General features: G+C 36.3%; 1 protein-coding gene across 3 annotated transcripts; it reads left to right on the forward strand.

The window, feature by feature from the left end:
* Positions 1-17,488: 17,488 nt before the first annotated feature.
* Positions 17,489-56,187, forward strand: LOC117906467 (protein-tyrosine-phosphatase PTP1). Of its 3 annotated transcripts, none has more exons than XM_034819488.1 (9): positions 17,489-17,780; positions 20,234-20,330; positions 20,476-20,558; positions 20,694-20,834; positions 34,147-34,281; positions 49,610-49,758; positions 49,849-49,990; positions 55,619-55,698; positions 55,801-56,187. In XM_034819488.1, exons 1-9 carry the CDS (start codon positions 17,589-17,591, stop codon positions 55,808-55,810), a joined length of 1,029 nt encoding a protein of 342 aa, XP_034675379.1. In that variant the 5' UTR covers positions 17,489-17,588; the 3' UTR covers positions 55,811-56,187. The 3 variants fall into 3 exon arrangements, with proteins under 3 accessions (XP_034675379.1, XP_034675381.1, XP_034675380.1); XM_034819489.1 differs by having other exon boundaries at positions 17,490-17,780; positions 55,804-56,187; XM_034819490.1 differs by lacking the exon at positions 34,147-34,281.
* Positions 56,188-72,089: the final 15,902 nt, after the last annotated feature.

The following is a 72,089-nucleotide window of genomic DNA, read 5'->3' on the forward strand; positions in this document are numbered from 1 at the left end:
CCGGTGTGGAGTTCATTAAGCAAGGCTCCAAATTTTGCCTCCAAATATGTGTCACACCCCTTTTTTTTTTTTTTCAACTATTATTATTATTATTATTTATTCTTCAAGTAAACAATTGATACTCAAATACAGTATAAGTGCTCTCAAAAATTTAAATGTTGAGTTCCTACTTGAATTTGTTCAAAAAGAGGATATGGAAAACCTGTTATAAAGAGTACATCCTGTATTAAACATTGTGACTATTAAGTTAACAAAAGAAACTTGTACTACATTAATTTACATATACCAAACCCCATTGTTCACTACAGGTAGCCCATACTACAAGTGTATCTGACAAATATATACATTACATCATTCCAACAAAAGGTTTAGTCTTGATACAAAAGGCAAGGCCTCAAAAGACTTTCAATGTGAGCAAACAGCATCCAATCACAATAAAGCATTGCTCAAGCATTATTTCCTGCATAGGTCTTCTGACCTGCATCTAGAGGTGGAAGGGATAGGGTGAGTTCACAACTCAGTAGGAAAGTTTATAACCATCCTAAGTATATCCTTAAAAACCATGAATTAAACGTTTAATAGCATGCATGATAAACATTTCATAACCATTAACAAATATGTAATCATGTCAAACATGTATGCATGTGTTTGTTGGTTTCATCATTGTTTTTCCCTATCCATCCTTTCACAACTGATAAATTGTTGACTCCCAACAATCTACACAGCAGATATCAATGCTCCACAAGAAACTCGATCAATATAATAATGACTATTCTGGGACATCACCCAAGGGCAAGTCATACCCCGTGTCTTTTGGGACTCATACCCAAGGGCAGGACCAACCCCGTGTCTTTAGGGACTAAAACCCAGGGGCAGGACCAACCCCATACACCCACATCGGAGTGTCTTCCTCGAGGGCTTTAAGGACTTTCACCCAATGACCCACGGTCCCACATAAACAATATATCAATTGATAATGCCTGTAGCATCACATAAACACTTCCCAGCAATCAATTCTCTGAATATCATCTGTGATAACTCCATATCCTTCTTGCAATGCAACCCCACCACGAACCATTTCGACAACACAAACCATGAATCTTCATACCAATATACGTTCCAATATCATGGTAACATTTCAATGCAATAAAACAAGATGTAATGACACTCTAAAACATTTTATGAAATCATAGAAATAACATGAAATTCCAACAAATAATTCAAGGAAAGAAATCAAATACACCATAGAATAGCATAAAATTCCCTACCTTACACTGACTTCCTTTTTGTGTTTCTTCTAAGTAGGCGATCTTTGCCTATTACGAGGAACTGAAATGAAACAACATAATTTAGGTTTTAGTTTATTGTTACAAATTTTTAGTTCTCACATTCTCTAATCTATATCCGACATGTTTTCAAATCAAATTTGAATTGAATTAAACAATATTTACAATGCATATTAATTTCCCTAATTAATTACCAAACACTAATTCTTTTGATTTTCTTAAAGCCTAACCTATTAACAAATCCCAAGTGTCCAAATAACCCAATTCATCATATGTTTACTAATTTATTTTTCAATCAAACCAAATTAAACAAAGATTTATGCTGATCTTACCATTAATAAAATACTTAACTTAAAATACTTTAATCTTTAATTAATTGCGATTTTTTAACTAAAACAGGTTTATAGCTAATTATACTCAACTTTTACATAATTTTTACCGTTAATTCTTTTCAACATACCATTAGGAACCAAAATAAACGAAAATTACAAAATTAAACAACTTGCTTACCTCAAATCTACACTTTCTCTCTCTAGATTCTCTCTCTAACCCAAGTTGCTACAGGTGAAATGGTGCAGAATGAGCTGCAGCCCCCTTATAAAGGGGTCTCCAAGCACCCAAGCACGAGGTGGCAGCCCACATGGCTGCCACCAATCCACCCAAGTAGGAGGTGGCATTCCACTAACTCCAATTTCCCAATTTTGCACTTTAGTCCTTCAAGTTATCAAAAATAAAACCTATAATTGCCCATTAGTCCTTTAGGTTTTCATAACCCTAATCTGTCCCTAAGAACCTAATAAGCATGCTTAGATCATTAACTAATCCCACTTAACCTTAATCAAAGTTTAATTCATAATTAAACATGATTAGCACTAAACTAGTTTTAACATCTAATTAAGCAAACTTAAAGTTAAGTACTAAAATAATCATTATTGCCTATTTAATTCATTAGTACTAGGTGTTACAATATGTGTTGTTCTATTAATGTTTCACATATGGAATGAACTATTTGTTGCCTCACCCATTTTATACACTTTTATCATGCATATAATTGATTATTCATTTGGTATTATTTAGTCGTGACAAAGTCGTTGCAAGTCATATCTTCCACTCACTCCTTTCACATCCATATGTACGTCCACAACCTTCTCCTTCCTATTAATGAGACAATGGCCTGTTATCTTACACATAGGGGGAATATATTCCTTCCAAATAGGTTTCCATGCACAACTGTTTGGTACATAAGACCTACTTAGTGTAGGTTAGGAATATATTCCTGTCTAGATTCCCATAATACATGGAACCCTATGTGCATATACCTGATATAATGTTGTAGGAGGAATATATTCCAACCATCATTAATTTTAAAATATTTACATGTCATGTTCTGTAAGAAGAATATATTAGGACAATCATTCATACCATAATGTAACACAATTTTAACATATATTAAATTATGGCCCATCCATGTTGAAATGGGGGTCCTAGAATCTATCGAATCGGATGTACCAAATTTAATGAATAATGTATCAAATTTTGGTGAAGGATGAACCAAGGGTCCGAAAGTGCATTCCGAAGTGGGGATCAACCCCAAATTACTTTGTTATGGGATTCTAAATGAAATTATGGCTCATCCATGCTCAGATGGGGGTCCTGGAAATATTAGGCTCGGATGTACCAAATTTAATGAAAGATGTACCAAATTTTGTGAAGGATGTACCAAAGGTCCGAAAGTGCGTTTCGAGGTAGGGATCTGTCCCCAATCACTTCCTTGTGGGTTTCTAAATGAAATTATGGATAATCCATGTTAAAATGGGGGTCTCGAAAACTGTCCGATCGGATGTACCAAATTTAATGAAAGATGTACTAAATTTTGTGAAAGATGTACCAAGGGTTCCAAAGTACGTTCCGAAGTGGGGATCGGCCCCAAATCACCTTGTTATGGGTTTCTAAATAAAATTATGGCCCATCCATGCTCAGATAGGGGTCCCAGAATCACTAGGATTGGATGTACCAAATTTAATGAAGGATATACCAAATTTTGTGAAGGATGTACCAAGACTCCAAAAGTGCGTTACGAGGTGGGGATCGGCCCCCAATCACTTTCTTATGGGGTTCCACATGAAATTATGGACCATCCATGTTGAAATGGGGATGCTAGAAGCTGTCGGATCAAATGTACCAAATTTCATGAATGATGTACCAAATTTAATGAAAGATGTACCAAATTTTGTGAAGGATGTACCAAGGGTCCGAAAGTGCATTCCAAGGTGGGGATCAGACCCCAATCACTTCCTTATGCGTTTCTAATCGAAATTATGGACCATCCATGTTGAAATGGGGATTCCGGAAGCTGTCAGATCGGATGTACCAAATTTAATGAAGGATATACCAAGGGCTCGAAAATGTGTTCCGAAGTGGGAATCGGCCCCAAATCACTTTGTTATGGGTTTCTAAATTAAGGATGTACCAAATTTTGTGAAGGGTGTACCAAGGGTCCGAAAGTGCATTCCGAGGTGGGGCTCGGCCCCTAATCACTTCCTTATGGGTTTCTAAATGAAATTATGGACCACCCATTTTGAAATGGGGGTCCGAGAAGCAATAGGATCGGATGTACCAAATTTAATGAAGCATGTACCAAATTTAATGAAGCATGTACCAAATTTTATGAAGGATGTACCAAGGGTCCGAAAGTTTATTCCGAGGTGGGGATTGGCACACAATCACTTCCTTTTGGGTTTCTAAATGAAATTATGGGGGTCCCGAAAGCACTAGGATCGGATGTACCAAATTTAATGAAGGATATACCAAATTTTGTGAAGAATGTACCAAGGGTCCGAAAGTGCGTTCTGAGGTGGGGATCGACACCTAATCACTTTCTTTTGGGTTTCTAAATGAAATTATGGACCATCCATGTTGAAATGGGGGTCCCAAAAGCTATTGGATCGGATGTACCAAATTCAATGAAGGATGTACCAAGTTTTGTGAATGATGTACCAAGGGTTCCAATGTGCAGTCCGAAATGGGGATCGACCCCAAATCACTTTTTTATGGGTTTCTAAATGAAATTATGACCCTTCCATGTTGAAATGGGGGTCCCGAAAGCACTAGGATCGAATGTACCAAATTTAATGAAGAATGAACCAAATTTTGTGAAGGGTGTATCAAGGGTCCAAAAGTGCGTTCCGAGGTAGGGATCGGCCCCCAATCACTTCCTTATGAGTTTCTAATCGAAATTATGGACCACCCATGTTGAAGGGGGGATTCCGGAAGTTGTCGGATCGGATGTACCAAACTTAATGAATGATGTACCAAATTTAATGAAGGATGTACCAAATTTTGTGAAGGATGTACCAAAAGTCTGAAAGTGCGTTCCGAAGTGGGGATCAACCCCAAATCACTTTTTTATGGGTTTATAAATGAAATTATGGCCCATCCATGCTCAGATGGGGTCCCGGAAGAATTAGGCTCGGATGTACCAAATTTTTTTAAGGATGTACCAAGGGTCCGAAAGTGCGTTTCAAGGTAGGGATCAGCCCCCAATCACTTCCTTATGGGTTTCTAAATGAAATTATGGACCATCCATGTTGAAATGGGGGTCTCGGAAGCACTAGGATCAAATGTACCAAATTTAATGAAGGATGTACCAAATTTTGTGAACGATGTACCAAGGGTCCGAAAGTGCGTTTTGAGGTGGGGATCGGCACCCAATCACTTCCTTTTGGGTTTCTAAATGAAATTATGGACCATCCATGTTGAAATGGGGGTCCCGGAAGCTGTTGGATCGGATGTACAAAATTTAATGAATGATGTGCCAAATTTTGTAAAAGATGTACCAAGGGTTCCAATGTGCGGTCCGAAATAGGGATCGGCCCCAAATCACTTTTTTATGGGTTTCTAAATGAAATTATGGTCCTTCCATGTTGAAATGGGGGTCTCGAAAGCACTAGAATCAGATGTACCAAATTTATTGAAGAATGTACCAAATTTTGTGAAGGATGTACCAAGAGTCTGAAAGTGCGTTCCGAGGTGGGGATCGGCCCCCAATCACTTCCATATGGATTTCTAAATGAAATTATGGACCATCCATGTTGAAATGGGGATCCCGAAAGCACTAGGATAGGATGTACCAAATTTAATAAAGGATGTCCTAAATTTTGTGAAGGATGTACCAATGGTCTAAAAGTGTGTTCCGAGGTGGGGATCGGCCCCCAATCACTTCCTTTTGGGTTTCTAAATAAAATTATGGACCATCCATGTTGAAATGGGGGTCCCAGAAGCTGTCGGATCGAATGTACCAAATTTTGTGAATGATGTACCAAGGGTCCGAAAGTGCTTTCTGAGGTGGGGATTGACCCCCAATCACTTCCTTTTGGATTTCTAAATTAAATTATGGACCATCGATGTTGAAATGGGGGTCCCGAAAGCTGTCGGATGGGATGTACCAAAATTGATAAAGGATGTACCAAATTTAATGAAGGATGTACCAATTTTTGTGAAGGGTGTACTAAGGGTTCCAAAGTGCTTTCCGAAGCGGGGATCAGGCCCAAATCACCTTGTTATGGGTTTCTAAATGAAATTACGGTCCATTCATACTCAGATGGGGGTCCCTTAATCACTAGGATCAGATGTACAAAATTTAATGAAGGATGTACCAAATTTTGTGAAGGATGTACCAAGGGTTCCAATGTGCGGTCCGAAATGGGGATCAGCCCCAAATCACTTTTTTATGAGTTTCTAAATGAAATTATGGCCCTTCCATGTTGAAATGGTGGTCCCGAAAGCACTAGGATTTGATGTACCAAATTTAATGAAGGATGTACGAAGGGTTCGAAAGTACGTTCCGAGGTGGGGATCGGCCCCCAATCACTTCCTTTTGTGTTTCTAAATTAAATTATGGACCATCAATGTTGAAATGGGGGTCTTGAAAGATGTCGGATGGGAAGTACCAAATTTAATGAAGGACGTACCAAGGGTTCCAAAGTGCGTTCCGAAGTGGGGATCGGCCCCAAATCACCTTGTTATGGGTTTCTAAATGAAATTATGACCCATTCATACTCACATGGGAATCCCGTAAGCACTAGGATCAGATGTACCAAATTTAATGAAGAATGTACGAAGGGTCCGAAAGTGCGTTCCAAGTTGGGGATCGACCCCCAACCACTTCCTTATTGATTTCTAAATGAAATTCTGGACCATCCATGTTGAATTGGGGGTCCCGGAAGCACTAGGATCGGATTTACCAAATTTAATGAAGGATGTACCAAGGGTCCGAAAGTGCGTTCTGAGGTGGGGATTGGCCCCCAATCACTTCCTTATGGGTTTCTAAAATGAAATTATGGACCATCCATGTTGAAATGGGGGTCTCGCAAGCTGTCAGATCGGATGTACCAAATTTAATGAAGGATGTACCATATTTTGTGAATGATGTACCAAGGGTCCAAATGTGCATTCAAAAGTTATTGGTGGTTGATCCTCACCTCATAACGCACTTTCGGATCCCCGGTACATCCTTCACAAAATTTGGTACATCCTTCATCAAATTTGGTGCATCCGATCCTGGGCTTCCAAAACCCCCATCTAAACATGGATGGACCACAATTTCATTTAGAAACCAATAGCAAGGTGATTTGGGGCCTATCCCCACTTCAGAACGCACTTTCAGACCCTTGGTATAGCCTTCACAAAATTTGGTACGTCCTTCATTAAATTTGGTACATCCGATCTGACGACTTTTGGGACCCCCATTTCAACATGGATGGTCCATAATTTCATTTAGAAATCAATAAGGAAGTGGTTAATCGATCCCAACCTCGGAACGCACTTTCGGACCCTTGGTAAATCCTTCCCAAAACTTTGTACATCCTTTATTAAATTTGGTACATCCTATCCTAGTGCTTCTAGGACCCCCATTTCAACATGGATGGTCCATAATTTCATTTAGAAACCCATAAGGGAGTTATTGGGGGTCAATCCCCACCTCGAAATGCACTTTCAGACCCTTGGTACATTCTTCACAAAATTTGGTACATTCTTCATTAAATTTTGTACATCCAAACCTAGTGCTTCCGGGACCCCCATCTAAGCATGGATGGGCCATAATTTCCATTAGAAACCCATAATAAAGTGATTTGGGGTCGATCCCCACTTCGGAACGCACTTTCAGACCCTTGGTACATCCTTCACAAAATTTGATACATCCTTCATTAAATTTGGTACATCCGATCCGACAGCTTCTGAACCCCCATTTCAACATGGATGATCCATAATTTCATTTTGAAATCCAAAAGGAAGTTATTTGGGGCCGATCCCCACTTCGAAATGCACTTTTGGACCCTTGGTACATCCTTCACAAAATTCAGTACATCCTTCATTAAATTTGGTACATCCGATCCTAGTGCTTCCGAGACCCCCATCTGATCATGGATGGGCTATAATTTCATTTAGAAACCCATAACAAGGTGATTTGGGGTTGATCCCCACTTCGGAACGTACTTTGGAACCTTTGGTACATTCCTCACAAATTAAATTTGGTACATCCTTTATTAGATTTGGTACATTCGATCCAACAGCTTCTAGGACCCCCATTTCAATATGGATGGTCCATAATTTTATTCAGAAACCCAAAAGGAAGTGATTGGGGGCCGATCCCCACCTCGGAACGCACTTTCAGACCCTTGGTACATCCTTCACAAAATTTAGGACGTCCTTCATTAAATTTGGTACATCCTATCCTAGTGTTTTCGGGATCCCCATTTCAACATGGATGGTCCGTAATTTCATTTAGAAACCCATAACGAAGTGATTGGGGGTCGATTCCCACCTCAGAACGCACTTTCGAACCCTTGGTACATCCTTCAAAAAATTTGGTACATCCTTCATTAAATTTGGTACATCTGAGCCTAATGCTTCCGAGACCCCCATCTAAGCATGGACGGGCCATAATTTCATTTAGAAACCCATAACAATGTTATTTGGGGCAAATCCCCACTTCAAAACGCACTTTCGGACCCTTGGTACATCCTTCACAAAATTTGATACATCCTTCATTAAATTTGGTACATCCGATCCTAGTGCTTCCGGGACCCCCATCTGATCATGGATGGGCCATAATTTCATTTAAAAACCCATAACAAGGTGATTTGGGGTCGATCCCCACTTCGTAACGCACTTTGGAACCTTTGGTACATCCTTCACAAATTAAATTTGGCACATCCATCATTAAATTTGGTACATCCGATCTAACAACTTTCAGGACCCCCATTTCAACATGGATAGTCCATAATTTTGTTTAGAAACCCAAAAGGAAGTGATTGAGGTCAATCCTGACCTCGGAACGCACTTTTGGACCTTTGGTACATCCTTCACAAAATTTGGTACATCCTTCATTAAATTTGGTACATTCTATCCTAGTGCTTCCGGGATCCCCATTTTAACATGGATGGTCCATAATTTCATTTAGAAACTCATAAGGAAGTGATTGGGGGCCGATCCCCACCTCGGAACGCACGTACATCCTTCAAAAAAATTAGTACATCCTTCATTAAATTTGGTACATTCGAGCCTAGTGCTTTTGGAACCCCCATCTGAGCATGGATGGGCTATAATTTTATTTAGAAACCCATAACAAAGTGATTTGGGGTCCATCCCCACTTCGGAACAGACTTTCGGACCCTTGGTACATCCTTTACAAAATTTGGTACATCTTTCATTAAGTTTGGTAGATCCGATCCGACAGCTTCTAGGACCCCCATTTCAACATGAATGGTCCATAATTTCATTTAGAAACCCATAAGGAAGTGATTGAGGGTCGATCCCCACCTCGGAACACACTTTCGGACCCTTGGTATATCCTTCACAAAATTTTGTACATCCTTCATTAAATTTGGTTCATCATATCCTAGTGCTTCCGGGAGCCCCATCTAAACATGGATGTGCCCCAATTTCATTTGGAAACCCATAACAAAGTTATTTGGGGTCCATCCCCACTTCAGAACGGACTTTCGGACCCTTGGTACATCCTTCACAAAATTTGGTACATCTTTCATTAAATTTGGTACATCCTTCATTAAATTTGGTACATCTGATCCGACAGCTTCCCGAACCCCCATTTCAACATGGATGGTCCATAATTTCATTTAGAAGCCCATAAGGAAGTGATTAGGGGCGATCCCCACCTCGAAACGCACTTGCGGACCCTTGGTACATCCTTCACAAAATTTGGTACATCCTTCATTAAATTTGGTACATCCGATCCAACAGCTTTCCGGACCCCCATTTCAACATGGATGGTCCATAATTTCATTTAGAAGCCCATAAGGAAGTGATTAGAGGCGATCCCCACCTTGAAACGCACTTGCGGACCCTTGGTACATCCTTTACAAAATTTGGTACATCCTTCATTAAATTTGGTAAATCCGATTCTAGTGCTTCTGAGACCCCCATTTCAACATTGATGGTCCATAATTTCATTTAGAAACCCATAAGGAAGTGATTAGGGGTCGATCCCCACCTCGGAACGCACTTTCGAACCCTTGGTACATCCTTCACAAAATTTGGTTCATCATTAAATTTGGTACATCCGATCCTAGTGCTTCCGGGACCTCCATCTGAACATGGATGGGCCACAATTTCATTTAGAAACCCATAACAAAGTGATTTGGGGTTGATCCCCTTTTCAGAACGCACTTTCAGACCCTTGGTACATCTTTCACAAAATTTTGTACATCCTTCATTAAATTTGGTACATCATATCCAACAGCTTCCAAGACCACCATTTCAACATGGATGGTCCATAATTTCATTTAGAAACCCATAAGGAAGTGATAGGAGGCCGATCCTCACCTCGGAACGCACTTTTGAACCCTTGGTACATCCTTCACAAATTTTGGTACATCATTAAATTTGGTACATCCGATCCTAGTGCTTCCAGAACCCCCATCTGAACTTTTGAAATACCATAATTTCATTTAAAAACCCATAACAAAGTGATTTGGGGTCAATCCCCACTTCGGAACGCTGTTTGGAACCCTTGGTACATCCTTCAAAAAATTTGGTACATCCTTCACCAAATTTGATACATCCTTCATTTAATTTTGTACATCCAATCGTACTACTTCCGAGACCCCCATTTCAACATAGATGGTCCATAATTTCATTTAGAAACCCATAAGGAAATGATTAAGGGTCAATCCCAACCTCAGAACGCATTTTCAAACCCTTGGTAAATCCTTCCCAAAAATTGGTACATCCTTTATTAAATTTGGTACATCCGATACTAGTGCTTCCGGGACCCTCAGATGAACATGGATGACCCATAATTTCCTTTAGAAACCCATAACAAAGTGGTTTGGGGTCGATCCCCACTTCGGAACAGACTTTCGAACCCTCGGTACATCCTTCACAAAATTTGGTACATTCTTCATTAAATTTGGTACATCCAATCCAACTGCTTCCGGGACCCCCATTTCAATATGGACGGTCCATAATTTAAGGTAGAAACCCATAAGGAAGTGATTGGGGACCGATCCCCACCTCGAAATGCACTTTCGGACCCTTGGTACATCCTTCACAAAATTTGGTACATCCGATCCTAGTGTTTCCGGGACCTCCATCTAAACATGGATGGACCATAATTTAATTTGACAACCCATAAGGAAGGGATTCATGGTTGATCCCCATCTCAAAACACACTTTGGAACCCTTTGTACATCCTTCGCAAAATTTGTAATATATATATATATGATATTTTGTAAGTGTATTTGATATAAGTACGATTAAAGATAATATTTATTAAATGTTTATAAAAAAAATTATCATAAATTCATTTAATATATTTAAGAGATTTATTTTAAAATTTAAAAAATACTTTTATTAAAACATATTTTATTATATTTTAAATAAAAACTAAATTGATTTAAATAAAATATTTGATTTGATATATGATTTCTATAAATTTATTACAAATATGTGGTGACAATTTTTCTATTAACATTAATTTCTTTAAATAATTAAAATTATATATAATTTATATAATCAAATTAATTTTAAGTTATAAAATATTAGGACTTCATTATTTTTTTATATTGTAGCAAATTTTGAGTAAAACTATATTTGTAATATTTAAAAATACAAAATTTTGAAATTAAATAAAAGTAAACGGATAAATAAAATAAATTAATAATGAAGTGATAGTAATTTTTTGTAAAATAGCAGTAATGAGCTAAAAAAAATAGTTAAAAATAAAATGATAATATAAATTTAAAATAAAAAATAAATTAAAAATTGAACAATTAAAATTTTTAAAAATGATAAATATTTTTAAAAAAAATCTATTATTTTAAATCAACAAGGAATCATTTTCATTGCTTATTTCATATGAACGTCAAGGGCCAACCTTCCAAGCTATCAGCATGCCTCCATTTGCCTTACTACCCAACCCACACCTCAACTCTAGTCATCCTAAAGGCATGCCTCTGATAGAGAGTCATGCCTTTGTTTTTCCTACTGCAAGTAGCTTAACAAAAAGAAGTTTTTCACCCACATTCATGCGTCTTCCATCAAGGTTGTGCTCTTAGGTTGACTATTGCACATAGCTTACCAATATAATGGTTTTAGCAATAAGCATGCCTCTAAAATCAAGGGTGAGCCCCTAGTTTGCATACTGCATATAGAATTTCCCAATAATGTTATCATACCCATAAGCATGCCTATGCAACGAAGGGTGCACCCCTACTTTGCCTTCTGCATGTAGCATAGTTATATAATGTCATTAACACATAGGCATGTCTTTCAAATGGAAGGTGCGCCCCTAGATTGTCTTCTGCACATAACATACAAAACTAATGTTTGAATGCCTTCCCATGGTGTTAATGGGTCAACCTCCCTTTTATAGACTCCTCACATAACATGAAACCAATTTTAAAGAAGAAAAACGATAGGGTTGCCTATGATATAACAGGCACACCCTTATTTTGGCTACTGCCCATTTCACACAAAACTAAATAATATGCTTAAGGGTCATCAACCAAAAAGCGGCAGCCCCTACATGTAAAGCTTGGCTACGATTATGCCCACTAGTTAACAATCTCTATTTTTTTTGCCAAGGACGTCATGTGAATCTATGCCACTTCAATGCCATCTTTGAACAATCATGACCAAGGTACAGATTTTGCTATTACAATTACATTATCATGTAACATATCCCATAATATTGAAGAACAACATACAATCACAATATATGTTCACCAAACACTTCAAATCCAATAAATTACTCATTGCTTATAATCAAGGAAACAACAACGAAGATTACCAAACTATTTCATACTAATATAAAGTCGATCTTACATTATGAAGTTCAATAAAAAAAAAAAAACTTATAGCAATGGGTTGTTACATGTCGCACAATTATGCCCAGGTTGATTACAATGAGAGCAATGAACCGTTTTTTTTTACATGAATTAAGACTCGATTCGACGTTTCCTAGGTCTTCTAGGAGGTCACTTTGTGGTTGGAGGATTAAGAAAGGGATAAGTATGACCCAAGGCATCACGAACGATTCCATCTTCATCAATCATTGGTATGTCATGCGTTACCAAAGTACGCATGCTTCCAGAGTATATTTTCTCTTGTAAATTGTACTTATACCAGTCATCAACATAATCAGATACATTAAACCTCATTCGTCGTATAGCGGCATAAGTGTGATCACATGGGATTCCAGACATTTGCCATGCTTTACATGTGCAAGTTCGCTCCATTAAGTCCACTTCTAGGAATGCTTTTCCATTGGATACTTTCATCGAACTACCCAAGTGTAAATAAGTGATATAATTTTCACCTTTTCCAATGTTCAATGCAATCTTTTCTTCTGTTTTAAGACCAATACACCCATTCCATTTTACAAGTCTATTTTTGTGCTCGACTAAAAGAGATCCTAACTTATTCATATGCTCGATGAAGAAAACACAAATGTTATGGTGTCGTTCATGTCTTAACCAAGAATTGAAAGACTCGGCTAAATTACTTATCATCTTATCCCAACGCATCTTCTTAAATTTAGAGATTGCCCAATGTTGAGGGTTATTTTCTTCAACCCACTTCGCCAAATCATGATTAAATGTCCTTAAAGTATCCATTGTAACCTCATAATCACAATCTAACCTAGCATGGGCGATAGAATCAAGCATTTGCAAAGCATTTTTCTTCTCTTTCCTCCCTTTAGTGTTCAACTTTGTTAGAAAGCTACTGAAGTTTTCTTTAATGTGACGATAGCAATGTGCATGGTTTTCACTACCAAACACCTCTGAAACACTACGGATAATCCCTTGGTGCCTATTAGATATTATTATAACCTCTCTTTCACCTATGACCATCTTCAATTTCTCTAAGAACCAAAGCCAATCCTCGTAATTCTCAGAGCTAAATAAGCCATAAGCAAGTGGAAACATGCCATCGTCAACATCATACGAAGAAGCTGAAAATAAAGCACCCTTGTATGGCCCACTCATGTGAGATGAATCTATTGATATAATAGGCCGACATCTCATTTGAAACTCATGTATTGACACTGAAAGGGCAACAAACAATTGCATAAAATGACCATCATCCAAACATATATATTCAGCAATCGTCCTTGGATTTGTTTCAATAAGCCTTGTACATAACCAAGGTAACAACTTATATGAACATTGTGGCACACCATGAATTCGTTCTTTAGCCTTCTCTTTCAAGTTCCATGCTTGATAATAATTCAATTGCATTCCGTATTGTCGACGAAAGTCTTTACATATTTGATGGGGCAAGTAATCTGGATTTGAACGAATAACATTATCAATCATAGTTGTGGCTCGATTATAATGAACTGCTGGTTTGGAAACTGACACATCTTCTAAAGAGTGGTTATTTTCATTTCTAAATGTATGCACTTGAACTATTTTTGTTCTCCCAACAGCACAAGCAGTTACTTTCCAAGGGCATCCTTCAACAACACATATTACAGTCATATGCTTAAGACAGTTCCTCTTAAACTTATATCTAAAACAACCTTCTACTGACATGAGATATATTGCATCCTGAAAGTCATTACAGTAGAGAAGGTATGCCCACTTACCAATATTTCATTCTCAAAATGACTTGACTCTAGTGGACCAACATGTGATTCAACACATCTTTGATGAAATCCTCGTGATTGCATTCTAATATCAACATCTCTTACTGAATATGGGATCGGTGAGTTAAACCCTACAATTGTTTCGTTCAAGTTGCATTATAACATCTAATGAATAAACATAAATATTAATAAATAAATAAATATACGGAATCATTTAAGATTAGATATTCTTTTGATATAACTTACCTTTGTCCTCCATTCTCAATCGTCTTCAATTGTTGATGCTAAACATATATATACACGTGCAAATCAGTCACCAAATTGAAACATGTTTGTCAAGTCTTCATCATTTTTCAATGGTTGAAGTGCATATAAATCAAACGGGAGAGTATATGAAAATGTTGGTCCCACTATATTGATGTTCATTTTCCCACAAATCCTTGAAACAAAATCATTATATATCATTGATCATTCTAAACTTAGACCCTCTCGTCTCCCACCCATATATTCCACATTGCCATGTTCATCCCTTACTAGCTCTCCTCCAATGTGCAGATAACAATAAATTGTATTACTTGGATCCATTTAAATGTTACTCGATCATGTGTAGCTCCTGTTTAGAAGCATGAACCTTTAGTTAAGCTGAAACAATTAACTAATTTCTTAATAAAACTGCCTAAACCAACTTACTTATAACAAAATTGATTATCACGCCTATGACCATCATATATTAATATATCGTTTATCTTTGAAACTTTACAAATGAGCTTCATTTACATTTCATGGTCTACAATTAATGGTGTAAATATAGACATGCATAGTGTATACTTAACATTAAGCAATGCAATTATTCTATTTTACTTGGTAGTAATTTGCTATGTTATATAAGTTAGGGAGTGAACCTCTCAATTCATGGGCCAACCATTGTTTTGGTAACTATTCAAGCCAAATTGTGCTAATGTCACTCTCTTCGAGCCATCCCCTCAAACAATGGGTCAACCTTTATTTTACCCACTGCCCAGATTAAACCACAACAATGTTTACAACCAATGGCCTACCTCCAAACAAATGGGTCAACCTTTATTTTCCCCACTGCCATATTAAACCACAACAATGTTTACGATTAAGGGCCGACCTTCAAACAATTGGGCCAACCTTTATTTTGCCCACTGCCCAAATTAAACCACAACAATGTTTACAACCAAGGGCCGACCTCCAAACAAATGGGTCAACCTTTATTTTGTCCTCTACCCAGATTAAACCACAACAATGTTTGCAACCAAGGACTGACCTCCAAACAAATGGGTCAGCCTTTATTTTACCCACTGCCCAGATTAAACCACAACAATGTTTACAACTAAGGGTCTACCTCCAAACAAATGGGTCAGCCTTTAATTCACTTATTGCAACCTCTTACGAAAACAATAATTTCATCCAAATGTCATTAACTGAATTACGGTCAACCCCTTCATCCAAGGGTAGACCCTTACTATGACCACTATACACATAAACAAAACAAATTTCATATTTGTGGTTGTGACCATCAATTTTGAACCTAAGGCTCCACTACTATTTTCCCTAATTCCCACATAAATTCATACTCGCTTTACTAAATTTGTTTTATTTTCTTCTTCAATTCAACCCTCGTTCATTACAAATTCAAAACTTTTATTAAGAAATTTATTCAAACGTTAATCCCAATCATTTTTAAAATTTATACTCATCTACTCATGACTAAACATGAATTCTTTTCCCATGCGTTAGATTCACCAATTAACAACTATAAAAAATCACTCAAATTACTCATTTTGGAATCTCATATAAACAACATTAAACAACAAAACATCTCGAATTACATATAAACAACATTAAACAACAAATTTTTTGAACATTCCTAAAAATTGTATTCCCTTCTCATGCAATAGTCATATTTTTCTTCTCTTTTCCATATTCTTCCCAACAACCACATACAACACAAACACAACAATTTAGAAAATAAAACAAAATCAATCTAGCTTACCACCATCTCATTTTCCCATCATTTATCAAATTTTAAGCCATATTTCATTTCAAATAAACCCTAAATAAATTAAAATATAAATTTAGATACAATATTAATGAACATTGAACATGTAGAAATATGCAATGTAATCAAGTTTAAATCACAAAATTGCACAAATCACATAACCATGACATTATTTAAATCTCAAAGAATCAAAATGACAAATCAAAATATAAAGTTATTGCAAAATTTAATAACATATATATATCACCTGGAAAAACCCTTGCTTCAAAAGTTAAATGCAACTACAATATTTTTATTATTCTCTCAATTGCTTTCTTTCTCCTTCTTCGATGTAAAAGCAAAATAGGAAGTACAACAAGGAGAAAAATGAAATGAGTTTTTTTGTCTACCTGACCTTTGTTAGGGGGTTCACACTTGGACTTTTATTTTTAGATTGATGTTTGGTGAGAAAATGAAGATGTCGTCTTCCTTATGGTGATGGAGGAGAAACAAAATAAGAGATCAAATTTGGAGGTTCGTTTGGGGTTGATGGGTTATCGCGATTTGATAACCTACTGGATTTTTTATGGATCCTTTCTTCTTGTGATGGGTTGTGCCTGTGAACGAACAAGAAAGAACATGAGTTTTTGGTGTTAGGGTTTGGTTAAAGAAAAAAGAAGACATTTGGGGGTAAATATTTAAAAAAAAAAATCAATTCATGTGGAGTGTCTAGTTGACCGATGACATGTAAATGAGTCATGTCATTAACTTAAGTGGGTAACTGATTTGGACCTTGCTTATGTGGCTTTTCTAAGCAACTTATCCAACTAAGAGAGATGTCAAACTATAGGAGGGTATTTTTGGAAGGACCTCAACTTCACTATTACTCGTTTATTTTCTATAAAATCCACTGAATTTGAAAAGTAAAAAATGAAGTTTCTAAAACGTAAAATTTTGCGTCACATAAATTCCCCATATTTATATATATATATATATATATATATATATATATATATATATTAAATAAATTTAGGTCAAAATTAAGGCCCTCTAAAATCTAAATAAAGGCCCTCTCAAATCTAAGCTCTCGGCCTATAGCGAAGTGACAAAATATTGAGAGCGGCCAATCGCAAGGGCGACGGGGAACGTTCTCAATCCTTGTTCTCGCCCCAGCCGAAGATCGGCCATGGCCGCTGAATCCGCCGGAAAATCTATTGCTGTCTCTTCTTCGCGCAAGCCCTTCGACTTCTCCCCCGACTCTCCTCCGAGACTCTCCCTCACGCCTGATCAGTTCAAGCACTGCTCCGAAGCTCTCAGATTCTTCAAGGATAAGCTCCAGATGCCGGAGAAGATCCGCCAGGAGTTCGCTTTCTTGCAGGTATGATTACGACTTTCTCTGAATCAGCAATGGTAAATATAGGTTCTGTTTGCTTGCCGAGAAAGCGAAGATTGTTGGAAAGTGTCAAATTCCAAATTGGTATATATTCCAATTTGCAAAAGATATTATATAGAATGTTTCTTATTTTTCATATTAATATTTGATTTAATAAGGAAAGTTATTAGGAATATCGAGGGAAAAGGTTAGGAGAGATATTTTTGAAGATTAGATAGAGATGCGAGGAAGAGTGGGACACAGACGGTGGAGTGAGGGTGCTCATGGTTTCGTTTAGGAGTGGGAAAATATGGATGTTTACCACGATATTTGTTTTTAATTCTCTACAGTGTAGTGAAATGATAATGATCTCTCTCTATTTTCGGTGGATAGGCTTGGTTGGCTGCATAATTTTAAACTCTTGTGGCTTGCCTCTGTATTATTATTATTGCGTGTTTAAAGGAAGAGTATAAAAAATAAAAGTTTTAGTACCGCAAAAGACATAAAAATTGCTATTGTTCCATTCAGATGAGTTGAGTTTTAGTAGTGTAAAAACATAAAAATTGCTATTATTCCATTTAGATGAGTTGAAGAGAAAGACAAAAGATTGAGATTTCAAATTTTAATATATATTCCTTGGGTTGTCCAAACCAAGGGTTTAATCACCCAAGAAAAAAAAAGTGGGAAAAGTAAAAATCAATAGGAATTCTGAATTCAATCTATTCACATTGTTGAGTTGAGTTAGATTTTTTATTTTATTTTGTTTTTGGCTTTCCCTTTCCCTTTCCCTTCTGTTATTAAGAAACATCAAGTTTGTTTTATAAATTATCATTTCATTATGCATTCAGTCTCTTTTGTTTAGAAATTTCATTTATATGAAAACATGTGAAAATTTTGATATTTAATTCCAGGAAAACCTCATGTCTTGAAAAGTTTTCCTTTGTTCTTGAACAATTTTCTTCTGTTCTTGATAAGAGTTTTATAAGGCAGTTTTTTCAGAACTTGTTCGTTGTTCTCATTTGGATTTTTTTTTTTTTTAATTTAAGAATGTTCTTAGCAAAATTTGAAGAGATGGAAAATACTTTGAAAGCTTTTTCATTATACATAAGTTTACAGTAACTTAATGGAGAATAAGCTGAGAAAAGTGTTTTCTGTATTTGAGTTTCCAAAATAAAATTTTGTTTTTGAAAACAATTGAGAACTGTTTCTGAAAATTGTTTTTAAAAACAGTTTTTTGATAACTGTTTTCAAAATGTTGCCAAAGAGGCCTTGATGTCTACTCTCACAAACTTGTACTATAAAAAATGTGTAAAGCTAGCATTTCATTGTGGCAACCACCGAAATGTATCATGCAATGTCTTAAAATGAATGATTTATAAGATTCATTTTTTTAACCAAGAGTGAAGCTTATGGCTCCGTTTGTATCACTGAAAGTACTATGGAGAGGTATGCAAAAAAAGGAGGGAATCCAAAATTCTCTTGTTCTATGTTTGGTTATTGGAAAATTAAAGGGACAATGGGAGGGGTAAAAATAGAGAAAAAAATACAAGGAAAGAAAAAATTAAGGAAAATAAAAAAAAACTTAAAGTTAATAAATTTTTTTTACATGCTTCTTCATACTCATTTCATTTATTTTAATTTGTCTATGCAAAGATTAAATAATTTGAAAATGCACAAGTTTATAAATAATTTTAATTGTATTTGCTTTTCTTTCCTATTTTCCTTGGTAAGAAAATCATTTTCTTAGCATTTATTTTCTTCTCCTTAGTACCTTCCTAAAACCAAGTGTAGCCTTGGTCTTCTATGGAAAATACAAATGAAAAATAGAAATAATAAAAATTATTTAAAGGTTTATATATTTTTAACTCTTTGTTCTTTAAATATAAGAGGAAAGAAGAGAAATAACAAGAAAAAATAGCAACTTTAAACTAATTTTTATTTTCCTTCGCTTTTTCTTTCCTTCCATTTTTTCCCTTTATTTTCTTTCTATTCTTACTTTTCTTGAACTTTTCAAGATCTAGATAAAGCTTTTCATTCTATGGAGGATGATGTTCTCCTAAGACACCATGGTTTACTTCATTGTGGGGCACTCCCACTATCCACTAATTTTTTTGGATGATGAAGTACTTAACTAACATGGTTGCATAGGTAAACAAATAAATAATAATAATTAGAGAAGTAAAACATGAGGTAAGTGGCTCACCAATACCATTCACATCTGCAGAATATTATTTATTGGGGTTCACCATGGAGTTTGATGTTGTATAAGTGATATTATGCCCTATGTTGTTGTTAGACACAATTTAGCATATTTTCTGTTAGTTAGTGATGTGGGATTGTTATTGAAGCTTAGAGTAATTTTTTTTTGTCTATGGAAGTGTCATATCAGTTTATTTTACTGCTTATTCATGTTCAACAATTGTACCTGTTGTATTAAGTCACCTTACCCTTGATCACAGGCCAATAGGATGAGACCATCTGAAATGATGAGAAGCTGCACTGTGGCTCTTGACAGTGTCAATTTGAGCAAAAATCGCTACACAGATGTCCTACCATGTATATTAATCCAGTTGGTTTTTTTTTTGTTTCTTGTGAATAGTTTAAATTATCTAAATTATTTCAATAATTGATGGAAGGCAGTTAAATTTATTTGAAAATTAAAATTTTCATTAGTTTGTTGTTTGATTGCCATTGACTTCAGTTGACAAAACCAGGGTTGTTCTCAACTCATGTAAGGATTACAGACCATCAGCTAGGGGCTATATCAATGCAAGCTTCATTGAGGTAAAAATTTATATGCCCACTGTTAATCATGTAAATTTTCTATCTTGATTCATGCGGTCTCTTGGGAGAAAGTCATTTGGGGTATTCGAAACTGCATTCCCTGTTTGACCCTTTAGGAATGCTGATTGAATGCAGACTTCATCCACCGAAAGCATTTCTCGGTTTATAGCTACACAAGGTCCACTGCCACACACCTATGAGGACTTCTGGGAGATGGTAATCCAGTATCATTGTCCTGTTATTGTGATGCTTACTCGGTTGGTTGACAATTACAAGGTACTTCATAATCTAAAGTTTAAGGTAACTCTTGTAGTATCCATGAATCATGTGTTACTTAAATCTTTGATACTAATCACAAATAGTGCATCAGACAACTTTGAAGAATTTTTCTTAAGGTTTAGGCCATGCATATTTACCCCTTAAATTGGGAATTATTCCATTTTCTTTGGTTGTGATATTTAGGTGTCATATTTAATCAACAGGATTAAAACAATTACAATTACAAATTTTTAGAGTCTCAGAATAGCATAAAGTCTGTGGGAACAGAGGGCAGGTTTTCATCTAAACATTTTCTTGTTGAAGAGAATCAGGTATAGGAGTCACCTTGCTATATGCCTTATATAGCATTCCTCATATCCTCTTCTTTTCATTAGCTGCTTGAAATCTTGTCTCAGTGGCATGAACCAGAATTTTGAACCTTTACACTCTGATAACATCTCTAATGAAATCTTATTTATATCCCTGCCACTGCCACCATTGCTGCCATCATTGCATGGCCATCACTACCATTCCCACTATCCTACTTCAACAATTTCATACCAGTGTGAAAGGTTCAACTTATTTTCCATCACTACCACTACTTCTACTATTTCCCAACATTTTCTTTCGTTATGGCGTCACCAGAAGCATCAATGCCAGTCATCACTGGTATCATTATTGCATGGTGCACATTTCACATGCATTGTATTTGTGCCATTCACTAATTGATATGGAACTGGAAGCTCTTTGACATGCTTTCAATGGATGAGTATATCTATTCAATTTCATGTGATGTTATAGCCCATCTAAGCTTAACTGTTTGAGCATGTTTCTACATGTGCAACATAATATGCTATTACTTAGTTATTCACATTTAGTGTCAGTTCTTTTGTTTGAGCTTCAGCCTCTAATTCTTTTTATAACATCACTCCACTTATAATGGTTGTTTGAGTTCTAGCACCCACCAAAAACACTTCTAAAATTTTTGTGTTTTGAGATTGAGAAACTATTAAAATTTGAGATATGCGATTGTGCTGAAACTGAAATTGTTTTCATCAGGACGCTTAATCATTTGCAATGTTGAAATAGAAAAAAATTCCAATTAACTAACCTAAAATACTTGGATTACAATGGTAGATATAGAGAAAATATGGAATCGTAGACATTTTAGAAATCCTAGATAATGGGAGAGATATTAAGAATCCAAGATATTAGGAGAGAAATAAAATATTTTCTTAGTTTAACAATATCTAAGTTAACCTAAAATACTTGGATTACAATGGTGGATATAGAGAAAAAATGGAATCCTAGACCTATTAGAAATCCTAGATAATGGGAGAGATATTAAGAATCCAAGATATTAGGAGAGAAATAAAAAATTTTCTTAGTTTAACAATATCTAAGTTGCTAACTTGTTTTTAACTCTCCTCCTCAAGTTGGGGCATATGTATTTGTAAGATCCAACTTCATGTGCAAAGTGGGGAGGTTTTCTTCCAAGAGCTTCAGTAAACGCCTTGCCTACTTGATCCTCAAACATCGCAGCTTCTCAATAAAGTGAGTTCCTGATGACTGAAGGTTTCATACCATATAGCAACCATGTTATCACTGCAAAAACATCTGGCTGTCACACATGAATGCTTTAGATTCTTGTGGAGGAGGATCTTCTAACACGTGATTGAACTTTTTTGCTCCAACATACGCTTTTATAATAGTAGCCTATAAATCTGAACACCAACATTGTATATTGACACTGATTTCAGCACAAAGAGCAATCCAAACACTTGAAAAAGCACTAGAACAGAGTTCATGATTCACACATTAGCATATTTTGAAATCAATGCCACACAGCAAAAAGCATTCAATCTAATTGGATCACATCAGAAATAAAACTGTCAGCCTCAAAAACCTTAAGTTACCACCAGAAAAAAAAAATAGCCTGATCGCTTTACTCCTGTTCTGATACCATGTTAAAACAAAAAAGTAAAAGTTCCACTTTATTCACTAATACTTCTAGAAAATATGGAATTCTAGAAGTATTAGGAATCTTAGATATTGGAAGAGAAATTAGGGATCCTCCCAGCACAAAAATACTTAAGCTATTAGACTATATATGAAACACAATGGCTTCTCCCAGAATCTCATGAAGCTGTATATTTTCCTTTGTGTTTTAGTATATTGAAGGAAAAAACTTGTTATCTGGTTATAGAATAACCAAACCATTGAATTTGAAGGTAAAAAAAGTTGGCATTCATTGCCAATTGGAACCAGAAGGGGAATTTTTTAATAGATATTTAATGGTACTGGAATCTGGTTTAAAGCTTATTTCCCTTGTCTGTGAGGTAATCTGTAAGTGATGTAAATTTATGGTTTTAAAACTTACTTCCCATTCTCTGAAATAAGCTGTAGGTGACTCCACCATCCTGATCTCCTAGTCATGGTGGGGATAGAGAGGAGTTTGCTAGAAGATGTCTATATAATGGTGCTTCTCAGTAAAATTCTTTTTAAAGGTGCTTTTTCCAAGCAAATGGTCTTCCTTCTCACATCTGTGGTTTGGTGTCATGATATTTTTTTATCAGATGTGCCATGATAGCCCACTGAACAAGTGGTTTTTGCCTGGAAAGCAGTTTTGGTGAAGATGTGGGTCTTTTTAAAGGAGGAAACAGTTCAAGAAAAAGAAGGGTAAGGAATGTCTTAAGAGATAGAAAAAGCAAGAAAGCACTTCAAACTATACTCTAGTTAGGATAAATGTTTGGATGGTTGTGGTGTATCAGATGAAGATTTCTAACTCAAAGCTAAGTACTATAAAAATATTGCTAAGTTGCTAAGTGATCATTTGTTTTTGAAATCGGAAAATAGTGGTAACTTTGACATAAAATACAGAAACTCTGAAAGGCTTTCACTGAAAAAGTAATGGTTTTAAAAAAATTGAGGTATCAAAAAAATGTTACTACCTCAAATTTTAAAATTTTTGAAAGTGATTTTTAAAAACATAAGGTAAATCTATACCCTTTGTAAAAGATATTTTACTTTTATATAGAAGCTTCTAATTTTAAAAATAAAAAACAGGAAATGCACTAAGGGATAAGGAGAAGAACATGGGATAAAATTTATGGTAGTTAAATAAAATAAAATAAAATTTAGAGAAAGATAAGAAGGGATAAAACCTTAAATTTGCACTAAGAGCTTCTAGGAGTCTCATCTAGAAGCAAATCAATGGAGTCTCATAATTGAAAATTACAAAGGATGCAAGAAAATGTAATATTATTAATCATCAATCAGTACTTTGGTTCACATTAATTAGCCTTATTTATAAGTTTCTCTAAGAAATCCAAATTATACTAGGATTCTAATAACCTATTATGATTCTAATTCTCCTATAATCTAATTAGCTACTCCTAATTTTACTCCAATAAATGCTAATCCTAATTTTGTTCCAACTAAAATTAATGTCCATCCTCATCAACTCCCCCTAACTTGAAAAAAAAACTCCGACATCGAGTTTTAGTGATTTTCCAAAAGATCAATTAAAATCTTGAGCAATGCTTTCCACCTTTTTTTTCTTTGTCAAATCTTTACCATGGTAAGATGGATTCTTAAGATCTCTTGAACTTATTCAAGTTCACGTAAGACAAACACTAAACTTAAAAAAAGTTTCCAATGTTGTGAAATAAATTGATAGTTCTCAAAATAATTATTTGTTATCAACAAGATTGTGGTAAGTTTTATGTAAGGTATAGGAAGAAGTTTATTAGGTAATCTTGCAAGCCACAAGTCAAAAAAATCATCAAGGATATTACATACCTCTATTGGATATTGCTTATCATTCTCTTTGAATTCATCCACTTCTCAGGCCAATAGATAAAAAATAATTTTATTTTCCACGCCCTCCTTTTCAAATTAACGCATAGTAAACACCTTTTTTGGTTGTGCCTTCTTTAGCTTCTTAATTGGTGAAACTTCTTTCATTGGACGAAGTCCTTACTAAAAAGAAATGTGACTAAAAAATGAAAACTTACCAGAATGGAGGTGTTGTTAACCCATGCTACTTGGAATTAATTTGCATGTGTCACTATTTTAAGGTTTAGCTTCTCAACAAGCTCTTACGAAGCAACCCTGAGGGGTAGCTCAGTTGGTCCGGCCTTAGGTTTGCTCCCCAATGGTCACCAGTTCGAGTCCCCTCAGGGCCACTGGAGGTTTACCCAGTCGTTAACTTCAGGGCCCCGTGGGATTAGTTGAGGTGCGCGTAAGTTGGCCCGGACATCCACGCTTATAAAAAAAAAACAAAAAACAAAAAAAAGCTCTTACGAAGCGATAATTGAATTGCTACCTCCATCAATGATCATGGTACATAACTTCCCTTAGTAAGAAATACATGTATGGAAAATGCTAGTATGTCATCAATCTTCTTCTCTTTTCACCTTTGGGATAGCTAGCAAAGGTCGCACTACAAGACTTTGGTCTTCCATCATATCATCATAATAATCACATTCTTCACTAAGTTCATCTTAACTGTAGGTCTCCTCTTCATTTTGGATAATTTTCCAATTCAGATTGTGGTTATACAACTTAAAAGTGTAAACCTTTGTTTGGGCACACAACAATGTAATGACCATGCCTAGCACGCTTAAAGCATAAGGGAGTCATGCCTACCTTTTTATCTCTAATGCTCATTGAAGTTTTACCCTTATTAGCATCTTTATTAGGCACATTCAAAACTTGTTGATTGTTGCCCTCACCATTCACATGATTAGAAGTTCATCTAAGGGATTTTCCTATTATTATTAAGGAAACATCTTATTGTGAGATCTTCTTTTATGAATGGGTATCTGTGGCAATTATACAATTAGTTTCCTATATGAAATTTTCCTATGTAATTAGGAATACACAAAGAAAAATATTTTGACTGAAAGAAAGAGTCTCTTTTCGGTGTAATTAGGCCTTTGAGATTTAAGAGCCTTAAGGATTGCAATATCCTTGAATAATAGTGGAAGTTCTTTGTCTTTGCTCATGGATGTAGGCCTTATGCCGAACCATGTGAATCATTATGTGCTTTGTGTGTTCTTTGCTTTCATTCTCTTATTTTCTTTTTCCTCTTATTATTCTTTGTCGTGATTTTTCACAACAATCTAGTATCAAAGCTTAAGTTGTTAGATCAGGAATGATGACAAAGTTTGAGGTTAGAAGTTTGATAGAAGAAATGATTTTAGTTTATGGTGCATTAAGATACATGCCTCGTTGGTTCAATAGTGGTTGTCTAAAGCATTGAGAAGTATATAGGCTTTACCAACAACGATGTTTGATTAAGAGAAGGATCCACCTATGGAGAGAGCACAAAATGCTATTATGTTGTACTTGGATAATAAGGTACCTCATGAAGTTGCTAAAGATGATACGACTACCAAGTTATGGTTGAAGCTAGAAAGTCTATATATGACGAAATCTCTTACAAGTCACTTGTATTTTGAAAAAGTGGTTGCTCACTTTACAGATGGAAGAAGGTACATCCATTAAAGGTCGCCATGATGAGTTTAATAAAACTATTATGGATCTAAGGAATATTGGTGTTAGAATTGATGAAGACCAAGTGATAGAGACAAGTGGCAGCCACCTTTAAAAGTTTATTAGAGGCACGAAGGAGTGGGCTCCAAGGCCCAAGCTTTAATTTGACACTCTTTGGATGATAATGAGCTTAGTTGGGATCTTATATAAGTCAATATGGGTTCATCCTTGAAAGTACTTTCAAAAATTAAGTTATGGGCTTAGTCAATGGTTATAAGTTACCATTTTCAGTCATTATTGTTACCATTTTTCAATAGTCTTTGATACGGTCAGTAATCTATCCAAGTTTGTCATTTTCAAGTTGCATTTACTGTGTCTAGTTCCTAGGAGTTATAAGTCCCTAGAAAAGTCTTATTTAGAAGTTGATTTGTCTTTTGGAAGGAATCAATGAATGAATGAATTTTCAGCAGCTAGTTTTTCCTTTGTGAGATGCAAAGAGTACCTGGGTGTGAAGCCTAAGGTTTTTAGGAGTGATTCCTAAGGCCCTTTCAATTATGCTCTCCTTGCATTTTATTTTTTGTATTGCATCACCAAGCCATAATTTTAATGTGTTCCCTACCAAAATCTTTTAAGCGTTTTATAGATGCTATGATGTATGGTAGGGATACACTCTCCATAGAAGATGTTAAGGCAGCCCTAAACTTAAAGGAGTTGAAGAAAGGAGTACCTGAGAGTAGAGAAGAAAGCTTAGGTGAAGTTTTGGTAGTTAGAGGGAGAGCAAGAAAGAAAAGTAATGGAAGGAAAGGTTTATCCAAATTTGAATCATGGTCTTAGGGAAATAACAAGCGTTTCAATTGCAACAAAGAAGGGGACTCTGCAAGACACTGCCTAGAATGTGAAGGAAAAAGAGAAAACTTTTAATTTGGTGATGCAGTAATTGCAAGAGAAAATTTAGATATTGTAGATGTCCTTTTAGTTATTGTTAGGCACTTAGGTGATAATTGTTTAGGACGTAATTGAGGAAAGATTTAAGAAAAAGCTAGCCATATGGAAGAGACAATACCTTTGAAAAGGAGGGAGGCTTACTTTGATTAGGAGTACGTTATCCATCCTTCCTATCTATTTCATGTCTGTAGTTCCTAGAAAGGTGAGCTTAAGATTAAAGCGGCTTCAAAGAGATTTCATATAGGGAGGGGGGGCTCTTAAAAGAAAGTCTTATTTGGTTAATTGGACTATAGTATATTCAAATAATAAGAATGGGGCCCTTGGCATTAAAAATTTATCTCTTTTAAATAAGGCTCCCAATGGTAAATGAAGTTGGAAATTCACCTTAGAAAGAGGGTCTCTTTGGAAGCGGGTCACAGTAGGTAAGTTTGGAGAAGAAAGGGGAGATTGGTGCTCAAGGGGGTATGAGTCTGTGAGGGATGACTGTAGTGTGGGTTTGTGGAAAGCAATTAGATCCAAATGGGAGAATTTTAGTAGCAGATCTTGCCTCATAGTTAGCAATGGGAGAAGGGTTAAAAATTTTGGAAAGATACATGATATAAAGATTCTTCTTCAGAGGACTCTTTCTCCACTATTCTCCCTAGCCACGTGTCTAAGAATTTGTGGAGAGGAGAGGTATGCAAGTAAGGGAGAAGGGCAAGTGAAGCATTTGTTTCTTTAGATAACTTCATGATTGGGAATTTGAAGGAGTGATTGCTTTTCTTCAAAGAATTCAATCAATTACCTTCTTTTTTTTCTTTTTTTTTTTATTTATGGTCAAAGGCAGATTGAATTAATAAACACCTAAAAACAGGGGGCACACCTTATGTATACAGACAGTATACGACCAAAAGCCTAACCAGGCTGTAGAAAAGAGAGAAAAGACCCAGAAAAGGGAAGGTTAGTCTCCATTAAGGACACCTAAAAAATTCAAAAAAAGAGAGATTGTCTAACCTCAAAAACTGTTGAGACCACTCTAATAGTGAATGGATAAAGAGTTTCCTTAGACTTTGGTCAGACATCTCTTCCTCCGGGAAAGTCCTTCGATTTTGTTCTCCCCAAATAGACCAAAAAAGACAAATCAGAGCCAATCTCCACATTGCTCTTATCTTCGTCCTTAGCCCCTTAACTTTCCATTTTAGAAGAAGATTTTTCATTGAATCCAGGAACACCCATACTAGTCTGAAAGAAGTTAACAACACAGTCCAAAAGCTTCCTTGTCTTAGAAGGAATGAAAAGGATAGAATAAATTGGAAGGTTTTTTAAGGTGGCAACTTCTTGGTAAAATCGTTTTACTCATCTCTTGCTCAAGTTAGAAGGGGGATCTTCCTTGTAAGTGTAGTTTGAAATCCTTGGGTGCTTATGAAAGCGGGGTTCTTTGCTTGAGAAGTTGCACGGGAAAGGATTTTGACAATAGATCAATTGATCAACTAAAAAAGAGTGGACAAATAATGCCAAGCAAATATTTCTTGTGCAAAAAAGGTGAAGAATCGATTGATCACCTTCTCCTTCACTACCCTAAGGCAAGTATGTTGTGGTAGCTGATTTTTTATGTTTGGAGTGGCTTGGGTGTTGCACTTAACAATTAGAGGGAACCTTATTAGTTAGCATGACTCATTTGTAGGAAAAAAATTGAAAATGGCATGGAGGGTCACTCCTTTGTGGTGTTTTAGACTCTATAGAAGGAAAGGAATAAAAAATCCTTCGAAGGTGTTGAGTAGTCAAACCAAGCAATCAAATTCACCTTCTTAAGTACTTAATTGAAATGGGTTAGAGTTTGTAATGTAGATATTTCTTTATCGTTGATAAGTTTTTTTTATTGGCTCAACTCCAGGTAAGGACAGAAAGCTTATTTTTTTGTTCTTCTCTTCTCTTTTGTTTGTCTATTAACCCATTTTTTATGTATTATGTGTACCTTGGTGCATCCCCTTTAGGTGTGCTATTAATATACATTTTTTTACCTATTAAAAAACCCAGGTGATGAGTGGATCCTTGATTCAGGGTACTCATATCATATGTTTTCTAATAAGGATTAGTTTAGTTCGTACCAACTCATAGATGATGGGAAGGTTCTTATGGGAAACAATATAGCCTATAAGGTTGTTGGGATAGATACAATTCGAATTAAGATGCATGATGATGTTGTAAAGACATTAACCAATTTAAGGCATGTTCCAAAGTTGAATAAAATTTTTGTTTCTTTGGGATCAATTGACTCAATGCACATATAAATCAAAAGGTGAAATTATGAGAATCTCAAAGGGTGCTCTCTTATTGTGATGAAAGGACAAAAAATAAATGGTCTTTTATACATTGCAGGGTAGCATGGTTATAAGTGCAACTGTAGCTTCAACCTCAAAATCAATTTTAGAGGCTACTAGATTATGGTATATGCAACTTAGACATTATGAGTGAGAGAGGGTTTGACAATTTTGAGCAAATGAGGTTTGCTTGGTAGACAAAATGGGAGAGCTGGATTTTTGTGAGCATTATGTGTTCAAGAAACAATGTAGGGTTAAATTTAGTGCAATTGCTCATAGAACAAAAGTTACTTTAGATTACATCCATTTAGATCTTTAGGGCCCTTCTTAGGTTGTATCACATGGTTGTGGAAGATATATATTGATCTGCATTAATGATTACTTTAGAAAGGTTGAGGTATATATCTTGAAACATAAGAATGTCTTTGGAAAGTTCAAACAATGGAAATTTATAATCAAGAATCAAATAGGAAAATTGACAATGAGATGGAATTCTATGAGAAAGAGTTCATAACGAAGGTATTGTGCGACACAACACAATTATGCATACTCCACAATAGAAAGGTGTTGCAAAACTGATGAATGGAACTTTTCTAGAGGCAACTCAGTATATGCTTTCAAATGTAGCGTTGTTAAAGGAATTTTGGGCTGAAGCAGTTCATTCAACTTATTATCTTTTAAGTAGATCTCCTTCAATTTCTATTAATTGTAAGACTCCTAAAGGGATATGGTCTACTTCCCTTCTTATTATGCAAATTTAAGATTTTTTTTTTTTTGTCCTATTTATACTCATATGAATGAAGGTAAATTGGAACCAAAGGCAAGGAAATGTATATTTTTAGAATATGCAAATGGTGTAAAAGGATACAAGTCATGGGGCATAGATTCAAAATCCTTCAAATTTTGGATTAGTAGAATTGGACCTTTGATGAGTCCGTGGAAGAAATAATTTAATACATAAAATAACCCTTGTGTGACAAAGAAAGTGGAGTTTGAGTCTAAAGCTTTAGGAACCATAGAAAAGAAGCTTTTAGTAAAGCCAAATGAGGAAGAGGTGCAACATCTTGATGATAAAAAAAATGGACCATAAGAATAACAATACAGTTTTGTTAAGGATAGAATGAGGGGGCAAATTAAGCTACCTCAAAGGTATGTTAGTGATGATTTTGTTGCTTATGCATTTATTGTAACAAACACCAATGAAGAGATCATTGTAATGAAGATTCCAACATATGTGACTACTTAATTTGTTCCTACATTTAAGTTCAAGGATTGCCTAAGCTTAATTGATAACTACAATATCTACAAGCCCCTTAGGGGTATGGGAGCAAAGTAACATTGAAGAGTTTTTAGTTTGTTTGAATATTGGGAATTTGAGCCAAGGTGTAGATCATTGGAATGTGTCTCAAATTCTATTGTGAGTCAATTTATAAGTCATCAATACTTTCCTCGCAAAATATATTAATGTAAAGGACTTTCATAATATTACTAAGGAAACATCTTATTGTCATATCTTTTTTTAGGAATGGGTATCTTTGACTATAATACAATTGGTTTCCTATATGAAATCTTCCTACGTAATTAAGAATATATATAGGAAAATATTTTAATTGAAAGAGAGAATTTCATTTTGGGTGTAATTGGGGCTTTAAGATTTAAGAACTCTAGGGATTGTAATCTCCTTGAATAATAGTGGAAATTCTTGTTTGTCTTTGCTTGTGGATGTAGTCTTTAAGCAAAACCATGTAAAGCGTTGTGTGCTTTGTGTATTTTCTATTTTGGTTCCCTTATTTTCTTCTCCTTATTATTGTTCTTTATTGTGGTTTTTCAAAACAAAAGTTATTACTAAAATGAAATGTTACTCGACAATGAAAACTCATTGAAATATAGTTATCATCTATCGATGCTATCTAAAAGGGATTTGGATGTTTCTCCTTCAGATTCAACTTATTAACAAGTTCTTGTGGCGTCATTCTAGAACTACTACCTCCATCAATAATCAGAGCGCATAGTTTCTCTTGGCAAGCAACACAAGTTCAGAAGATGTAATATCTAATCCTCCTCTTTCTTTGCCCTTGGTGTGTTCACCGATGATAGCATAAAAAAATTGTAGCCTTGAATCTTGGTTGCATAATTTGTTCACTCTTGAGCTAGTACCTTCTAGCCAAGACCTTTTTCTTTGATACCAAAACTGATGTAGGATTAATCCCATGATAGTTGTCTATAATCAAATAAGGTGGGCTAGTACATCAATTTTTATGGATGAAGGAGAGGAATGAGAATACAATTATAGCACTGAGGAAAATTAAAGTAAAATATAAGAAAGAAAAGATATAGAAGAAGGATAGGAATTCTTTCCTATCAGAAACAAGGATATTCCTGTATTGAAATATTAGGTATAAAGAAGGAAATGAAATCTTTCTCAAAAATACACAATTGTCTATAGAAAGTTTAATAAAAAAGGCAAATAAAAGTCTAATACACAATTCTCTATAGAGTCTCACTATGGCCTTTTAGGAATCTCATATCTGAAAGAGAAGCAATGAAGTCCCACTATTGAAAATTGCAAGATATGCAAGAAATCATAAAAACTAAATAAAACCATGAAAAAAGAAACCTAACCAATATGATAACTTATTAGGATTTTCATATGTTTCCTAAAACTTTCAAAATTTCCAAACATTAAAAATAAAAAATGCAAATAGAGACTTTTTTTTTAAGAATTAGAAATTTAAACTTTATAAAAATTTCTTATCATAAAAGGTTCTAATGAAAAAGATTTCTAGATCCTAAAAATGATTAAAATGGAAACCTTAGAAAAATAAATTTTTCAGGAAACAAAAAGTTTAGAAATACCATAACTTCTTTTAAGGTGAAATTTTCAAATGAAAAAAACAATCTCAAATTCTAAATGAAACTCAAATACCAAGTACTAACTAATCATGGCTCTCAAGAATCTTCAAACAACTGCAAAATTACCTAAATACTTTTGATAGAGGAATTTAGGATTTCCTTTCTTCAGTAGATTTTGGAGATTCATCATCGTCAGGACTTCACCATTTTCCTGATCTACACTTAGGGGAGCATAATTTAGATTTATTCTCTTCACATACATGGCTTTGTTGATACCTATTTTGCATTAACACTTGGACCTATCAATATTTGTTTTTGTCCAGTCTGACATGCAGAACGACACTACTAGTGACAAATGTATGCAATCAGAGACCATGCATCAGTTGTCCTCATTTGACGCAGAATTACTAATTGAGAGCAACATGTAACTTTATCTCCATGTCACTTTTGTTGTCATAATCTCCCTATTTTCTTCCTTTGCTAGGACGTGGTGACAACCGCCATCTTAGGACTAAAGGGAATTCCTCTACCCATCTTAGGATGGAAGAAATCATCTCATGAGGTAAAAAAAGGAGCACCCCTAACATGCGAAGGTTATGAGTGTTTGCTTATGAGAGGCCACTTCCCCACCCCACCTTTAGTGGTCAGCTATACATGTGCATTCTCACCCCAGCAGGAGGATACCTCTAATAACTAATGCAAACCTCTCCAAGAGGGGAGTCCCCTAAGGATCTTTTTGTTGCTCCAAGGATATTCCCTACACTTCCTTTTAAGGTGCTTAATGTAGAAAACTCAAATACATTATTGCCTGCCTGAGATGGGAGTAGGCTTTGGAGATGTCAAGATGGGCTTTACTCATCTTTGTAGTTGGCTTGGCCCACCCCACCATTGTGTACATGGGATATTCCAGAGGTCTGGGTTTGGTGGCTGCAATGGGAGGCTCACTAGGGCGAGAATTGGAAGAACATCAGCAATCCATGTCAGATATATGTTGGGAGGGAGAGGGGTGCTAATGCAGGGGGGCTGTTTTGCCATGACTGCATTTCTCACTGTCTCCAAGTGAGACCCTTCAAGAGGCTACTACCATATGCCCACTTTGCCTCTTGCTTCTTTGTTCACTCTGCTCTCCCCTTAAAGTTGGGTAGGTGCCCATTGCCATCATCTACCTCCTCTAACAAAGAACCTTGTGTAATAAACTCTTTAACCTATTAAGCAATTTGTCTGACAAGATTAATCAATTACAGTTTTTCTTACTCATCGAGCATAATCTCGTCTTAATGTAAGCAGCAGGTCATGTTATAAGGAAATTGAAGATTTTATGGCTATATTTATAGATGACTAACTGTTCTGCCCATCTAGTAATCTCTTTCGGCAAGGTTAATTGAACACCATTATTTGTGTTATGTAAATTATTAAATTTTAAAAACTTATTTACATTTCACTGGAATGTCATTAGCTCTGTTTTTTTTTATGTAGATGGTTTGTGAGCAAATGCAAGTAATTGTTTTTTCTTTGTAATTTAATCAATGAATATATTTTCTGTACGTTCTATATATTCTTGCCTATAGCTCTCATGGTAAAATGGTAAAACCATGTCCAATGTTAGTAATTTCTGTTTAGTTGCAACTTAGATATTTAGCCATTACATTTCTCATGAATTTTCTTTGACAAAATTCAGTTTTGCTCATCTCATGCTGATTCTTTGTGAATCTTATTTTGAAATGTATGTGCAGACGGTGAAATGTGGAGATTATTTTCAGGCAGAGGATGGTCCTAGAGAATTTGGTAATATATTTATTGTTACTAAGTGGATTAAAACTACCAAGACCTCATTGGTGTTGCGTCATTTGGAGGTGAACCACAAAGAGGTACAATTTGAAAATAGGATGCTGAATATATGGATATGGTGGTTTAGGCCTCTTTGGGCCTAGCAAAGATGAAAAAGAAAAAGAAAATGTGGCCTAATATGGGCCATAGCTTTAGATAGAGAATGATTCTTGAACCGGATATAAGATGCACATTTATTCCAGAGAGATTGGCTTCATATATATATATATATATATATTGATAGGCAAATATTTATGATATTAACAGCATCTAACAAAAAGTGCGCTTAAGTATACATGGTGTATACAAAAGCACAAAAAGGCCATATCCAAGAGGGGTACACAAAAAATTACTCCCACCTGCTACATGGAGCTCAGCCAATCAAGAAAGTCCAACATGGACAAAGAGCTTCTCCAATGAACACTTGAACCCACTCCAAAAATTATACATGAATGATTGTTTGATCGCTTGATCAGATTTTTTGGTATTCTCGAGCATGCACCTATTTCTTTCCTTCCATATTGTCCAAAACAAGCATAAGGGAACAACTCTCCAAACTATCTTCCTTTTTCTTCCAAGGAAGGGGCCATGCCAGCTTGGAAGGGCCTTCTTTATTGAGGAGTGCATTACCTTCTGAATACCTAATAGAGAGAAAATCTGCTGTCATAGAAAAGATAAACAAAGAAATTTAAAAATCCACTAGCTATACCAGCAAATAGAGAACATTTTGAGCATATATTGGATAGACCCACTTGCATAAGATTGGATAAACTTGAATATTTGATTGCATTGAAGAATATGTGTAGAGCTACAGGTTGTTATGCAACATGTTTTTTCTATTTTTCTATTATATGAAACCATGTGAAAAAACAATTACTAAGAAAAGACGATTATCATGACTTGGAAGTGTGGGAAGTCCTGTGAGAAAAATATCAGCTCATGAGCCACTGCTAAACAAATGAGCAAGAAAACACTGTCCATCTTCCCACAACCAGCACCACCACACCAAGAAACAATGCCTATCAAGGAGTATAATGGTCCCCTCTAAACAGCTAGATGGTGGCACCCATCTTTGGTGGGAAGAATCTGTCCTAATCAGCCCCTTTCTTTATTCAGTAAACACTAACACATAGGACTGTACTCTAGAGTCTCTTAGCTATACCACTGATACTTAAACCTATCCAGCACCAATTTGGATGCTCACAAGTGTGGCTATCTCCATTTAAATATGGACTTCCAAGCAAGCAAGCAATGATTGTATTATACCTGTTTGTTGTGGGAGAGGCTATGTTGCAATGTATTTCTTACATTGTTTCATTCTTTTGTAATTTATGGTGCATGGTTTCCCAACAAAAAATGTATTATTTTGTATTTGGCTATCAAATACTTCCTGTGTACTTTGGTGCGTCCCCTTTAGGTGGCACTGTTAAAGATATTTTTGTTTGCCTATCAAAAGATTTACTGTTTTATACCACTTCATTGAACTTACAAAGCTGATTGACGCATTCAGAGGGTCATGTCATCTGTTCAACAGATGGCTCATACTTGTGCATATAAGTGTTGGTTGGGAGGAGGATCTGTTCTGATATGATGACATTTTTTTTTTCCTTCTTTCTTTTATTGGGTGGAACAAAAAAGACATGTTTAAAGAATTAGGGTTTTTGATGATGACAAGGGATTGCTTGCATGGCTGTGAAAGTTAGCGGTATCTTGCAAATTGGCTAGTTGAGGAAAGCTATTCCATTTAAGGAATAGAAGAGGGAAGCTTTTCATGATTTGGGAGCAAGGGTAGATTTGTCATTAGAAATCTGATGTCTTTTGAAAGAGGGTGGAGTTCATTGCAAGGAATTGATCTAAGATGTGTTTTGGCATGGCACTTGACTCCAGTTAGAACTGAAACTTTTGGGCATGGCAAGTATTGCTTCTCAAGAAGATATAAAGGCGGGGGAACTAAAATTTCTTTAACACCTTTTTCTAATTGTTCTTTGTGGCTTTCTCTGGAATTCCAGAGTGCTTCAGATATGGTTTTGGCTGATGACAATTTTGCTTCAATTGTTGCGATCTGCCGGTAAAAATGCCGGTAACTTCCCCTGGTGGTAAGTGCTGGTTTGGCATTGATTTGAAGACTTTTGAGATTACCATAGAAGACCACAAAGGAAAAATGCGTGGAAAGATCTGTGAAAGAGGCCCTAAGTTCTCTTCATGGATCAGATTTGGAGGAAAAAGGCTTATCTCTGCTGCTAGAAGGGGTTGAATCATGTTGTGGGCTAAAGGAAAGAACCCCTTTCAGAAAGTTTTGGTCAGAAGGTGATAGAGTTTATAGTATGGAACTCAGATGCAATAGAGCAGGAAGATTTTTGTTCTGCTTTGTAAAAGATGCGGAGAACAAAAGATTTTCCTTGGCTTTCCCTGAAGGAAGGGGGCTTGTTGGAGGCTGGAAAATGCTTGCTAGTAAACTGAGAAGTGTGGGAGTCGCCCCCCTCCAATGGAGAGGTGTTTTGCTGGATAAACAAGTACCTTCCCAAGTCTCACCCAACAGTAGCGTAGGCAGAGGCTCATACCCTCTTCGGGACTGCCCAGTGCCTCGCGATGCCGTCTGGCTAGAAATTGAGAAAGAAACTTTGGATAGGAATGAGGAGCTGCTGGGCAGGTGTCTTGTGGGCTCTTGGGTGGGGGACGCTGATCGTCTTCCTAACCTTGTTTCTTTCGGATCATGGGCGAAGAACTCATGGTTCTTGGAAGGCAACCTCTGGCTTTCAAACGTGAGAGAAAATCTCATGCTTCTGGAGTTTGAATTTGAGGACGAAGCAGAAAGGGTGTATAGTTCAGGGACAAGATGTTTCAGAGGAAGAAGCTTTTACCTAGAAAAATGGAAGCCATCTGTGGGATGTCTTGAGGGAGATAAAGAGGATGCGCGCCATGTGTGGGTTAGAATTTTAGGACTCCCTCTGCATCTTTGGGGAAGAAGCCTCTTCAAGTAGTTCGGAGACTCCTGTGGGAGGTACGTAGCTGTGGACGAAAACACAGCTAAGCGTCGGAACCTCAAGTGGGCCAGAGTCCTTGTCGAAACCAAAGGATGGCAACACCTAAGCTCGCTACAGGTAGTCGCTGGCGCCTCCTGTTATGCTCTGCAACTATGGTGGGAAGAAGAGCCCTGCCTTTCCTCTGTGATCCCCGCCTGTAGGCCCGGTGCTTGGATGGTTGGGGATGAAGTGGTGGCCCCTTCACGCGCTATGGGGAGCGTGGACCCCCAGCCCCCTTCCTCAGTCATTCTGCAACCTGAAAAGCTGCCTTCGCCAATCCTGGGGACTGGTGCACCTACTGCAGACATGACGGGTGCAGCTGCTCCCTCGTCTCCTGCCCGCGCTATGGAGACGGGCCAGCATCCCCTTTCCCAAGCCCATGTTGAGGAAACAGGCCAGCTTCTGGATGCCTTGGCCCATTCGAGCCTGGCATGTGGAAGGCCCTTTGGGCCTGGGCTAGGGAAGGCCCAGGTCCCAATCTCTTTGGGTTCTTCTCTTAAACCCCTCGGCCCAACCCCTTCCAAAGCTTTAGGGCAAGAAAGCTCTAGCTGCTCGCTGCGTCGGAGTGGAACCCCCTCCGCGACTCCTTCCTTCTCAAGGACTCCCCAGAAGGTTGCGTCACCCCTTTTGGATGCGCCGACGACATCCCTTCCCGTCGAAGCTAGCAAAACCCCCCAGCTGGAAGCGTCACCCCCTATGGAATCGCCGATGCATGCGTTTGAGCTTCCCTTCCCGTCAAAGCTCGTAAGTCGACCCAGTTGGAAGCGTCGCACCTTGTGGAAGTGCCGACATCTGTGAAGGAGCTTCCCCCCCGTCGAAGCTCGTAATAAAAAAGGTATGCCTTCTTTTCCCCCGATCTCCTTGAGAGGGGACTCATCCTCTTCTTCTTCTCCTTTATGGGACACGGGGCTTGAGAGGGGAAGGGAACCTGGCTCTAGTCCTTTAATTTCAATGGCAAGGGACGTAGAAGTGACACCGAACCCCCTGTCCATCGTGCTTAGAGATGGGTCGACAGTGATTTTGACAAAAGCCCCGACTTCTGATCTGGGAAAAAACATGGCAAAGCAGAGAGACTCGTCGAATTACCCCCCGTGTGAAGAAGGATGGTCAGAAGAGGAGCTCTCCAAATTATTACATTTTAGTAAAGTCTTGGGAATGCCTGTTGAAGGGCATGAAGTCGAAATTTTGGAGCTGCTTTCGAAATTGAAGCTGAGGACTGGAAGTAACTCTCTCGGCAAGAGAAGGAAGAAGAAAAAATCATGTTCCACCCGATTTGAACGAGAGTTAAAAAGATTGGAATGCTCTGTTAGTTATAAGGGGACATCAGGGATATCCAAAAGATCTGGTCAGAGCTCCTGGGATTTGATTCCAGTTGATTAATGAGAATTAAAATTCTTTGCTGGAACGTCCGAGGGCTTAATGATGGTGATAAAAGAAAACTGATCAAGGGAGTGGTGAGGAATCAGAAGGCTGATTTGGTTTGTCTCTTGGAGACAAAGGTGAAAGATGTTTCTATGCAATTGGTGAAAAGTGTGGGAGTAGGAAGGTTTCTTAATTTGGGCTTCAGTGGACGCAAGGGGCACAGCAAGAGGACTCCTTCTCTTATGGGATAACAGAGTTTTGGAGAATTTGGAGGTAGAAAGTGGGGGGGGGTACTCCATCTCTGTTCGTTTTAGAAACTGCAGTGACAGATTCTCTTGGATCTTCTCTGGAGTGTACGGGCTAGTGATAGGTAACGAAAAGGAAGACTTTTGGGAAGAGCTTGGAGCCATCCGTGGCCTCTGGGAAGACCCTTGGTGCATAGGAGGGGATTTTAATGCTGTTAGATATCCAGAGGAAAGAAGAAATGCCCCTAGACTCACAGCCGATATGAGAAGATTTTCAGAGGTGATAGGGGAGCTGGGGCTAAGGGATATCCCACTGGTTGGAGGTCCTTTCACTTGGATAAGGGGCTTGAACTCTCAAGTTGCCTCTAGATTGGACCGTTTTTTAATCTCTGACCAATGGGAGGACCACTTCTCTACCATCTCACAATCTGCTCTCCCTCGCCTGGTCTCTAACCACAGCCCCATAATTCTAGAAGCTGGGGGTTTCTCTTCAGGCAAAAGCCCCTTCCGTTTTGAAAATATGTGGCTGAAAATTGATGGATTCAAAGACCTAGTAAGAAGCTGGTGGAATGGATATTCGGTTGAAGGCTATAGCAACCACTGCATCGCTGAGAAGCTCAAAGCTCTTAAGAAGGACCTGAAAAAATGGAACAAGGAGGTGGTAGGCAACGTCTCTTTCAACAGAGCAGAGGCCTTCTCCTGCTTGCAGCGGTGGGAGGCCAAGGAGAATGAGAACGCTCTTACTCCTGAAGATCTAGAGGCTAAAAATCTGGATCTTGAGGAATATAAGAAATGGGCCCTTCTAGAAGAAACTTCTTGGAGACAGAAGTCAAGGGAAATTTGGTTAAGAGAGGGTGATAAAAATACCAAGTATTTCCATAAAATGGCCAATGCTAGGGCAAGGGGGAATTTCCTATCCAAAATTAAAGTAAACGGGGTGAATCTCTCATCCTTGGCAGAGATAAAAGAAGGTGTTTGCAGTGCCTACCAAACCCTTCTCTCTGATCCTGGGGATTGGAGGCCTAGTATAAATGGCCTTAACTTCAAGGAGTTGGGAGAAGGCTTAGCCAGCAGCCTAGAAGTTATGTTTTCTGAGGAAGAAATTTTCGCAGCCTTAAGCAGTTTCTGTGAAGACAAAGCCCCAGGTCTGGACGGCTTCACAATGGCCTTCTGGTTATTCTGTTGGGACGTTGTTAAACCAGAGATTTTTGGCCTCTTTAGGGAGTTCTACCTCCATGGGACCTTCCAAAGAAGCTTAAACTCCACGTTCCTCTTGCTCATTCCTAAGAAGGAGGGGACCGAAGATCTAAAAGATTTCAGACCAATCAGCCTGGTAGGGAGTGTGTACAAATTGCTTGCCAAAGTCCTAGCCAATAGACTGAAAACAATGATGGGGGAGGTGATTTCTGATTCTCAGCATGCTTTCGTCCATGGGAGGCAGATTTTGGACGCTGTTCTTTTTGCTAACGAAGCCCTTGATTCTAGATTGAAAGACAACATCCCGGGCCTCCTTCTCAAGATGGACATTGAGAAGGCCTTTAACCATGTCAATTGGAACTTTCTTATGGAGGTGATGTCCAAGATGGGATTTGGACACAGATGGATTAATTGGATAAAATGGTGCTGCTCCACGGCTTCCTTCTCGATCCTTATCAATGGAAGCCCCTCGGGCTTCTTTCGTAGCTCTAGGGGATTGAGACAGGGCGACCCTCTATCCCCCTATCTTTTCCTTTTGGCCATGGAAGCTCTTAGCCAATTGTTATCCAGTGCAAGAAATGGAAACTTTATTTCCGGTTTCAGAGTGGAAGGAAGAGGAAGTGAGGGGTTGTTCGTGTCCCATCTCTTGTTTGCCGATGACACCTTAATTTTCTGTGACGCCGATGCAGATCAGTTGCAATACCTTAGTTGGACCTTCATGTGGTTTGAGGCGATTTCAGGATTAAAAGTCAATCTGAATAAAACAGAGGCCATCCCAGTGGGGGAAGGCTTTCCTATGGAGACTCTTGCGACGGTCTTGGGTTGTAAGATAGGGAGCTTACCTACATCCTACTTGGGTCTTCCCTTGGAGCCCCTACAAATCCATTAGGGTGTGGGATGCAGTGGAAGAAAGATTCAGGAAAAGGTTATCTCTCTGGAAAAGGCAATACCTCTCCAAAGGCGGTCGTCTTACCCTGCTGAAAAGCACCCTCTCAAGCCTCCCAACCTACTTTCTCTCTCTCTTTGTGATACCCAAGAGAGTGTGTGCAAGGCTTGAAAAGATCCAAAGGGATTTCTTATGGGGCGGTGGAGCCTTAGAGAATAAACCTCACTTGGTGAGTTGGAAGGTTGTTTGTGCTGATAAAAAGAAAGGTGGCTTGGGCATTCATAGTCTAGCTACTTTTAACAAGGCCCTTCTTGGGAAATGGTTGTGGAGATTCGCTAATGAGAATGAGCCCCTATGGAAGCAAATTATCCTTAGTAAGTATGATCTTCAAGAGGGAGGATGGTGCTCCAAAGTTGCAAGAAACCGGTATGGGGTGGGGGTCTGGAAGGCCATCAGAAAAGGTTGGGAGAATTTTCGTTCTCATTCCCGCTTCATCATTGGGGACGGCACCAGAGTGAAGTTTTGGAAGGATTTGTGGTGTGGAAATCAATCTCTGGAAGAAGCTTTCCCCATCTTGTTTAACCTCTCTGTCAATAAAGAAGGATGGGTTGCTGAGGCTTGGGAGGAAGACGAAGGAGGAGGTAGCTGGGGGCTTCGTTTTAATAGACACCTTAATGATTGGGAGGTGGGAGAAGTTGAAAGCTTATTAAGCAAGCTTCATCCCTTGACCATTAGAAGAGGTGTGGAGGACTTGTTCCGGTGGAAAGAGAACAAGAATGGAACCTTTTTTGTCAAGTCCTTTTATAGCTCTCTCTCAAGGGATACCAAACCCCCCTTCCCGGCTAGAACTATTTGGACGCCTTGGGTTCTAATTAAGGCTAGTTTCTTTGGTTGGGAGGCGGCTTGGAATAGGTTGGTCACCACGGACCGCCTGAAGAGATTTGGTTGGAGCATCCCCAACAGATGCTTTTTGTGTAAATATGAGGAGGAAACCACAGATCACCTTCTACTGTTTTGCGAGAAAGCCAGAATGTTATGGCTTCTAATTTTCTCCCTGTTTGGGGTACAATGGGTGATGCACTCCTCTATGAAAAAACACTTCCTAGGTTGGCATGGTTCCTTTGTGGGCAAGAAAAGGAAGAAAGCTTGGAGAGCTGCCCCCCTTTGCTTGATGTGGACCATTTGGAGAGAAAGAAACAGGAGGGCATTTGATGATATGGAGAGGAACGATCAAGACATTAAATCCACTTTTTTGTACACTTTTGTGAATTGGGCTAGGATGTATATAGAGGAACACACTTTGTCTTTGATAGATTTTGTAGACTAGCTAGCCACCAAGTAAGGGTCATGTTTGTTTTGTCCCTTTATTTTTTGCTTCTTTGTCTTTGGTATACTCCGTGTATGCCTTTTCTCTAGCCTTTGGCTCTTAATGAAATCTATTTACCTATCAAATTTTAAAAAAAAATAAAGGTGGGGGAACTGTTCATGAGACGGATATGCACATTGAAATCTTAGTTAACAATACAAGAAGCAAAACAAAGTAACCACTCAGAGGCAAAGAAAAAAGAATCACAAAAGACATTAGTTGTAATTGAATGTTTAGAGAAAACATGCTCAAATTCTTAATTAAAACCTTGTATACATTGGACTTTGTACTAATGAGATTTACCCTATTTACCCTACTTACCCTACCAAAGCTTCCTACTGAGCTATTCAAAATCCTAAATGACTTTCAACTAATTAGATTTTATCCAATTAGACTTCATGTCTGTTGAGAGAGAGAGAAAGAAGAAAGACCTTGATTCTCATTAATGTAATGATCTACTTACAATTGAGAAATATATATATATATACAAGGCTAAGAGTCCTACAAGGCTAAGAGTCCTAACTACCATACATGTGTCCTACCATATATGTGTCCTATATTAACAAGGAAAGGTTATACACTATAAATACATTATATTCAACACTCCCCCTCAAGCTGGAGCATATACGTCATATGCACCAAGCTTGTTACAAATATATTTAATCCTAGGACCTCTGAGAGATTTAGTGAAGATGTCAGCTAGTTGATCATTTGAATTAACAAAACTTGTAGCAACACATCCTGATGCGATCTTCTCTCTAATGAAATGACAGTCAACTTCAATATGTTTGGTCCTTTCATGAAAGACTGGATTGGATGCAATATGTAATGCGGCCTGGTTATCACATATGAGTTTCATCTGTTCATCCTTTCCAAATCTCAACTCTCGAAGAAGATGTCTCAACCATATGAGTTCACATGTTGCCAAAGCCATAGCTCGATACTCGGCTTCAGCGCTAGATCTGGCCACTACATCTTGTTTCTTACTCTTCCAAGATATTAGATTACCTCCAATAAAAACACAGTACCCTGAAGTGGAACGTCTATCTGTGGGTGAGCCAGCCCAATCTGCATCTGTGTAACCAACAACCTGAGTATGACCTCTGTTCTCGTACAACACACCTTGGCCTGGTGTACTTTTGATATATCGAAGAATGCGGATTACAGCATCCCAATGGCTATCACATGGTGACTGTAGGAATTGACTAACAACACTCACAGGAAAAGAAATGTTTGGACGAGTAATGGTGAGATAGTTCAATTTACCTACAAGTTGTCGATATCTCCCGGGGTCTCCTAAAGGCTCCCCCTGTCCTGGTACAAGTTTGACATTCGGATCCATAGGTGTGTCTACCGGTTTACAGTCTAACATACCGGTTTCTTCCAGGATGTCTAAAGCATACTTCCTTTGGGAAAGGACCACAGCAGAACTGGATTGAGCTATCTCAATTCCCAAGAAATACTTGAGTTTCCCCAAGTCTTTGGTCTGAAAGTGGGTAAAAAGGTGTTGCTTTAGTTTCTGAATACCATCCTGATCACTGCCTGTAATGACGATGTCGTCCACATAAACAACCAGATAAATACACTGCCCCAAAGAGTTATGATGATAGAAAACTGAATGGTCTGCTGTACTGCGAAGCATGCCAAACTCTTGAACAACAGAACTAAAACGGTCAAACCATGCTCGAGGAGATTGTTTCAAGCCATATAGAGAACGGCGTAACCTGCATACTAAACCAGACTCCCCCTGAGCAACAAAACCAGGAGGTTCCTCCATATAAACCTCCTCGGCAGATCACCATGAAGGAAGGCATTTTTAATATCCAATTGATAAAGAGGCCAAGAACACATGGCAGCCATGGAGAGAAGCAGACGGACAGAAGCAATCTTGGTAACAGGAGAGAATATGTCACCATAATCAGAACCATAAACCTGAGTATAGCCTTTAGAAACTAAGCGGGCCTTAAGGCGATCAACCTGACCATCAGGACCAACCTTAACTGCGTAGACCCAACGACAGCCAACGGTAGATTTACCCGAGGGTAAAACAACAAGATCCCAAGTGCCATTAGAGTGCAGAGCAGCCATTTCATCCACCATTGCCTGTCGCCAGCCTGGATGGGAAAGAGCTTCATGGGTGCTCTTTGGAAGAGAAATAGAGGATATAGCAGAAACAAAAGCAGAATAGGGTGAAGATAATCGATGATAACTCAAAAAATTGTAAATAGGATGAGGATTACGAGTAGAGCGAGTACCTTTCCGAACAGCAATGGGTAAGTCATTAGGAGAAGACAGAGCCGAGGTAGGTGAAGTCAAAGGGATAGGAAGTGAGTCAGCAGGTGCCTCAGCAAAAGGGAGAGGAGCAACGACACGAGGGCGACAATGATAAACCTGAAGTGGTCGAGGAGGCATAGCATCAGGTGGGGAGACAATGAGAATAGGCAAGACTTCAGAAACAGGAAGAGACTCAGAAGTGGTGGAAAAGAATGGTGAGTCCTCAAAGAAGGTGACATCAGCGGAGATAAAGTATCGATGAGTCTCAAGGGAATAACAACGATAACCCTTCAACGACACGAGTATGTTTCCCAAGCTGACATGACTCACACGGAAGTGACGATAAAGTGGAAAAACGAGGGACCATCTTCTGGAACTTGGAGAGACTAGGGTGGCCAGACGATTGTGAATGAGGAGAGGAGCATCAGTGGAAATGCAAACTGCAGGAGATGAATCCGAGGTGAGGTGATAGAGGCCTTGAGACTCACGTCCTATGCCAATCGTCTTCCCCGTACTCCGGTCCTGCAAGGTCACAAATTTATCAGAAAAGGTAATAGAGCAATTAAGAGTACGAGTGATTTTGCTGATGGAAATAAGATTAAAAGGACATTCAGGAGTATAAAGGACAGAAGTGAGAGGTAGAGAAGGTAGAGGAAGGGCCAAACAATACCTTTAGCCACAGTTTGAGAACCATTAGCTAAGGTAATAGTAGGTAAAGCAGAGGTAGTAGTAATAGAGGAGAAAAGATCCTTATTACAGATAAGTGATCAGAAGCTCCAGAATCTAGAATCCAGGGTCCAAGAGAAGATGTGTGGGTAAGGCAGGCAGAGGCATTACCAGGCTGGGCAACAGAGGCAACAGAAGCCTGAGATGCGGAAGAGCTCGGAGGCTGAGGCAGCGGAGAATCAGAGGACTGGGCCACATGGGCAGTGCGAGGAGGTCGTCCATGTAACTGATAGCAACGATTGCGAGTGTGGCCAAGTTTATTGCAATAGGTGCAATGAGGACGTTGACCTCTACCTCGGGTATCACTACGGCCTCCTCGAGAGCTAGTTGAGAAACTAACACAGAAGAATCTGAAGTACTATCAGATGGCAAAGTCTGAGTGGAGGAGATACGGAGGAGGCGAGCAAACACATCATCCAAGGACGGAACTGATGAACTACCAAGAATCTGATCGCGGACAGGCTCAAGATCCGGACGGAGGCCAATAAGAGTAAGAACCATGAAGAACTGGTCAAGCTGTGTTTGTTGAGCCCCAACATCAGGAGTAAGAGGCATCACAGTCAAGAACTCCTCCTTAAGAGAGGCAATCTGGCCAATATAAGTAGATAGATCCAAGTCCTGTTGGCTGAGATGGACAATAGCAGAAGCACCTTATACAGACGCTGGATATCATTCGTATATAATCCTTTGGCCTGAGTCCAAATTTAAAACAAGTTTTGTAGGCCCGAAGATGAAGAAGAATCTTGGGATCAACCGATTGCCATAATGCACTACATAACTGTGCATCTATCTTCCTCACTGTACGCGGTCAACCTCAGGGATATCTGCCTCCTGTGTAATCAAGTGATCCTCATATCCTTGACCCATAAACCAAAGTTCAACAGAGGCAGACCAAGAAAGATAATTGTCACTGCCAACAATTTCTCCGAAGTAATCATAGGAGAGCCAGATATAACAGCGGAAAAAATGGAATTTTTAGTAGTCATATCTACTTATCTGGAGAATGAAGTATGTTGGATCGAAGAGAGCCCTAATACGGCTTCAGATTGCGGCGTGGCACCACCGAAAAAGGGAGACGGCCTCAGATCGCGGCGTGGTACCACCAGAAAGGTAGAAGAACACTTCCCAAGGCACGTGCAGGGATTGGAGTGGAGAAAAAGTAGTCGGAGCTTCGCCGGAAAGACTGTTTGGAGGGCCGACGGAGACAAAAATCCCCAAAAGAGGTATGTGCAGGGCTCGGATGGAGAACCAGGGAGGTAGGGAGGCTGGTCGGCGTCAGGCGAAGCTGGAGGAGGAGGCGCGTCGCCGGAAAAGGCCTCACGCGCCCTCACGTGCCGGCGCGTGAGATGCAGCCGCCGGCCGGAAAATTGCGCGTGGGCGGCGCGTGGAGGCTCTTTTGGTGCTGGTGCCTTCACAAAAGTTGGAGATCTCCTCCAGGCGCTCCTTCTGGTATGGTCGGTGTCGGAAAAATACGTCGCCGGAAAAGTTTGCCGGAAAGTTCGCCGGAAAAGTTCGCCGGCGGTGAGTGGTTTCTGTTGACGATCCGAATGTTCGGAAAGTATTGGGAGATGGGGAAGGTGACCGGAATGAAACACGGTCACCGGAAGGTTTCCCGGAGTTGATGACACGGGAAACAGGAAAGAATTAGGTTTTCTTCCTTGGCTCTGATACCATGTTGAGAGAGAGAGAAAGAAGAAAGACCTTGATTCTCATTAATGTAATGATCTACTTACAATTGAGAAATATATATATATATATACAAGGCTAAGAGTCCTACAAGGCTAAGAGTCCTAACTACCATACATGTGTCCTACCATATATGTGTCCTATATTAACAAGGAAAGGTTATACACTATAAATACATTATATTCAACAATGTCCATTGAAATAAAATACAGCAAGTTTTTATACTAAATTGCTAAAAAAAATAGAAGGATAAAATTGGAATCTAGAGGCTAGAACCCATTTACTAAAGATTAGGCTAATCCAGATCTGCTTAAACACAGACATGGACTTTTTTCCGATGGTTCCACAACCTAAAAAGTTCACCATTGTGTGTTGCGATTGCATTGGAAGGAGAATTAGGGTGGTGTGTTTTCAATGAAGTTTTTCTTTTAATATCCAAGTGAGATGGGGAATGAGTCTTTTTCGGTTCAGGAAGTTTGGGGTTTTGTTCCTTTTAAATTGGTTGACGATTACAAACAAAAGGGAGGGACTCGGCATTGGAAGGCTGTCTATCTTCAATAAAGCACTTTTTGGTAAATGGTGTTGGAGATTTGCTACAAAGAGATATTCTTTTTGGAAGAAGGTGACTATAGGTAAATATGGTGAGGAAAAGGGAGGATGGTGCTCTAGAGTTGTCAAGGAAAGATATATGGTGTGGAATGTAATCAAAAGTGGGTGGGAGGCTTTTAGTGGTAGGATCAAGTTTAAGATGGGCAATGGGCAGGGGATGAAATTCTAGAAGGATAATGGTGTGGGGATTTGAACCTTAAGGAGGCTTTTCCTACTTTGTTTTATATGGTCAACACCAAAGATGCTTAGGTGGTGGAAGTGAGGGATGAGGAAGGGGACAAGGGATGTTAGAACCCTCGACTCTGTGGACAACTCCATGTTTGGGGGTTAGAGTAGATAAAGGCTTTTTTTAGGCCATTGCAATCACAATCTATTGATGGGGACATTGTGAATAAATGGTATGGCAAATCTTGAAATGTGACATTTTTTTCAATTAAATCACTCTACTCGCCTTTGTCCATTGAAAGAATAGAGACCTTCACCTACAACATTACTTGAAACTCTTGGGCTCCAATGAGAGTCCATTTTTTTTTGCTTGGGAGGTTGTTTGGGGTAGGATATTGAAGTTGGACTAGCCTAAAGGGAGGAGGGGGTTATGATGTTGCATAGATGTTATATGTGCAAAGAGGGAGACGAAACAATGAATCATATTCCCCTTCATTGCTCGAAAGGGGTAATCTTGTTGCCATTGATTTTTGCTATGTTTGGAGTCGAGTAGGTAATGCACTCCTCAACTAAAGAAGGCCCTCCTAAGTTGGCATGGATCTTTTGTAGGGAGCAAGAGGAAGACAGCTTGGAGAGTTGCTCCCTTGTGCCCATCTTGGATCATATGGAAGGAGTGAAATAGGCGAGCATTTGAGAATACTAAAAAAGTAGATCAAGCACTAAAATAACCATTTATATATAATGGAATGTGTTGGAGTGTACATGGGAATTGTTTCCTCGTCCATTTTGGACTTAATTGACTGGCTGAGCTCAATGTAGTGGATGAGGGTTGTTTTTCATGTATCTGTCCACTTGGTACGGCCTTGTGGTGTCTTTGTTTACACTGTGTATACTTCAATGTGCTCTTTTGTTAGGCACTATTAATTCAATGGATATTTACCAATTAAAAAAAAAAAAAAAAAAAAAGAGTTCCTTTTAAATTGGTATTTTAGTGAGGTTGTTGCATGGATAAAATCTTTAAGTGACAATTGACCACTTAGAATCTTAATCAGTCTAGATTAGTGTACACCAAATAAATGCTATATGTGTAAAGACCTTTGAATGGTTTCTAGCCAGATAGGAATTTTAAAGGCAGAAATCAACGGAAAAAGAAGAGAAAAAGGAGACATTGAAGCATTTCCCTGTCATTTTCTGTTGTCACCTGAATTGTGGCTCATCATTTCTCTATTCTTTTGCTTGTGTCAGTTGCTTCTTTGTTCAGTTGAAATTGGTGGCTTAAGTTGCCAATTCCTTTCATTCTGAAAGCTGACAGTGGGCAGTCTTCTTTTCCATCAACAGTGCATCCGAAAGGGGCTTAACTGAATTAGTTTTGAGGTTGTGTCAAAAACTTGATTATAAGATCCATTTATCCTGGGATTTCCTTGTTGGATCAAGTAGGGATTCTATTTTTCCCCATTCTTTTGGATTCATTTGCTGAGGAAGGGGCTAATGCTTATGTAGATGTGCATCTTTTGTCCATTTCTTCTTGTTTATGCACTATGCTCTTAAAAGTTCCAACAAATTATTTAGCTCCCAAGAAAAAGGGTATGTGAAGAACTAAAACAATGCATCAGTAGCCCCTCTTTAAGTTTATAATGGGACACACATTAATTATACCCTTAGCTCTCACTTAGTACCAAGCACCAAATGATTTATTGTTGTTAGAACTTGTTCCTTGTTTGATTATTTGGAATTTCTGTTGTTCAACTTGTCATTAGTAGTTAAATAATGCTAATTTAAATTGGAAATGGTTGAATTTTATCCTTATTTCATCTGCGATCATTGTTGTAGTCAGAAGAGCCATCCTTGTCTGTTTTGCATATTCAATATCCTGAATGGCCTGATCATGGAGTTCCCAGAGACACATGTGCTGTTCGTGAAATGTTGAAAAGAATGTATCATGTACTACCCAGTCTAGGCCCAATAGTGGTGCACTGCAGGTTAGCTCTTGTTTGTGAGCTTAATTAAACATTCGATGCGGTTAATCATTTATTCATGTATGTTTAAGATATTGTCTTTCTCTTGCTCAGTGCAGGTATTGGGAGAACAGGAACTTACTGCACAATTCACAACACAATTCAAAGGATCCTTGTTGGTGATATGTCTGCCTTAGATCTTGTTAATACCATAACCACTTTTAGGTCTCAGCGAATTGGAATGGTTCAAACAATGGTAAGTTCTTTTTCCTTGGTCTCCTGCTTCAACTCTTAATTATTGTTTTTGTCTAAGCTTTTGCAATTTTTTATTAAAAATCTGGAACTTTATTTTGAGTGGTCGGCTGATTCTGAGTTTTCCTTATTTAGGTCTCAACTTTCTTGGAAATTGCATTAGGACATTGTTTATTGGAATAAAATACTTCATTGAGAGCTAATGAACTAATTCACCCTACTAGTTTTCATCATACTTTTTGTATTGGAACCCTTACGGAATGTCATGAATGGAAATGAAGTAAATTTTCTTTGACACCCTTTTGTTGTTTGTCATAAATACTTTAGGTATCTGTTAGGCTCCTTAAGTGTACTAAAGCTGTTCTAGTTTGATTTGCTAGTATTAGAATACCCTTTTCATTCTAATGCCATAACTTTTTTGGGATGAATTTCTTTGCAATAATTCATCACCATGGCATCAATTTTAAAGAATGCCTAAATATGGAAAATCTAATTTTAAAGGACACATCTTAAGTTAGATTTAAGAAAATTTCCAGATAAGTTTCCTTAAAACTTTAATTTGAAAGTTAATAATTTCTTTAAAAGAATGAGGCTTTAATATTTGAACACGATTTCTACCAAATATAGATGTCATTAGTTGTCAGGGGGTCATCCTTCATGGATGAGGATAGTGTTGACAATGGGAAATTACGTGGATATGAAAAATTTAAGAGGGTTCAACATACTTTTGGAAACATAATGGATATTTGGGAAGTATGTATGCCAAACTTCTCAGCAGCAAACTAATTTATTTATGTTCTTTTTTGCTTGTTCCCTTCCTTTCTTATGACTTCGGTTTGAATATCTTGAAACCAGAAATTAGTTTTACCTATTTTCTCTCCAATTTTGGTAGAAGGGCATATTTGTTTTCTTTTGGGATTCCCTTTTTTCTCTAGGTTCTTTGATTGTATCTTCCTTTTGGGTTAGAAAAATATTTTATTGGGAAAATTATCAAATATGGTAAGCGGAAGGTGATTAGGATCGTAAAGGGTCATCTACTTTGACAAGTCTTGTGAAGGATAATACAAAAGGGGGAAAAGTCCCTCAAAGGCCATTTAACTAAATCATAGGCTAAAATTCCAAACAATGTCTTTCAACTAAAACCCTAAAATTCAAGGACCAAACATTCTACAAAGTAAAACCCACCTTCACAGACATCATCTTTTGTCATGGGAGATCCCAACACAGCATATGCAAAAGAAAGACATCAGGAATGAGGATCATCTACCTAGTTTCCTCATTCCCTTACACCATCTCCACAAACCCACTCTCAACCTTAGTTGGAAATGGGTCTTTGGCATCGAAATCTCTTATCACCGCCCACAATGAGGACGACATGGCTAAGTTGATGCCGAGTTGGAGAGGAGAGGTGGATGTGTTTGAATGGCATGAGTTGGGGAAAGTGTATATCGATTTTTTGAATTATTAGGACTTTGAGATTGTTTTATATTAAAATTGGTTTTTTCTTAATTTTTCTCATAGTAGATATAATGAAATTGGTTCTTCATGATTATCTTTGTTTTCTCTTCTAATTTTAATTTGGTAAATTGTGTTTTTGCATTGAGTTTAAGGAAGGAAAATGTCTAATTTTTCATTTTCTAGAAGAATTTTTGGAGAAGGGTTTAAGTAGAGATTGGTTTACTATTCAATAGAAAAGGATGCAAAACTTAATCATCTTTAGGTTTTTATAATAAAATAAGAAAAAATATATATATTATGGTCTTTTTTTCATATTTATTTTTCCCTATATTCTTTCTTTAATTCATCAAGTGGGTGATGTTAATACACTAGTATGATATGTTAGATATTAATGGGGTATAAAAAAGTTATCTCTAAAGTTATTACTTTGGTTATAAAATATAGGCATGACAAAAATGCACTATACTTACAATATAAATATTACAAAAATTACAATACATCACAACATGACCTAATTTAGAAAATTTTGAACTTTTTTCGAAACTGATAGTTTTGGGTGATTATATTATACTCCCTAACATACTTATACTATGAACCAATTGTTGAAACCAAATAAAGTACTAATTTGAATTTATGAGGCTTATAGTTTTTTTTTTTTAATAAAAAATGATTTAAGTAGTTTCAATGCATTGAGTGAATGATGCTGATATGCTGGTACGACATGTTAATGCTAATGCCAATAGTGTAAAATAGGCATTTCTAAGACACTTTTGTCATAAAATATAGTGCTACATAAATGCACTACAATTACAATATGAATACACTAGCATTACAATATAACCTAATTTAGCAAATTTTGAATTTTTTACATGTTACTCCCAAGAGAATATTTGTGTGTTTGGTGTTGGGGTTTGGAAGGAAATTCTGAAGGAATCTGATTGGTGCTGGGGTAATATGGCTTTTAATGTGGGAAAAGGCACCAGAATTAGGTTCTGGACTGATCCTTGGTGTGGGGATGTGGAGTTGTCCCTAAGGTTCCCTCAGCTCTTTGTCGTGGCTGCCCAAAGGAATGCCACAGTGGGAGATAAGTAGGACCAGGATTCTGGTCAAGGAGGCTGGAATCTAAGGTTTATTAGAGACTTCAACGATTAGGAGTTGGACTTGGTAGGCGAATTACACCAAGTCTTAAGGAGTCAAAGAATCACCTTGGAGGAGGACTTGGTCTCTTGGAAGGGAGGAAAAAATGGGAAGTTTGGTGTTAAGAAAGCGTACAGCTTGCTGATCAGCCCTAGTGTCTCCATTTTTCCTAGAAATGGCATTTGGGTGGAGAATGTTCCAACTAAATTAGCGTTCTTTGCATGGGAAGCTGCTTGGGGGAAGGTTCTTACCCTTGATAGGCTTCAAAAGAGAGGGTGACAGCTTCCTAATCGTTGTTATTTATGTGGTAGCGATGAGGAAAATGTAAATCATTTGTTCATTCATTGTACAGTGGCCAAAGTGCTGTGGGAGATTGTCCTTGGTTTGTTCAGTGCCCAGTGGGTTTTTTCAGAAACTGTAAAGGAGGTGGTTCTTAGCTGGAAGGGCTCGTTTGTGGGTAAAAAGAGGAAAAAAATTTGGAAATTCATTCCGTTATTTATTTTTTGGATGGTTTGGAAGGAAAGGAATAGATTAGCATTTAGGGGGGGGGGAGTTAGCTATCCAGAAAATTAAGAATTCTGTTGTTTGTAATGTGTGGGGTTGGGCAAAATTGTATAGTGGAGTGGAGCCACGTTCCCTTATAGGATTCTTGGAGTGGTTAGCCTCTATTTAAGGGTTGGTGGGTTTTTTGTCTCTTTTGTCTTTTGTTGTGAGGCCTTTGTCGCCTTGCATACTCCTTGTATGCTATGCGGCGTTTTTGCCTTGTGTTAATATATGTGTTTACTTATATAAAAAAAAAGAGAATATTTGTGTGTTGTTTACTTAATGGGTGCCTAAGAAAATAATTGTTTATCCTGTTGGGGCAATAAAGTTCTAGTCATGAACAATTGCTAAAGTTTGTTGTTAACACAAAATGACACAATGACCTTGGGGTTTGTTTTTTATTTCCAAGATTGAAAATGAAATTTCATTTTCTATTAGGTTCTCTATAAAAATGTCATTTTTTTTTTGTTAAAAAAAAACTTCTTGACAAAAGTGCGTTTCAAATAATTTAATTTCCTTTGACCTGTTTTTGTTTATCTTTATATATTTTTTATTTATTTATTCCTATTTTCTCACTTTTCCAATCTTTTTTTCAACCCTATGTAAGCAAAGGAGTGATGAGAAAAGGACAAATCAAAGGTTAAAGTTATCCTCTCATAAGTTTTGATTTTTTTTTTCCTTTCAATTGTTTTTCTTGATTTTGATTTTTTTTTCTTATTTATTTTCCTATTTTCTCACTCTTCCATTTTTATTTTTATTTTTTTTGTACTCCATGTAAGCAAAGGTGTAATAGGAAAAATGATGAATCAAAGGGTAAAGTTGGATCCTTCGTAAGAATTTAATATAATAGGTGAACCTTTAGGGTCCTTATCACCTCCAGCCCACCCTATTTGATAATTTTTTATTTCTTTTTTTCTTCTTTGTTTAGGGAATATTTTATTTTCCCTTTTGAATTAGGAGAACAACTTCATATGTTCAGCAGCTGCTTTCATATCCAATTTAGTGATGAAAATCACTTCTTTCTTTGAATAAAATAAATTATTCAATCTGTTATAATTATGCCATTTACATTAAGATTTATGCTTTATGTAATGACGGAATTAAATATTGTGTTATCCTCATTGTAAAACTATGAATATTCTTACATACAAATGAGGGAATTTGGGTCTTCCATTGAGGTATATTCTCACCTATTAATGGTTTGCTTTAATTCACCTGTTAAGGTTATTATTTTAAATTTTTAACAATATTTTCATGTTGTACTACATAACATTTTAGGTTTTGAAAGGCAGTGTGTGCATGGTTCATACCACATAAACATAATAGAAGCCATTGGTTATGGACCTGGCCACTTTGGCTCAGTATTTCCAAATAACAGCTTAAAAATAACTCAGGTATAGTCTGCATGCTAGAAGTGGTATGCCAATGTATTTTTTTAAGCCTATATTGCATGAAAACTTACAAAATTCCTTGGTGTTGAACATGGGACAGTTGCACTCCAGGGATTCTGATACAACACCTAAAAAATAAAACCAAAATTTATATGTAAGCACACCTTTCCTAATAATACAAGTGTTGATATTAAAAACTGTAAAATCTCAACTTAGAATTTTACTGTGTATAAGCATGTGCTGCCTTGCATCTTCTCTGGAATTATGGATAGAGCATAACAGAAGAATGTTTGAGGGCAATGGGGTTAAGCCACAGCAGGGACAAAAGGGGAAAAAATGCTACCTATCAAAAACATGGCTGGAAGCACTGGGAAATTGCATGTTTCATTCCATCTATATATGGAATGTGTCATGGATTCAAGGAGGCCTTTCTTGGAATCTTTGGCTGACTTGGTTGGGAATTTAGTTGTGGGATTTTGTCGTGTGGCATCTTCACTGGTCCTTGGCTTCCCTTTTAGCTTATAATATATCTTGCACACCTAGCCTGTAGTCCGGTTGGACCGCACATGCATGAATACACACAAATGTACATTGCTATGTCCTGAACTTAATTTTGATGTTGTGGAACCTCACAGTCTAGGTGCCAGATTCGGAGAACTTCCAGTATATTGAAATCTTCAAATCTTGTAATTTATTATTACATGCAGATAATTTTAAATTTTTGTGGGTTTCTTTTATCTATAGAAAATCGGGAGAACTTTTTATGGTTATGATCTTTCCTGTTGAATTGCTCCCATTCTTCAATTGTCCTTAAATATTTTTTTCCTGCTTTTATTGGAAAAGAAACTTTCCTTCAAAGGAAAATGTATAAATGCTGTTGTGCTCTTAGGTTATACTTTTGTTGCTCACAGGTTTTCATCTATTTTCTTGCAAATCAAGGATTGATAACCACATTAATGCTTCTTGATTTAAATAACTCTTACCGAACCTTTAGGACCTTTTAAGTTTTATCTTGATTAGGAATTTGGATACCATTTGCTACCTCTTTGTTTTTTTTTCTCCATTGGAATTCTGCTAACTCTGCAACATGCACTGTTCATTAGGAGCAATTCCTCTTCTGCTACAATGCCATTGTGGATGAACTTGAAGACCTCATCTCAGGCAATGAAACAAACTCAAAATGGTACATATCCATTGCTTCTTTTACTCCACACTTGTGCTGTCTGCAGCATGTAAGCTGCATTTGTTAGTCCAAATTTACTGATTGTATTACTCATGGGTAAAGCAGATGCTGAATGGAACTAGAAGAAACCAGGTGGTAGAATCCTTGTCAAAGTTGGAGAAATCAGCATGCTTAACTGCTCCCACTTCATGGTTTGTCTCAATCAGCTGAGTTTGATGCCCCATTTTCCTGTTAAACCTACGAACAATGCTAAACAACTGAACTAGTTAGTCATTTGGATCCAGTTGACCTCTCCCTTTTGAACTTGCAACGAGACAAGAGTGTAGAATAATTTGATCATCTTCTTTAACATTAATCATTTGTCAGCAAAATAAGCGGAATGGAGCTGGAAGTAGAACATTTCAATGGGCTAAATGCTGCAAGATCAACAAATCCTTGTTTTGTTTGTCTACATTATATTTGTGGATACCCACCAAAGGTTCTTGATAATCAGCCTACCAGAGTTACTAGGATTTTATAGTGCACATTTACTTATTATTATTTATAGTGCACATTTACTTATTATTATTTAATGATTTAAGTTGATTTTAAATTATATTATTTTTAAGTTTGTTAATATTTATCACATATTTTTTATTTTAATTATTAATTTAAAATTTATTTTAAGTTATTAAATTGATATATTTATTTGTAATTAATGTTTATTTTCAAAATTAGTTAATTAATTTGATTTATTATTTAAAATTGTTTTTAACTTTAAGTTGTGATATTAAGTATTTTTATTGAATATATTCATTTAATAACTTAAATTAAGTTATTAAGTTATTTTATGTCATTAGGTTGGTTTACTAAATACTAAAAAACATTAGGATTTTATAACTTAATTTAAGTTATTCAGCACTGTAAATGTATTTAATAAAAGTAAAAATATGATTTAAAGTAATAAGTTATTAAATCTTAAGTGGCATTTTTTTTTGGTTGTACATGTTTCTTTCCTCCTCGCTTCTCTCATAGCAATGAGGATAGGTGTGTCAATTTACAAAAACTTAAATTGTTTCAAATAATAAAATTTAATTTAAAATTATTTTAAATCATTAAGCAGTAAGTGTTCATAAATGCTGGTGAAGGTACTTTAAATTAAGAGATAATTGATCCTCGAGTGAATGTGTGAAGTTAATGCACGGACGTTACAATGATTAAGAGTGAACTCTAAGCAGGTTTAGGGTTATTAATCTTTTCACAATGATTTGCAAGTGTTTCAATTTTTTTTTAATATTTGAAAATAAAAATATTTTAAGTGTTAAAAAGGTTGGAAATGTTTCTTAAAATCATTATTTAACACATTCTTAGAATACGTTGGGGGTGATTTTAAAAAGCATTTTTAGTATTTTTAACACTTAAATGATATAATTTTTCAAGTATTAAAAATATTAAAAACGATTCCTAAAATCACTATCAAATGGATTTTTAATTATATCGAAAGAATATGAGAAATTAAAATATCATTTGGATATAATTTCGGTTACAATTCTAATTATTTATTTGGAGAAATGGAAAGCAATAAAGTAGTAACTCTTACTGTCTTACATAAATAATACAAATTTATTTAGTGTTTATTTTTTATCTAAAATTTTAAATAAATTTAAATTTAAATAGAGCTTAATGTTTTTAAGTTTTCAAGTTGCTTTTAATTTCAACCATCTCTTTTAAGGTTTTAACCAAATACACCTACTTGTTAATTTGAAACTTTATCAAATATCTTTCCGATTTTAAGTTAAAAATGTTAATAACAGTGTAGACTTTTATTTTTATTTTTTATGAGTTTCTAAATTTATATTGGAATTATTATTATTATTTAAAAACAAAAACAAAAAAAACAAAAGGTTTAAAGAATATCCAAATGAACCCATGCAAACCAAGATAAATTGGTACTGCTATGCTCGTAAGCAGAGTGTTACCTGCACAGACGCCATAGGCCGAATAACGTTTTGTTTGATGTTCGTATTATTTTCATGAAAGCATTGAATGGAGCTCGTGACCTGGTTTTGGAAATAATATTGACATGTCTAGTGCGCTTGTTTATTGTAGTTAAGTCTAGTATTAGAGCCATTTTTATTGGAAGTATTTTTATTGAAAAAGCCTTTAAAGAGAATTATTTATGTTTTATTCCATAAAAGAAACCAGGGAAAAAAAACCTGTGGATCCCATTTTTTAAGTGCTTAATACTAAACACCAACTAAAAAGCACTGAATTTGTTTAGCAAAAAGTGATGTGGAATAATCATTTGTGATAAAAACAGGCAAAGTGAATTTTAAAATTTTATAACCTTTTTATTTAATATTTATCCTTTTATAAAATAAAAAAAAATTATTATTAAATAATTTATATTATTATTAGTTCCTTCATGTAAAGAAAATAAAATTCTAAAAAAACTTGTTTTAGTTGATGTCTTAAACTTATATTAAATCAAACTTTGTTTTTATTTGATTTATGTTAAAATCAAATTTCTTTTTGGAAAAAAAAGTCATTTTTTAGTTATTTAATATAACAAAATTAGAATTCTAAATAAATTGTAATTTGTTGGAAAATAAAAGAATTAGAAGAAGAAACAAGAAGATAATAAATTAAAATATTAAGAGAAAAATAGGATATATTTTCAATCTCTCCTTCGTATTGAGAGATAAAGAGATTTACGTCAATATTGATGATTATTTACAAGTTTACATAATCTAATAAATTCTCATATTTTATAACATTTTCTCTTGAATGATCATGAGAATATGTCTCATTAAAACCTTACTAGAAAAACCCTATGGAAAAAACCCTAGTAAAAGAAAACCTTACTAGAAAAACCCAATGGAAAAACTAGTGAAAGAAAAAGAGTACCATATTCTTTAAATGATTTGACCATTAAAATTGTTTGATTAAACCTCATCAATAAAACCTGGTGGGATAAAATTTCGACAAAGGAAAAAAAAGTGTAATATATTCATATCAATATTCTCTCTTTCATGTAGACATGATTTTGCTTTCTTCAATGCTTTAACTAGCAGATCTTTCAATCTCTGTATTTAATGTTGCATTTTAACCTTTTTAATGTAGTCAGTGGTAACACTTTTGTGAATAGATTTGTTAGATCTATTGAACATCAATTTCATTGTTCTCTTGAAATCGTGAGCATAGAAAAATTCGGGGAAGATATGCTTAGTTTTGTCAACTTTTATAAATCCTCTTTTAATTTGTACAATACAAACAACATCATCTTCATGTAACTTGGTAGCATGGTCTTTGTTAGAGGGTAATCTATGTGATTTACGAATATGTTATCTCATTAACTTTAGTCATACACATTCACAACTTGTTTCATGAATTGAGAGTATCTCCAAACGATTTGAAGATAGGGCTACCATTGTTTTCTTGATTGATTTATATGAGAGTATCTCTAAAAGATAGCTAGCATCCACATATCCAAGGAGCTGAGATTTTGCTCATCTTTAATAAAATAAACTCATATCATTTGTTCAGCAAAGATATTTTTAGCATAGTTTTCCAATGTCTCTTGTGTTAGTGCAGAACTTTATCTTGGTAGCAAAAAGACATAAAATACTATTATGATCAAGTACCATTTGCAAGATTCATCAATGTGCCAATTGCATTGAGATATGGTACCTTTGGACTGAACACTTCTTCATTTTCTTCTTTTGGATGAAACATACTTTTGTTTACTTCAATGAACAAACAATCATAAGAGAGTTAAGTGGGTGTAACTTGTGAATATGAAAGTTCTTCTAGATTTTCTATGTATGCTAACGAATGGACTAATATTTCATTTAGGAAATGCTCGATCAATAAGTCAAAATAAAATTTTGGTTTTTCAAGATCTTTCATTACTAATTAACCACTCTTATAAACTCCTTAGGAGTTTCAATAAAATTGGAACAATTACAAACCTCCACTTTAATCTATACAAGTGTTAGGATGGAGCCCTTAGAAACATGACATACCGTAAAAAATTCAGAATTTATTATTCATTTAATAAAGTTCCAGTACACTTTCATCTATCTTTATTCCATGCTTTGTACCATATGAGCATTCAAGCCTACATCTTTTGTATTGTATATGTTAGCATCTTAGATCTAAGCAATTGAAGCAATGTTAATTTTTTTTAAAAAAAAAAATTATCATTTAGAGTTAAAGTACTAACCTTTAGGTTTGGATGTTCCCAAACCTTAAATTCTAAGTGTTGAAGACAACCTTGAAGTTATTGGAAGTCTCATAAACCCACAATCTTCCTCCCGATGACTCAACCTTATTCTTAGCACACTTTCAATAAGGAGAAAAGGAGGGTAGAGGCTATGACTCTCTTTCTCTGTGGATGGTGGAAGACAAAAGTAATAGAAACCTTAACCCCTAAGGAGTATTTATAAGGTTCCTTACTAGGCTTTGAGTGACTTGAGCCCATATGGGCTTAGGTTACTTAATCTAGCCTAAAATGTGTCATAATTGATTAATTAACCTAATAGGGCCTATTAATTAATTAATTAACCCAATCTAGAGACCTTATTCACTAACCCCTATGTAACCTTACATAATTACCAAAATGCCCTTATGCACAGAAGTGAACCTAAAGCTAATCTGACCCTCATAATTTGTGTCACCAAGGTATATGAGCTCAGAACAGGGACCACTTAGACCCATAAGAGTACTAGCTTTCTTATAATCGAATTATGAAGTTGATTCAACATCTCACTATAGATAATCAACTAAAATCCAATATCCTATGTAAATAACAATGAGACACTACATGCTCAAGTCTGTGATTTGCGATTCATTGTGTTCAGCCTCCCTATGAATTAGTGTTCATAGTCTAATACGATGAAAGTTATCAACCTTTCAAGACTACATCTACTATCCTTGAGTTACATATCCTCATATTGTGTATTTAACTGACAAATCTTAGCTCTCAAAAAGCCTATGCCAAGTTTCACTTAAGGAACTACTATGACCATAATTTCCATGAACACATCTCCTTAGGATCACCCAAGGGAACACACTATCTCAATCCCATGAGATATTATGGTGCCTCTATTAAGAATACTTACTGCTACTAGTTTCCATCAATAGTAACCCAATATACAAGGAATATATGATCAGCTTATGATCTCACCTATAGGCCAAAGTCACTACTAACTTTAGCACAAACTCAATATTCTCTCAAGGTTGAGAGACAAAACAATGAAGCAACTTGGTGAGGTTATGACTGCTTGATAGCCTTAAGTCATGACTCACCATAGGTCCTGTCTAATGTGTAACCATACACACTAGTGCACTCACCATGGGAAACCCATCCCAATAGCCAAGCCAGCCATCCCTCCCATGGGGAAGTGGTGCACTACAACCTCTAGTTTCCTAGACCTACTAACTGATTGTGAACAAGTTATTTATTTTCAAGGAACCCATGATGTAAATCTTTTGCGCAACTCTTAATGCACCTAAATCAAGTACAATTCAAAATATACAAGCAAGAATGCTCATAAAGTATAATACATGGAATAAGGATAGATAAAAGTGAAACTGAAATATCATTAAATAAATAACAAATTCCAAATTTATTACATCATGTCATAATTTTAAGGGCTCTATCCTAACATTCTCTCATTAGCCCTCAAAGCATCAAGCCCATAAAGCATGCCAAACACTCATATGAAACCTATGCTATCCTTGTGACCAACAAAGACTCTCCCTGTCAACGTCTTGGTGAAAGGATCTAACAGGTTCTAAACATAAGGTATCTTGTCAACCATCACGTTAGCCTCTAAACTATCTCAATCCTTTGGAGCACAAGCATATAATCCCTCATTGTCAAAAGATACTTGAGTATATGCTTAACATAGCATAATTTTCCTATTCTTGTAATCTTTAAGAACTTTAAACCCAAGAATATATTGCGCCCCTTTTATATTTCCATCTAGAACCGAGTAGACAACCAAATCTTGATTGATAACAATATCCCTACATCATTCTCAATGAGTATATTGTCATCTACCTACAAGATCCTAGAACATCACCATGTTTCCCTACAGTTCCTCGTACACACAAGGCCCTTTGTTATGAAAATATTTGGTTACATCATATAAATGCTAACATCAAGATAATCATTTAAGAACGCTATCTTGACATCCTATTGCAATATCTCATAAATGAGATACACTGCAATGGATAGGAGTACTCTCATGGATTTGGATAGGGCTACTAGCGAAAAGGTTTCCTATATGTGAAATAATGTTTCAAACTATAACCTTTAGCTACAACCTAGCCACATAAATCTCAACTTTTCCATCTACACCTTTGTTCCTCTCGTAGACCAACTTACACCTATGGGTTTTATCCCTTCAGGTGCTTTTATAGGAACTCATACTACATTAGAATTACAAGGATTCTAACTCTCCTCCATAGTTTTTTTTGCCAAAGATGTGCATCCACATCCCTTATGGTTTCATCATAATCTATAGGATCGATCTCATGTTCCTCTAGAATGACCTCGAAAGACTCTCCCAAATACATGAATTGGTCTAGTTGTTTAACAACCCTCCCACTACGACGGGGCATCGGTGTACTAGAAATGGGAATGGTTGGTACCAGATCCATGGTATCTTATGTATAGTGGGGTTATCTTCTAGTATTCTTCAATCTATATTATTGTTTTCCTTATTACATATCATATAATCTTCATCAGAAATCTCGTATTTGTAGCAACAAACACTTTCTGATAATCTTCACTATAAAGTAATAATTCTGAAATCGTCTTGGATATCCTATAAACCGATATACCTATTTAAAAAAAGAGGTAGTACACAATCTTTAAGATATATCCCCAAAGAATATGGGAAGTAATGAGAAACCAATCACCGATATCACTATGTCTATCAAAGTTTGATATCTTCTTTTCATTACTCCATTTAACAATGGAGTCCTTGGTGCACACAACTAGGATATCATCTCATGCTCCATATGGAAAGGATCGAACCTACTAGACACACCACCTCGATCTAATCGAAGTGCCTTGATATTTTTACTCAATAGTTTATCCAATTCCACATTAAATTCAATGAATTTATCCAAGGCATCGTATTTCATATCTACATATCCAAACCTAGAGTATTTATCAGTAAAATGATCAAATACCCATACTTTCCACACATAAACACAAAAAGGTTCATATATGTCAGTATGCACTAACTTCAAACATTCCCTAGTTCCATGTCCTTTAGAAATAAAAGGGCATTCTAGACATCTTACTATCTATACAAGATTCACAAAATGAAAGATCCTCTGGAATAAAAGTGTCTAGACTTGACTAGTTTTTTATCTTGTTTAGATTAATATGACCTAAGCATTAGAAGCCAAATGTTTCAATAGTGCTAGGTTCTTTATTTTATTGAGATCTTACTATTCTCATTACTTGGCAAAGTGATAATGGAGCCTCACATAAAAGAGGTAATATCACCCACTAACTTGCACAACTAACCTTGAAATTGAAGCTAAGGTAAGTACAATCGCATCATGTAACTTTCTCACTTGTTGAAAACCCTATAAAGAACTACGAATAGTGGGCTTGGAATCTATCCACCACTAAGTATTCAACAACAAGAAAAATATGCATTCTTATCTATCCTTAGGCACTCCAAGCATTCCTTTTTTAAGTGTCCTAAAAGGTCACAAATGAATCATTGCTCATGAGTTTGTTCTCTTATTCTTTTTCTTAAACCTTCCTTATTTGGTGTTGGTGTTCTTCTTCTTGGTAAAAAAGACTGAAGAACTTCGACTTCCATATGAATTTTGGTAAGATCTCTAAGATAACATGAATCCTAGTGTTCATAATAGTCTAAAGGGCAACTTGTCTAGTTGGCTTGCCCTTATCAGCAAATAACCCTTACAACTTTAAAGATAATATCATAGACCATGGTAATAGACATGTGTTGCTTTTGCAACACATTATCTAAAGACCCAAGTATGAGACACTTAGTCTTTTGATTTGTCTTATGCCACCTTTGATATGCTTCTCTTACTTTATGTCAGGTATGTTCAAAGGAAATAACAAACTCTACCTAAATTAGCTTCTATGCAATTAATACTATAACTGGATTATTTTCAGTCTATAACTAGATCTAATTTAAATAAGAGATAATAGGTGATAAGTTAAAGACATGATATCTATAACAAATATAATAATTCCATGCATTAATAAAAGGATTTGAGCATTTAAGGCAAGTTGGTAATTAATTTAGCAAAAATGTAACACTCGCAAACTACATGTCCTTTTGCAAGGTATCCTAGTATCATAAGGATCAAGCCTACTTCAAGCAAGTCATGACTCTTATTACTAAGGTAGAGTCCCTCTCTAATTGATCAACCAACCTTAACCTTTAAAAGTTATCCTAAGGCATTAATCAACATACCCTTTTTGTTTAGCCCTTAGCCTATGCAAGTGGGACCACTTTAGGTAATTCGACCACTTCATGTCTACGTTAAGTGTGTAACTAAGATCTTTGACATCAATGTTACTAAGTGAAAAGTTTCATCTATAGGATTGGTCACTCCCACTAGAAACGTATATAGTCTTGTCCATAAAAGATAATCCATATCCCTTGATTCCTTAGGCCACCCCGTCTTTAGGATGGTGATGCATCCAAAATCAAGATAGGCTCGATCTTGGAAGCTATGGGCTTCCCTATGACCCTCTCTCACTTAATCTTTTGAAATTAGAGCTTCTAAAACATTAGTAATTACCTTGATGAATAAATTATCTTCTTTGAGAATATCCAAAAATTTAGTTCTTAATTGGAAACACAATATTACATGAGAATATTCATTTGCAAAATTTAAAATTTCTATGAGAGTATTTTATCCAAAATTGAATTTTGATAAAATGTCTACTCTCAAATTTAAAATCTATTTTCATAATATATATATATATATATATATCTTTTTGCACACAATTCCTATTAATAAATATTTTGTCTAGGAAATATTTTCAAAGAAATTTATTTCCATCAAATTACTAAATATCCTTTTGGTCATAACCTTTAATGATAAATTATTTCTAATGAAAATTTTCATAACATATTGATTATCCAAATTGAAAACTTAGTGTAATAAGGAAACTTCCAATTTATAAAAATTTTGAAAGCTTGGGAGCACCTTATCCAATTAGGAAAGATTTAATTCTTCAAAAGTTCTCAAAAATAAATTTAAGAAAAATATTTTAAATCCTTAAAAATAAATTTAGAAAGGAACTTTAGCTCTCATATTCAGAATTCCTCATAAATTTAATTTCCTTATTCTTACACATTTCCAATTTAATAAATATTCTTGAGTATAGAATCTAATTTTCATAATAATCTATTCCATTAAAATGACCAAAAATAAAACTTTTAGTAATTCCCTTAATGATAAATTATCCATCTTGAAATTTTCCAAAAGCAAATATTTACTCTCCAAATTAAGGATTAGTGTAATAAGAAAGTTTCCAAAAACTTGAAAAATAAAAACTAGAGAGCATTTTATCCAAAAAAAAGAAACTTTTATTCTATAAGGATTCTTATCAAAATAATTTTAAAGAAAATAATTTAGAATCCTTTGGAATAATTTAGAAAATGAAATTTTGCTCTCTAATTTCTTCTCATAAGTTTTATTTTCTTAATTTACATTATTCCAAAATTAAGTAAATAACATGCTTTGGAATCTAATTTTCAAAAAAAAAATTATATCCATTAAAATTGCTAAGAGTTTCATACAATTTTCATAAGAAGCTTTCAATAATTTTGGTGAGCTTCATAAAATAAATGATCTATCAAGAGAATTTCCAAAAACTTTATTTATTCACTAAATTGGAATACTTGTGCTTATAAGGAATATTCAATTTTATAAGGATTTTAAATCAAGAGAATCTTCCCATATTATAGAAACTCAAGTCCTTGAAGATCTCAAAATTAGAAACTTTGAAAAATGAATCTTCTAAGTATTTTTTTTAGAAAAGGAAACTAGATTTTCTCACAAATTTTAAAAAATCTTTACATATAAAAAATTCCTGCCATCATTCCAATTTTGAATAAAACTTTAATATGGAAATAACCTTCGCATAAAAATTCCTACCATCCTGTATGGCTACCACAATTCAAAACTTTCAAGCCCAACAAATGGCCCAAAAAATGAGCCCAAACAAACAAAAAGAATTGGATCTGTATGTAATCCCATAACAACATATCATCTACGCAAGTTTGCTTCAAATGGTCATATCTCTTTTGTTTCAACTCCAATTGCAAATCGTTTGCTTCATTGGATTTCTGACTTCCTAAGCCTCAAAACCAACCAAAAAAACTCATAGAAGGCATTCTCAATTTTGAGTCAAAGTGAACATTGTTGTGCAACCATGGATCTCAAAGAAAAGAAACTTTTTTTTTTTTTAATTATGCAATCAAAAGAAGGATTTATCCTTTCTTCCGTATCCATTAAAACCCTTGAATCTTCATATATGATGCTCCAATAAAGATCTAATCTTTATTGACATCATTAAGGAATTCTTCTCTTGTAACTCTCCATAGAAAATAAATAAAAAATAAAAATAATTTACATCATAAAAGAAATCATATGCTCCTATAATGGAGCTTACAACCCAATCTATGGAAAAACAAAAAAAGAAAACAAATTATCCCATTCAATCATCACAAGCAATAATAAAAAGGAACATACATGCGCCCCTTGGCCATAGGATAATATCAAGGTTGCAAAAAAAACGATAGCACACCCTAAATAAAGATCTAAGCATGCTTATAACATTATGCTCTTATATCAGTTGATAGCATTTTAGATCTAAGCAACGGAAGCAATAACAATTTTTTAAAAAAATTGGTCTTTTAGGGTTAAAATTAACTCTTAGGTTTTGATGTTCCCAAACCTTAAATTCCAATTGTTGAAGATGACCTTGAAGTTGTTGGAAGTCTCGTAAACCCACAATCTTCCGCCTGATTACTCAAACTGATTCTTGGCACACTTCTGATGGGGAAGAAAAGAGGATGGAAGCTATGACTCTCTTTCTTTCTAGATAGTGGAAGACAAAAGTGATGGAAACTCTAACCCTTATAGGGTATTTATAGGATTTCTAACTAGGCTTAAGTGACTTGAGCTCATATAGGCTTAGATCGCTTAATCTAGCTCAAAATAGGTCATAATTGATTAATTAACCCAATATGGCCTACTAATTAATGAATTAGCCCAATCCAAAGACCTTGTTCACTTACCTTTATGCACAAAAGTGAACTTAAAGCCAATCTGACCCTCATAATTCATGCCAACAAGGTATATGAGCTCAAAATGGGGACCATTAGGACCTATAGGAGTATTGGTTCCCTCAGAATTCAATTCTGAAGTTGATTCAACATCCTACTATAGAAAATCAATTGAAATATGGTATCCTATGTAAATAACAATGAGACACTATGTGTTTAGGCCCGTGACTTGCTATCCATTGCATTTAGTCTTCCCATGAACTAATGTCCATAATCTAATAAAGTGGAAGCTATTAGCCTTTCAAGATTACTTTTATTATCCTTGAGTTACATATCCCCTTATTGTATATTCAACTGACATGTCTTAACTCTTAGAGAGCCTATATCAAGTTCCATTTAAGGAACTAGTATGACCATAGTTTCCATGAACACACCTTCTTAGGATCACCCAGGATGACACACTATCTCAATCTCATGAGATATCATGGTGCCTCTATTGAAAATACTTATTGTTACCGACTTCCATCAATAGTTACCTAATCCATAGGAATATGATCAACTTATGATCTCACCTGTAGGTCAAAGCCACTGCTAACTTTAGCACAAGCTCAATATTCTCTCAAGGTTGAGAGATAACACAATGAAACAACTTGGTGAGGTTATGACTACTTGATAGTCTTAAGTCATGACTCGTTGTAGGTCTTGTCCAATGTGTAACCATAAACACTAGGGCACCTACCATGGAAAACTCATCCTAATAGCCAAGATCATTCATCCCTCCAATTAGGGGGTGGTGCACTATGCCCTCTAATTGGTTGTCTAGACCCATGAATCGATTGTGAACAAGTTATCTATTTTCAAGGAACCTATGACTTAATCTTTTGTGTAACTCCTAATGTACCCAAGTCAAGTACAATGCAAAAGATGCAAGCATGAATGCTTATAAAGTATAATACATGGAATAAGAATGGATAAAAGTGAAATTGGATTATCATTAAATAAATAACTAATTCCAAATTTATTACATCATGTCATGCTTTTAAGGGCTCTATCCTAACAGTATATGACTTAAGTGCATTAGAAGTTATACAAAATATCTAAGTCATGGGTTCCTTACAAGAAAACAATTCATTCATTCATAGTTAGTTTATGAGTTTAGGCAACCCATTTACCTTCTAATTTTAGGGATGACTAGTCTTAGTCATTAAGATGGGTTTCCCATGGTGAGTGGACTCATGTGTATGGTTACACATTGGATATGACCTATAATGAGTCACGACATAAGGTTATCAGGTAGTCATGACATAAGGTTATCAGGTATCATGACTTCACTAAGCTACTATGTTATATTGTTTCCAACCAACCTTGCGAGGATGTTAAGTTTGTGACAAAATTAGTCGTGGCTTTGACTAATGGGTGAGATCCTAAAGTGATCATATATTTCCTATAAATAGGGTCATTGTTGATGGAAGCCAATAGCAATTGGTATTCTCAATAAAGGCACCATGATATCTCATGAGATTGAGACAATGTGTCCCTTTGCTTGATCCTAAATATGTGTGTTCATGTAAACTATGGTCATAGTAGTTCTTTAAGTGGAGCTTAACATAAGCTCTCGGTGAGCTAATAAATGTTAGTTGATCACACAATAAGAGGATTTAGAATGTAGTTGATTCTCTATAGTGGGATGTTGAATCAACTATAGAATTGGATTATAAGGGAGCTAATACTATCCTATGAGTCCCAGTGGTCCTCGTTTGAGCTCATACACACACTTTGATGACATAATTTGTGAAGGTTAGATCAACTCTTCGTTTACTTATATGCAGAAAGGTCGTTTGATAATTTCACAAAGTTACATAAGAGTTATTGCTCAACATCTCTATATTAGATTAATTGATTAATTAGACAACCCTATTGGGTTAATGAATCAAATAAAACCTTTTTAGGGTAGATTTAGTGACCCAAGCCCAGAATGGGCTCAAGTCACTTAAGCCCAATTAGGAACCCTATAAATCCCCCCTTAGAAGTTGTGGTTTCAAGTTTTTGTCTTCTTCCACCATCTAGAGATAAAGGTTGTAGTCTCTACCCTACAAATTATTGTGAAATCCTAAATTGACTCATTTCCAAGCCTTGGATCATTAGGCTTCATATAATCTATTGGGAACCCTATATTACTCTGTTCCTAATCATGGATCTCATAGGGTGCATGTAAACTACCTTAGGCTTCTCTAAATCTATCGCAACAAAAACATATGACTTCAAAAACCATATTAGGATAAAGATCTAAAGAAAAAGCATTTATACCGGTGATCTAGAAGTTCTCATATAAAAATCCATCCAATGAAGAAGAAGCCTAAAAAGTTTGAAGATCTCGTACATCTAAGATCTTCCACTCAATGACTTAAACCACGATCTTGACACTCTAAAGTGTGGGCAATGAAAATGAGGAAGCAATGACTCTCTCTTTCTCTGAAAGTGGAAGATGACTAACTAAGGTCATTAGGAAACCTTGACCCATAAGGAGGTATTTATAGGGTTACCCACTAAGCATAATTGACTTGAGCCCATCAAGGCTTAGGTCACTTAATTTAGTCCAAAATGGGTCCTAATTGATTAATTAACCACATAAAGTCATCTAATTAATCAATTAGCTCAATCTAGAGACCTTGTTTATTATCCACGATGTAACCTTACATAATTATCAAAAACACCCTTATGCACAAGAATGAACTTAGAGTCAATCCAACCCTCATAAAACATGTCATAATGGTATATGAGCTTAAAACAGGAACCACTAGGACCCATAGGAGCATTGGCTCCTTCATAATCCAATTTTGAAGTTGATTCAATATTCTACTAAAGAGAATCAATTACACTCTAGTACCATAAATAGATAACAACAAGATGAAGCTTGGTCTGTGACCTACTATTCACTGCATGCAGACTCCCCATGAATTGATGTTCATAATCTAACAAGGTAATGTTATCACATTATCTCTCAAATCCTTGAGTTACGAATCTCACTTATTATGTGATCAACTAACATACACTAGCTCAAAAGAGCATATGTCAAATTCCACTAAATGAATTACTATGGCCACATATTTCATGATCACATGTCCTTTGGATCACTCAAGGGGACATACTATCTCAATCCCATGAAATATCATGGTGCCTAAGGGGACACACTGTCTTAATCCCATGAGATATCATCATGGTACCTTTATTGAGAATACCTATTGCTACCAGCTTTCATCAATAGTAACCTAATCATAGGGATATATGACCAATTTAGGGTCTCACCCATAAGTCAAAGCCTCTTGTTGATTTTGGCATAGGTTCAATATCCTCTCAAGGTTGAGAGTACATGCAGTATAATAGCTTAGTGAATCATAACAATTGATAGTCTTATGTAATGATTCAACGTAGATCTTGTCTAGTATGCATCACATACACCAGTGCACTCACCATGGGAAACCCATCCCGATAGTCAAGACAAGTTATCCCTCCAATATGAGGTGGTGCATTACAGTCTCTACTGGATTGCCCAAATCCTTAAACCAATTTTGGACAACTTATCTACTTACAAGGGACCCATGACTTGTATCTTCTATGTAACTCTTAATGCACCCAAGTCCAAGAGACATGAGTTAAATGCTCAAATCAATGTTAATACACTAACAAGATAGCAAGGGAGTAGTTAAGTCTAATTTTGTTACATCATGTCTTACTTTTAGGGACTCAATCTCAATATAATCCCATCCTAGACTTCTTTATACCTAAGCACAATAGAAAACTTGGCATTTAAAAACCAAAAACATATTAAAGATCTAGAGAAAAGTTACATACCTGTTATTTAGATATTCTAGAATCAATTCTTGTCAGTGTAGAAAGCTCCAAATCTAAAGAAGATCTTATAAACCCATAATCATCCACTTAATGACTCCTCTTTGAGTCTAGCCACTAAGATAGTGAAGATTATAAGATTAGAGACTAGAGTTCTCTCTAAACTGCAAGAAGAGATTGGAAAGACTTGAAATCCTAACCCTTAAGAGAGATATTTATAAGTTTCTTACTAGGCTTAAGTGACTTGAGCTTACTATGGGCTTGAGCCACTTAATCTAACCCAAAAAGGTCGTTAATTGATTAATTAACCCAACACGGCTCCAATGAATCAATTAGTCTTTGTCTCAACCTTTCTTTAAACTTAGAATAATAGGGTTTCAGTTGAGGATATGCCTAAGGGTTTACCTTTGGCATTGTGCTTATTTCATGAAGAATTTTTTTTACTTCCAAGAATATCAACAACCTCAAAGTCATGCATGTTAACTAAAGCTTGTTCATTCAATGATTGCATGTAAAATGATGAAGTGTGGTTGATCAAAAGTTTTTATTCCATAGAGCCCTCCCTTATGTCTTCTAAGATGGTAGCCTCCTCCTTAATGTCCTGTTCCTCCTCTATCTTACAAGGGTAAGTTTCTGTTGGCATCTTAGATCTTAGCAATGGAAAAAATACCAATTTTTCAAAAAATTGATCTTTAGGGTTAAAATACTAACCTTTAGGTTTGAATGTTCCTAAACTCTAAACTCCAAGTATTGAAAAATCAAATTGATGTCCTCGAAAGTCTCGTAGACCTGCCATCTTATGACGATGGCTTTCCTTTATCTTAGCACACTTCTGGTAGATGAGGGAAGATAAGGTAGAGGTTATGGCTCCCTTTCTCTCTAGAGGTGGAAGACAACTCTATAGAAAAATTATGGAAACCCTAACCCCTAAGGGGGTATTTATAGGGTTCCCTAGTAGGATTAAATGACTTAAGCCCAGTAAGGGCTTAGATCACTTAATCGAGCCCAAAATAGGGCATAATTGATTAATAAACTCAATAGGGCTTACTGATTAATTAATTAGTCCAATTCAAAGACATTGTTCACTTAGCCATATGCAACCTTACATAATTACCAAAATACCTTTATGCACAAAAGTGAACCTAGATCCAATCCATCCCTTCATAAATCGTGTCAACAAGGTACGTAAGCTCCAACGAGGACCATTAGGACCCATAAGAGTACTGGCTCCCTCATAATCTAATTTTGAAGTCG

The sequence above is a fragment of the Vitis riparia genome, chromosome 18, assembly GCF_004353265.1.
Source record: "Vitis riparia cultivar Riparia Gloire de Montpellier isolate 1030 chromosome 18, EGFV_Vit.rip_1.0, whole genome shotgun sequence".
Taxonomy (NCBI): domain Eukaryota; kingdom Viridiplantae; phylum Streptophyta; class Magnoliopsida; order Vitales; family Vitaceae; genus Vitis; species Vitis riparia.

Coding starts and splice junctions, on each gene's coding strand:
- LOC117906467 (XM_034819488.1), top strand. CDS start 17,589: ATGGCCGCTGAATCCGCCGGAAAATCTATTGCTGTCTCTTCTTCGCGC. Junction 20,331..20,475: donor CTACACAGATGTCCTACCAT/GTATATTAATCC, acceptor CATTGACTTCAG/TTGACAAAACCAGGGTTGTT. Junction 49,991..55,618: donor TTGGAATGGTTCAAACAATG/GTAAGTTCTTTT, acceptor ACTGTTCATTAG/GAGCAATTCCTCTTCTGCTA.